The sequence below is a fragment of the Oncorhynchus mykiss genome, chromosome 16 (genome assembly GCF_013265735.2).
Source record: "Oncorhynchus mykiss isolate Arlee chromosome 16, USDA_OmykA_1.1, whole genome shotgun sequence".
Classification (NCBI taxonomy): domain Eukaryota; kingdom Metazoa; phylum Chordata; class Actinopteri; order Salmoniformes; family Salmonidae; genus Oncorhynchus; species Oncorhynchus mykiss.
The window spans coordinates 54727465-54799553 of NC_048580.1; the positions used below are offsets into that span (position 1 = coordinate 54727465).

Consider the following 72089-nt stretch of genomic DNA (forward strand, 5'->3'; position numbering starts at 1 on the left):
TGGTCGTTTGACTGCTGACCCGTAGCGGATACAAGCAATGAGGCAATGATCGCTGAGATCTGATTTAAGACAGCAGAGGTGTATTTGGAGGGCAAGTTGGTCAGGATAAGGTCAATTAGGGTGCCCATGTTTACGGATTTAGGGTTGTACCTGGTGGGTTCCTTGATGATTTGGGTGAGATTGAGGGCATCTAGCTTAGATTGTAGGACTGTTAAGCATATCCCAGTTTAGGTCACCTAACAGAACGAACTCTGAAGCTAGATGGGGGGGGGGGGGGGGCGATCAATTCACAGATGGTGTCCAGGGTACAGCTGGGAGCTGAGGGGGGTCGGTAGCAGGCGGCAACAGTGAGACTTATTTCTGGAGAGATTCATTTTTAAAATTAGAAGTTCGAACAGTTTGGGCATAGACCTGGAAAGTATGACAGAACTTTGCAGGCTATCTCTGCAGTAGAATGCAACTCCTCCCCCTTTGGCAGTTCTATCTTGACGGAAAGTGTTATAGTTGGGTATGGAAATATCAGAATTTTTGGTGGCCTTCCTAAGCCAGGATTCAGACACGGCAAGGACATCAGGGTTGGCAGAGTGTGCTAAAGCAGTGAGTAAAACAAACTTAGGGAGGAGGCTTCTGATGTTGACATGCATGAAACCAAGCCTATGTCGGTCACAGAAGTCAACAAATGAGGGTGCCTGGGGACATGCAGGGCCTGGGTGTACCTCCAGATATTTGAATCAGCAGCGAATTTAGCATTTAGCAATTTAGAATTTAGCAACATAAAGCTGTCCCAACAGCAGGGCTTTCTTTTCAGCACCACAGAGTGAATCCTTACCACTGCTACACCTGGCTATCAGTGGAACCTTGTCTGGCAGTAAAACAGTTCATTTAGCCTCATTTACTGTCTTTAAAAAACGTAGCTGACATGGCTGACTTGCCTAAACAAATGTGGTTTCTACTGACAATTTAGATGTCAAACTATGGCATCAGGGAATGATGAGCGCATAAGAGGCAATCTGTAATTTTGATTACGACATTAATGAGCGAGCTAAAACGGACGTAGTCAGCACTTTTTCAGCACTTTTGAAATGTACAGCGACAGAATTCAGAACACGGGTCATTCGTTCAGTATTCTCTATAAGCAGACAATGAAAGCTCTTACAATATTTGATGATGACATTTCTATAAAACAGGCTATAAGCTACATGTGCACCACCAAGTCAGAAAAGTAGGTGAAATTAAGAGGGTAAATAGATCAAATTATTAGGGTGAGGCACATGGGCTTCTAACAGCTTACAACATACACATAGTATTACTTTCTTAGCTACACTATACATATCTCCCTTGCATATTACATAATTTATGCAGAAGCATACAATACATTTTTGGACTCACTGTTGTGCTGTGCTCACTTGACCAGGAAGGTGGAGCGGCGGTCCTTCTTGTGGGCAAATGTTTTGTCATCAAAGTCTGGCATTCTCTGGATTTATGGTGCTTTCAAGACAACTGGGAACTTGGGGGAAAAAAACTAGGTTGAATCATGACGTCAGTGATCTTCAGGTCGAATTCCAAGTTGGATGACCATTCAAAATATATTTTCCCAGTCTGAGCAAAAAAAAATCCTGAGTGGCCAGATCTCTTGAACTCACAGAAGTCTGAGATTTCTCAGTTCCGAGTTTCCAGTTGTTTTGAGCGTGGCAGAAATCCTGCTGGATTGACAGCATGGCCAATATATTCAACATTTTCTGGCCCATGGTGTTGCGTGTGAATGTTTGTCCTTTTAAGCTTTGAAAAGACCCTTAAACCCTTACTTGGACCTCACCCTCTCCACCGAATAGCAGGGGAGTCAAAATAGTGATTGCTTGCAATGCTTGCAGTTAGCCACTGATTCCTTCCAAACCACTCATTGTTGAATTTGCGATTTCCAAATTCTTGTGTAATGTTTATGTCCAATGGCCAATGAGCACAGATACGTTCTATCTATAATTTATCTTCATATGACAAGGATTGAAAAGGATTTGCCAGTATATGTTTTGACGTGATTCATGATGATGACTGTTTGTCTATGTTGCTAGCTAAGATTTGGAAAATATGATGTTGACATGAACAGTCCAATCAAAACTATGGTAGCTATAACGTGATTTGACATTTTATCTGTGGCCAATGACCTTAAGCTTTCTTGGATGTGCACTTCAAATGTAAATACACTGCTCAAAAAAATAAAGGGAACACTTAAACAACACAATGTAACTCCAAGTTAATCACACTTCTGTGAAATCAAACTGTCCACTTAGGAAGCAACACTGATTGACAATAAATTTCACATGCTGTTGTGCAAATGGAATAGACAACAGGTGGAAATTATAGGCAATTAGCAAGACACCCCCAATAAAGGAGTGGTTCTGCAGGTGGTGACCACAGACCACTTCTCAGTTCCTATGCTTCCTGGCTGATGTTTTGGTCACTTTTGAATGCTGGCGGTGCTTTCACTCTAGTGGTAGCATGAGATGGAGTCTACAACGCACACAAGTGGCTCAGGTAGTGCAGCTCATCCAGGATGGCACATCAATGCGAGCTGTGGCAAGAAGGTTTGCTGTGTCTGTCAGCGTAGTGTCCAGAGCATGGAGGCGCTACCAGGAGACAGGCCAGTACATCAGGAGACGTGGAGGAGGCCGTAGGAGGGCAACAACCCAGCAGCAGGACCGCTACCTCCGCCTTTGTGCCAGGAGGAGCAGGAGGAGCACTGCCAGAGCCCTGCAAAATGACCTCCAGCAGGCCACAAATGTGCATGTGTCTGCTCAAACGGTCAGAAACAGACTCCATGAGGGTTGTATGAGGGCCCGACGTCCACAGGTGGGGGTTGTGCTTACAGCCCAACAACGTGCAGGACGTTTGGCATTTGCCAGAGAACACCAAGATTGGCAAATTCGCCACTGGCGCCCTGTGCTCTTCACAGATGAAAGCAGGTTCACACTGAGCACATGTGACAGACGTGACAGAGTCTGGAGACACCGTGGAGAACGTTCTGCTGCCTGCAACATCCTCCAGCATGACCGGTTTGGCGGTGGGTCAGTCATGGTGTGGGGTGGCATTTCTTTGGGGGGCTGCACAGTGGTAGCCTACCTCGCCAGAGGTAGCCTGACTGCCATTAGGTACTGAGATGAGATCCTCAGACCCCTTGTGAGACCATATGCTGGTGCGGTTGGCCCTGGGTTCCTCCTAATGCAAGACAATGCTAGACCTCATGTGGCTGGAGTGTGTCAGCAGTTCCTGCAAGAGGAAGGCTTTGATGCTATGGACTGGCCTGCCCGTTCCCTAGACCTGAATCCAATTGAGCACATCTGGGACATCATGTCTCGCTCCATCCACCAACGCCAGGTTGCACCACAGACTGTCTAGGAGTAGCCGGATGCTTTAGTCCAGGTCTGGGAGGAGATCCCTCAGGAGACCATCCGCCACCTCATCAGGAGCATGCCCAGGCCACACACACTACTGAGCCTCATTTTGACTTATTTTAAGGACATTACATCAAAGTTAGATGAGCCTGTAGTGTAGTTTTCCACTTTAATTATGAGTGTGACTCCAAATCCAGACCTCCATGGGTTGATAAATTTGATTTCTATTGATCATTTGTGTGATTTTGTTGTCAGCACATTCAACTATGTAAAGAAAAAAGTATTTAATAAGAATATTTCATTCAGTCAGATCTAGGATGTGTTAGTTTAGTGTTTCCTTTATTTTTTTGAGCAGTGTATATGGCAGCACCCAAGGGGGCTTGAATTTCCTAGCTCTCCCTGAAGATTTTGCTCCGACAAAGTGTCCCCATGAGTGACAGAACACTGAGCCAATCACGGCGCAATTAGAGAACATTACCAACCCGTAGCTTTGTATTTCCTACTGGGATAGGCTGAAAAACCTGCCTTACTCAAGAAAGCAAAAAATAGATAATGTTTGTATGCAGCTTTATTAACTTAATCATGATTAGTTTTTACATTGTTTGCAAACTGATATTTGACGTATTAATGCCAAAATAACATGCAAAACATGCAACCGAAAAACAAACATATATATTTTAATAGCTAAACAGGTGGGCCTCTGCACCACTTGCCACTGATCTGAATTAATCCAGAGACCATGACATTATTGAAAAAGTAGGAGAAGCCATATAATAAACTGTAATTCTAACATCTACGACATGTCTACCATTTAATGTTTGCAGAAAGTTCATTTGAGTTTCATACATTGTGCTGAACAGGCAACCCTGCCACACATAAAATGGACCTAAACTCGCGCTTTTGCCGTACTTCACAAGTAAACGGGATTCGGGGAAACAACATTTGCACTCTACAGTTCCGCGTTGTGATTATTATGCAGTCATTTACAGCCAATACGATATCGACAGACTAACTGGATCAACTGAATGCATGTTTTTCTATTTGAAAAACTAGCTGTCATAAAGCAGAAAGTACTACGATACCGTATAGCTCAGCTGAAGTGATGACCAGGTTGTGAGTTAGTGATGGAGAATATTGAGGAGACGCCATTTCGGATCACCCATACCGTCCAAGCTCTGGGCTCCGCACTACGGGGAGAGCCTCAAAATGTTCCTGATGCTAATGGTCTGGGTAGCGGGGGCAGAATCTCGAGTGAGCCGGAGAAGCTTTGGTTCAAAGAAAGCAGCGCTAAGAATCTCCGAAACAGGGACTTCTTGTCACCCACCACGGTGCTGAATACGCTTTATGCAGACGGACAGGTCGGTCTGTTAACGTTAGATTAACAGTTAGTTATTTAAGTCTCGTATAACCCCATTGTAATTTGCCTTAGAATTGTTTTGCAGTTGGTGCACTGGTTGTAATGTATGTGTTCACAGATATGCAGTTGACAGCACGCGCTTTTCTCTTTGACAGGTTGAACTCGAGAGATATGTGGAGGCAAATTGAACCCCAAACTGTCAACTTCCACTTGATGATTGTGAACGAAATTGAATTCATACATTTTCATATTTGAGACTGTTGGCATTGCCATCATCGACATAACATTTAAACATTGCGGCAAGTATTATAAACCCCTGACTGGCAAATACAATGTGGGTCAACCTGCAAAATGTGCCAGCGTGTTCCCACATGGCATCGGTCAATACAACACCACACAGTCCTGCAGGAGGCAAATGAAGCATATACCACTACAGGCAGAAGGCTATTACTGCAATAGTTTTTGACTGTGTGCGTGTGATAGTTTTCTAGCATGCAAAGACATATGCACTGTCTGCTATCCATGGACAGCATGTACAGTTGGAATCGGAAGTTTACATACACTTGGGTTGGAGTCATTAAAACTCGTTTCTCAACCACTCCACTGATTTTCTTTTGTTAACAAACTATAGTTTTGGCAAGTCTGTTAGGACATCTACTTTGCATGACACAAGTCATCTTTCCAACAATGGTTAGACACAGTGAATTATAAGTGAATTAATCTGTCACAATTCCAGTGGGTCAGAAGTTTACATACACTAAGTTGACTGTGCCTTTTAAACAGCTTGGAAAATTCTGGAAAATTATGTTATGGCTTTAGAAGTTTCTGATAGGCTAATTAACATCATTTGAGTCAATTGGAGATGTACCAGTGGATGTATTTCAAGGCCTACCTTCAAACTACGTGCCTCTGCTTGACATCATGGGAAAATCAAAATAAATCAGCCAAGACCTCAGAAAACAAACTGTAGACCTCCACATGTCTGGTTCATCCTTGGGAGCAATTTACAAATGCCTGACGGTGCCACATTCATCTGTACAAACAATAGTATGCAAGTAAACACCACGGGACCCTAACTGACTTAAAACAGGGATTTTTTTACTAGGATTAAATGTCAGGAATTTAGTTGAAATGTATTTGGCTAAGGTGTATGTACATTTCAGACTGTAAGTGCGATGTGTTTGTGTGTAGGTTCCCCCAGCGGTGATGGTTAGAGTGCAGTCCCTGAGAGGGACAGGGGTTCTCCCTGTGGCTGGAGGGGAACTCATAGGAGAGGGGCTGAGGGTGTGGGTCGACCGGACTGCTGCGTTTCAGAAGGTCCTGAGTGACGTGTCGGTGTACCTGAAGCCTCCCTGCCAGAGACAGGGGTGTGTGGTGCTCAACTGCCCCGCCCTGCACCCCAAACCAAATGTACCCTCCCCTGACACCCTCACGCTGGGGCAACTACGCACTGTGCTGCTGACTGACCACTTAGGGGCGCTACTGAGGAGACAGGGGTGAGTAAGGAGATTACTATTCTACCATAGTCAAATTTGGACACGCCTACACAACCGGTCAAAAGTTTAAGAAAACCTACTAATTCAAGGGTTTTTCTTTATTTTTACAAATTTCTACATTGTAGAATAATATTGAAGACATCAAAACAATGAAAATACACATGGAATCATGTAGTAACCAGAAAATTGTTAAACAAATCTAAATATATTTGATATTCTTCAAATAGTCTGACAGCTTTGCACACTCTTGGCATTCTCTCAACCAGCTTCATGAGGTAGTCACCTGGAATGCATTTCAATTAACAGGTCTGCCTTGTTAAAAGTGAATTTGTGGAATTTCTTTCCTTAATGCGTTTCAGCCAATCAGTAATGTTGTGACAAGGTAGAGGTGGTATTCAGAAGATGGCCCTATTTGGTAAAATACTAAGTCTATACTATGGCAATAACAGCTCAAATAAGTAAAGAGAAACAACAGTCCATTACTTTAAGGTCATTCAATCCAGAAAATTTCAAGTGCTGTCGCAAAAAACATCAAGCTCTGTGATAAAACTGTCTCTCATGAGGACCACCACAGGAAAGGAATACCCAGAGTTGCTTCTGCTGCAGAGGATAAGTTCATTAGAGTTACCAGCCTCGCCCAAGTAAATGCACAGAGCTGAAGTAACAGACACATCTCAACATCAACTGCTCAGAGGAGACCGTGTGAATCAGGCCTTCGTGGTCAAATTGCTGCAAAGAAACCACTACTAAAGGACACCAATTAGAAGAAGAGACTTGCTTGGGCCAAGAAAAACGAGCAATGGACATTAGACCAGTGGAAATTTGTCCTCTGGTCTGGAGTTCAAATTGGAGACTTTTGGTTAGCACCGCTGTGTCTTTGTGAGACACGGTGTGGGTGAACGGATGATCTCAACTAGAGGTCAACCGATTTAATCGGAATGGCTGATTTTAATTAGGGCCGATTTAAAGTTTAAATAACAATCTTTTAAAAAAAAATGTTTTTTTACACCTTTTATTTCATCTTTATTTAACTAGGCAAGTCAGTTAAGAACACATTCTTATTTTAAATGACTGCCTAGGAACAGTGGGTTAACTGCCTTGTTCAGGGGCAGAACGACAGATTTCACCTTGTCAGCTCGGGGGATCCAATCTTGCAAACTTAACCAGTACAACGCAATAATGACCTGCCTCTCTCTCGTTGCACTCCACAAGGGTTTACTGCATTCGCGTAACTCAAGGTAAGTTGCTAGCTAGCATTAAACTTATCTTATAAAAAACAATCAGTCATAATCACTAGTTAACGACACATGGTTGGTTGATATTGCTAGATAATATCTAGCGTGTCCTGCGTTGCATATAATCTGACTGAGCATACAAGTATCTGACTGAGCGGTGGTAGGCAGAAGCAGCCGCGTAAACATTAATTCAAACAGCACTTTCGTGCGTTTTGCCAGCAGCTCTTTGTGAGTCAAGCATTGCGCTGTTTATGACTTCAAGCCTATCAACTCCCGAGATGAGGCTCGTGTAACCGAAGTGAAATGGCTAGCTAGTTAGCGCGCGCTAATTGTCGTGGTGTTGCTGGTTCGAGCCCAGGGAGGAGCGAGGAGAAGGACGGAATCTATACTGTTACACTGGCAATACTAAAGTGCCTATAAGAACATCCAATAGTCAAAGGTTAATGAAATACAAATGGTATAGAGGGAAATAGTCCTATAATTCCTATAATAACTACAACCTAAAACTTCTTACCTGGGAATATTGAAGACTCATGTTAAAAGGAACCACCAGCTTTCTTATGTTCTGAGCAAGGAACTGAAACATTAGCTTTCTTACATGGCACATATTTTACATGGAACATATTGCACTTTTACTTTCTTCTCCCACACTTTGTTTTTGCATTATTTAAACCAAATTGAACATGTTTCATTATTTACTTGAGGCTAAATTAATTCGATTGATGTATTATATTAAGTTAAAATAAGTGTTCATTCAGTATTGTTGTAATTGTCATTAGAATAAATAAATAAATAGGCGGATTCATCGGTATCGGCTTTCATGGTCCTCCAATAATCGGTATCGGCGTTGAAAAATCATAATCGGTCGACCTCTAATCTCAACATCTGTATTTCTCACCTTAAAGCATGGAGGAGGTGTGATGGTGTGTGTGTGCTTTGCTGGTGACACTGTCAGTTATTTTTATTTAGAATTCAAGGCACACTTAACCAGCATGGCTACCACCGCATTCTGCAGCGATACTCCTTCCCATCAGATTTGCCCTTAGACCCACTATCATTAGTTTTTCAACAGGACAATGACCCAACACACCTCCAGGCTGTGTAAGGGCTATTTGACCAAGAAGGAGAGTGATAAAGTGCTGCATCAGATGACTTGGCCTCCACATTCTGCCGACCTCAACCAAATTGAGATGGTTTGGGATGAGTCAGAGCGCAGAGTGAAGGAAAAGCAGCCAACAAGCGCTCAGCGTATGTGGGAACTCCTTCAAGACTTGGAAAAGCATTCCAGGTGAAGCTGGTTGAGAGAATGCCAAGTGTGCTAAGCTGTTATCAAGGCAAAGGGTGGCTACTTTGAAGAATCTCAAATATAAAATATATTTTGATTTAACACTTTTTTTGGTTACTACATGATTGGGTGTTGCTTTACCACTATATCATATGTCAGTGGCATCACTGTTTTTCTCAGGTTTATTGTGTCCTGCTGCCCTGTGCTGCCAGAGGAAAGTGACATCATTGTCTTCCTCCGATTGCTTGGCATCGATTGGCCCACAGTGCCCATCACCTGGACCAATGACGAGAGGGAGGAGAACATTTTGGAGGCTTTACAGAATTCCCCGTACAGAGAAAGAGAGGAGACAGATGGAGGAAGAAGAGAGAGTGAAGGAAAGAATACAGATGAAGATAAAGAGGAGATGCTCAGGGTGAACTTGAAGAGGGTGTTTCAGGAGGAGCAGCTGCCAGGTTATGACCCCAGCCTGGGCAGCTGTACAGGTGAGACAAACAACATTGACCTTTTGACCTGGGGATTGGTTGTAAATGTCTTAACATATGAATAACCCATACGGTGTATTGGGAAAGTATTCAGACCCCTTAACTTTTTCTACATTTTGTTACATTAGATTTATTCTTAGGATGATTAAATAGTTTTTCCCCTCATCAATCTAGACACAATACCTTATAAAGCAATACCTTATAAAGCAAAAACAGTTTCATTTATTATTTTTGCAAATGTGTTAAAAAAAAAAAAACGGAAATATCACATTTACATAAGTATTCAGACCCTTTACTCAGTACTTTGTTGAAGCAGCTATTGTAGCCTCACGTCTTCATGCTTGGCACACCTGTATTTGGGGAGTTTCTCTCATTCTTCTCTGCAGATCCTCTCAAGCTCTGTCAAGTTGGATGGGGAGAGTCGCTGCAGAGCTATTTTCAGGTCTCCAGAGATGTTTGATCGGGTTCAAGTCCGGGCTCTGGCTGGCCCACTCAAGGACATTCAGAGACTTGTCCCGAAGCCACTTCTGCATTGTGTTGGCTGTGTGCTGGCTGTGTGCTTAGTCGTTGTCCTGTTGAAAGGTGAACCTTCACCCCAGACTGAGGTCCTGAGTGCTCTGGAGCAGGTTTTTATCAAGTTTCTCTGTACATTTTTCCTTTGATCCTGACTAGTCTCCCAGTCCCTGCTGCTGAAAAACATGCCCACAAAATGATGCTGTCACCACCATGCTTCACCATAGGGATGGTGCTAGGTTTCCTCCAGATGTGATGCTTAATAGGCCAAAGAGTTCAATCTTGGTTTCATCTTGGAAAAAAAATTCAATCAATTTTAGAATAGGGCTGTAACTTAACAAAATGTGGAAAAGGGGAAGGGGTTTGAATACTTTCCCGAATGCATTGGCAAATGGTAGGGTCAAATTGCTCAATGAAATTGATTTCTTTCACAGGGAGCAAGGCCTATAGGTCACCGTTAGTAATGAAACTTACTTTAACGTAGTTTAGATAAGTAAAACCTACAGAGATTAACAGTCTATAGGAGCAGTCTGTAACCCAAAATCCTGTTGATTGGTCCTCAGTGCAAAGGGACAGTGTGTCTCATCTGGCCCAACTGGACAGGGCTACTGCAGGCTGGACTGTAACATTTTCTCCCCCCAACTTTAAACATCAAGCTACAGCCGTGTACTACTATAGCTGCTATGTTGTGTATGTTCATACAATACTAAAGAGTATAGGGTCTCATGTTTTTCACATCTCTTATTGACCAAGGTATCCACGGCAACCGCAGTCCTGTCAGGATGAGTTCCGTCAGCAGCAGATAGCAATGCTGTGGAGAGCCAGCGGTGCAACAGTGACACAGGTTTATTTGACACAACAACGCATTAACTACCACATGATGACAAACTATACCTCCCCAGATTAACCAGTAGAGGTGCACCAATTGTTGTAAATGAAAAATAAATTGTTTTTTTTGCTCCAACTTTACTTTATCCAAAATCAGTTTATAAACCTATCCTTGCTGCAACCACATATGATCGATCAGTGTTGGGATTCGTTACTTGTAAAATATGACGTATTGCTCGTAACTTTCAATCAAAATAATGTGTTATATTACAATACTACTTTCTGTGCAAAGTAATGTTATGTTACTCCTTATATTACAAAAACCATCAAGTCCCACTTGCCAACAAGGTATGTTGGTCACCGATTTAATAATGCAGAGGATACAATACTAATGATAGGACAGACATCAAAGCATTTGAATTATTTAACACTAGAATAGTCGTGATGAATACCAATCAGTGTAGATGAAGGGGAGGAGCCGGGTAAAGAAGGATTTTTAAGCCTTGAGATAATTGAGACATGGATTGTCTGTGTGCCATTCAGAGGGTGAATGGGCAAGTCAAAAGACTTTATTGAACGGGGTAGCAGGTGCCAGGCGCACCAGTTTGTACCAAGAATTTCAACGCTGCTGGGTTTCACGCTCAGCATCCCTGTGGAATGCTTTCGACACCTTGTTGAGTCCATGCCCCAGAAAATTGATCCTCTTCTGAGGATAAAAGCGGGGGTGCAACTGAAATATTAGGAAGGTGTTCTTACTGTTTTGTACACTCAGTATATGGTGTGTATAGTAAGAATATAACGGAATACAATCGAAATAGAATATATTTTTCCAAACATACTTTTGTCTTGCGAATGCTCACTTGAGAAATGGATGGACTTGCGGTTATCCCAAGAATAAGGGATATTTTGAAAGAGCATTTAGTTTTTTGTTGTTTAGCAAATGTAAGGGTTTTGAAAAGCTCAGTATCTGGTCTTTGTAATCATATATAGAAATCAAAATGTCTTACTTGCATGTGACTGTGGAAGGATTCTCAGTCGCTTTTTGGTAAAAATACAAAATAAGAGTTTTTTTTCCATTTTCCCTGCCTCTGTCAATTCCATGCTGGGCTGTTCATCAGTCTCTTCATTCACAATTTGACAATGTATAAAAATATTGTCAGACAGAATAAAATGTATTATTACCTAATCAAAATCTAATGAAAAGGTCTGTCTGGTAGCCTCAAATGATTTCAGACAACTTGTTACGACTGGACTTGACTTGCTTAGAATGCACAACGTGGGGCCTCCCACGGGTGGCACAGTGGTCCAGGGCACTGCATTGCAGCGCCAGCTGTGCCATCAGAGACTCTGGGTTCGTGCCCAGGCTCTGTCGCAGCCGGCGTCGTCCGGGTTATGGAGGGTTTGGCCGGTAGGGATGTCCTTGTCTCATTGCACACCAGCAACTCCTGTGGCGGGCCGGGCGCAGTGCACGCTAACATATCTGTGATATGTTACCACACTTTTCCACCAAGCCACCCTCCGATCCAACAGGTCCCAGATGTGCTCAATAGGATTGAGATCCAGGCTCTTCGCTGGCCATGGCAGAACACCGGCATTCCTGTCTTGCAGGAAATCATGCACAAAACGAGCAGTATGGCTGGTGGCATTGTCATGCTGGAGGGTTATGTCAGGATTAGTCTGCAGGAATGGTACCACATGAGGGAGGAGGATGTCTTCCCTGTAACACACAGCGTTGAGATTGCCTGCAATGACAACAAGCTCAGTCCGATGATGTGAAACACTGCCCGAGACCGTGACGGACCCTCCACCTCCAAATCGATCCCGCTCCAGAGTAGGCCTCGGTGGAACGCTCATTCCTCCGACGATAAACCAGAGTCTGACCATCACCCCTGGTGAGACAAAACTGCGACTCGTCAGTGAAGAGTACTTTTTTCCCAGTCCTGTCTGGTCCAGCGACGGTGGGTTTGTGACCATAGGTGACTTTGTTGCCGGTGATCTCTGGTGAGGACCTGCCTTACAGCAGGCCTACAAGCCCTCAGTCCAGCGTCTCTCAGACTATTGCGGACAGTCTGAGCACTGATGGAGGGATTGTGCGTTCCTGGTGTAATTCAGGCAGTTGTTGTTGCCATCCTGTACTTGTCCTGCAGGTGTGACGTTCGGCTGTACCGATCCTGTGCAGGTGTTACACATGGTCTGCCACTGCGAGGACGATCAACTGTCCGTCCTGTCTCCCTGTACTGCGGTCTTAGGTATCTCACAGTACGGACATTACAATTTGGCCACATCTGCAGTCCTCATGCCTCCTTGCAGCATGCCTAAGGCACATTCACGCAGATGAGCAGTGACCCTGCGCATCTTTCTTTTGGTGTTTTTCAGAGTCAGTAGAAAGGCCTCTTTAGTGTCCTAAGTTTTCATAACTGTGACCTTAATTGCCTACCGTCTGTAAGCTGTTAGTGTCTAAACAACTGCTCCACAGGTGCATGTTCATTAATTGTTTATGGTTCATTGAACAAGCATGGGAAACAGTGTTTAAACCCTTTACAATGAAGATCTGTGAAGTTATTTGGATATTTACGAATTCTCTTTGAAAGACAGGGTCCTGAAAAGGGGACGTTTCTTTTTTTGTTTATGTTAAAAGGCCTCGTTTCTACCAAATTCATGCTGTAACTCGACTTCTCATGTTGTCTTATAAATTGATTGCTCAAAGTAACGTTTTTTTTCGTCCCCTCTTTTACTTGATCTGTTTCTTAGAGGCATCTTGTTTGTGGACCAATGAAGACACTTGGAACTCACCTCAGTGCTGCCCAGTACCTTCAGTAAGAACATCTTCTTTTATCATTTTGATTCAGCTTTAGTCCCCGTAATTATCAGTTTGCTCTGCTGTTTGCTCTAATGTAGCCTTTTCAGATCTCTAATGTAGCCTATTGAGATCTCATCGAGCCACTGTGTGTGTGTCTGTCTCATTGGCTCCTTGTTCACCCTGTCCTACAGACTGAGAAGAGTGCAGATGAAGGAGGCCTCAGAGATTAAGTATGGAGAACAAGTCCAAGGTGAGTCTTCTAAATTTGTCTGAACTCTGTAGTATGTGTATGATCAGGGACTGTTGTGGTATGTGATCTCCCTTCTTGGACTTAACACTTCTATTACAACTCCAAATACTGTTTCAGATCAAGGTCATGACCTCAGCCACAGTGAGGTTTGAGCTGCTCTCAACAGTCCATACGAGCCCGGTGAGTCTTAGGAGCTGTTTGAGAGAGAGACTCACTTCTTGGAGCTAGTCTGCATGTGTGTGTATTTTGATTTATTAGGATTCCAATTAGTCGTCGCCAATGGAGACAGCAAGTCTTACTGGGGTCCGATATATCATAAATACATTACAGACAAAGGATTTAACAATTTACATACACACTACATGTTCAAGTTTTTAAATGTATCTATCAGTTACACATACAAGTCTAATGGTTTTAAATGACTGTTTTGTATTGTCTGGAAACTCACTTGTAGAATTCGCTTGCAGTAGGTCTCTTAAAAAAGAGAAGCCGTGCAAGGTTATTAAATAGAGGTGCCTAGTTATTCTTCTTTTGTTGATATCAGGTAATGTGCAACCTAACCCTGGCCCTGATATGCAATGTCTCCAAACCCCCTCTGATTTTAAATCAAGATCTGGTTTTGGTATTTTCCATTTAAATGGTTAAAGCCGGTGTCTGTTGTCAAAAATGGATGGGGTTAGGATTTGGGCTAAATCAACCGATGCTGATGTAATTGTGTTTTCTGAAACCTGGCTCAGCAAGTCTGCTTTTGATAAGGATATTTGTATAAATGGTTATCACACTGATCGAGTTAAGGTGGGGTAGCTATATATGTAAAAACTAAATTCCCTGTAACTGTGGCAAAGTCTGAAACTATTTGTAAACAGTTGGAATTTCTTGCTTTGAATATTGAGGTTTCAAAGGGTCTCTCTATAACTGTGATTTGCTGTTACAGACCCCCCTCTGCTCTCTATAACTGTGATTGGCTGTTACAGACCCCCCTCCTGCTCTCTATAACTGTGATTGGCTGTTACAGACCCCCCTCCTGCTCTCTATAACTGTGATTGGCTGTTACAGACCCCCTCTGCTCTCTATAACTGTGATTGGCTGTTATAGACCCCCCTCTGTGCTCTATAACTGTGATTGGCTGTTACAGACCCCCCTCCTGCTCTCTATAAATGTGATTGGCTGTTACAGACCCCCCTCCTGCTCTCTATAACTGTGATTGGCTGTTATAGACCCCCCTCTGCTCTATATAACTGTGATTGGCTGTTATAGACCCCCCCCTCTGCTCTCTGTGATGCATTTTCTTCTCTGACGCACATTATGTCTAAACTTCTTTTACAGTGAAATGATCTTGATTGGTGATCTCAACTGGTGTTGGTTAAAGCCGGTGTCTGATGATTTAAAAATGTTTTGTAATTCTATGAATCTTACCCAGTTGATTAACTCACCCACTTGCCCAGATAAATCTACCCTGATTGATTTGATATTGACAAATGTTCCACATAAATATTCTGCGATTGGTGTTTTTTGTAATGATTTAAGTGACCATTGTGCTGTTGTTGCTGTTAGAAATACTAAGGTTCCTAAGACAAACCCACGTTTTAAGATAAATTTGAAGTGTTTTAATAAGCAGGCTTTCTTTCATGATTTGTTTTATTTTGACTGGAGTAAGATTGAGCTTATTCCTGTGGAAACTGCCTGGAAATTCTTTCATGATGTTTTTTTCCAAATGGTAAACAAACATGCCCCATTCCGCAGGTTCAGGGTTAAAGGGCGGGATAATCCATTGTTTTCTTCTAAGCTGTCTTGTAGTATTCACGACCGTAATCTAGCCTGGGCTAAAGCAAGGAAATGATGTTCTGATGATGATTGGCTTATTTTTAGGCAGTTACGAAACAAGTGTCTTTTCTTCTCAGGAAGGCCAAGTCTGAATATTTTATGTCTGTTACCACTGATAACCTGAATGACCCTAAAGTTTTAGAAGGCCATTAAGTCTATGTCTGGTATCGGTAATGTTAATGAATTACCGTCATGTGTATTGAAGGACTCTGTTGCTGTATATGACACAACTGAGATGCTGAATTGTTTCAATGAGCACTTTGTATCATCTGGTAGGCTGTTTGACTCCGTGTCCTCTGTCTCTGTACAACCCTGTGTGGATGAACCAGTGAGAGCTGGTCAAACTTTTAGCTTGTTGCCATTCTCAGTGCAGGTGGTACATAAAGCCCTGAAATCCTTAGATCAGAGAGAGCCTGCAGGTCCTGATCTTTTGGATCCCTGCTTTTTAAATCTGGCAGCTGATTTCATCGCTGAACCACTTACATATCTGTTCAATCTAAACCTGGAATGTAATGAAATTCGGAAAATCAGCATTTGTCCTACCACTTTTAAAAGGGGGAGATCCAACCCTTTTAAATAATTATAGGTCAATCTCAAAGCGGTCACCCCTGGTGAAAATACATTAAACCCTTGTGAGTGAACAGCTAAAAGAGTTTTTATTTACTAACTATATTTTATCAATGTACCAATCGGGCTTCAGGAAGAAACATAGCACAATTACAGCAGCCATGACTGTTTTAAATGATATCACTGAAGCCTTTGACAAAAAACAGCACTGTGTCTCACTTTTATTGATCTCTCTAAGGCAGTTGATCATGCTATACTAAGTCAGAGATTGTCGAGTGTAGGTCTTTCAGAGTATGCAGTTGCATGGTTTGCTAACTATCTGTCTGATAGAACTCAGTGCAATCAATTTGATGGGCTTATGTCTGTTAAATTGTCTGTCTTTAATGGTGTGCCCCAAGGCTCTGTACTTGGTCCTCTCTTATTCACTATTTATATAAATGATTTAGACAAAAATGTAAAATGCGCAACTTCATTTTTATGCTGATGATACTGTTATTTAGTGTTGTGCCTCATCTCTTACAAAAGCTTTCCAGAACTTGCAAACTGCTTTTTATACTGTTCAACATACCTTGTGTCAATTGAAGCTTATCCTCAACAATGACTAAACTAATGGTGTTTTCTAAAGCAAGAAATAGACCTATGAACCTTTCACCTACTACTACCTGTCAGGGCAAGGAGGTATATCTTGGAATTTTAATTGATGACGGCCTCTGTTTTAAATTGCATATTCAACAACTTACACAAAATTGAAGCTGAAATTGGGATTTTATTTTAGGAATAAGGCCTGTTTTTCTTTTGAAGCCAGAAGGAGGCTATTATCAGCTACATTTATGCCTTTACTAGATATTTTCTTTATGAATGTGGGATATTTTCTATATGAATGTTTCTGCTCAGTGTTTGAGATCAATTGACGCCCTTTACCATGTCACTTTGAGACACCACTGCACTTTGTATACCAGGGTTGGCTGGCCTTCTAGTCACTCGTAGGCTCACTCTGGTATACTTTTATTTACAAAGCCATTTTGGGTTTACTACCTATTTTTATTTGGGCATTTTTATTGTTCAGAAATGTGGTGAGTACTCTCTTCATTTGCAGGACTTTATCCTGATAACTGTTCCAAATGTCCCAACTGAATTTGGTAAAAGGGCTCTCTGCACCATCGTCTTGGAACGCCTTACAAAATACTTTTAAATTGGAAGAACTTGTCCCGATTTGGTATTTTTAAATCACTGATGCATGATCTTGAGACTGATTCCCTGACCTGTCAATGTTTTTAATTTGCTGTTTTTGCTTTTGTTATACTGTTGTGAATTCTATTGTTTTTACTAGATTACTTGTAGTTTTCATGTTGTTTGTCTGTCATTTTTGTAATGACTTGGTGCTGCCTATCTTGGCCAGGACGCTCTTGAAAAAGAGATTTTAAATCTCAATGAGCCCTTCCTGGTTAAATAAAGGTTAAATAAAAAAATACATGTCAGTACATACACACACCCATTTTAGCGTGTAAATCTTGGTGGGGCAAAAAATAACATGTGGGATGCATGCCAGCAAAGCCACTACACAACACTAACCAATACATTAATAGCACTATAACGGTGACCAACGGTGCCCACAAACTGTTAGGGCCTACATAAAGCTGTCACAACAGCAGTCCCAACACCTTACCACTGCTACAGTTCATTCAGCCTCATATACTGCCTTTTAAAGAAACATAGCTGATATGGCTGACTTGCTTTAACAAATGTGATTTCTACTGACAATTGAGATGTATAAACTATGTCACAAGGGCACGGCAAGTGAATAAGAGGCCATCCGTAATTTCAATGAAGACCTTAATGAGCGAGCTAAAACGGACGTAGTCAATATAACTATTTGTTCATCACTTTTGAAATGTACAGCGACAGAATTTAGATCATGGGCCGTTCATACATATAATCAGAAATGAAAGGTCTTACAATATTCGATGATTACATTTCTCTAAAACAGGTTATAGGCAAACAAGCCCACACCGACCACGAGCGATAGGTTTACACTACCACGTTGGTGAAAATTGACCAAATTATTAGTGTGAGGCACATGAGCTACTAACGGCTTACTACACATCACTCACTTAGTATTACTTTAGCTACAGTATACATATCCCTCTGGTGTCCTATATCATTTATGAAGCTGCGTAAGACATTTTTGGACTCGCGTTGTGATGTGCTTGAACAGGAAAGGGGCGTGGCGGTCCTTCGTGGGCAAATTGTCATCAAAGAGAAAGATGACTGTTCAAAACATATTTTCCCAGTCGTAGCTCATTTTTCACGAGTTCCAAGTTGTCTTGAACTCAGTTAGCCTCATTGTTGAATTTGCTATTTCCAACTTGTTGTGTAATGTGAATGGCCGATGAGCACCGATACGTTTTGTCTCTAATTTCTCTTCATATGACAAGGATCGAAAAGGATTTGTTTGTCGACTTGATTCATGGTGACGACTGCTAGTTTGCTAGCTAATATTTTGAAAGTATGATGTTGACATGATCAGTCCAATCAAGGCTACTGTAGATATAACGTGATTTGATGTCATTCTACCTGTGGCCAGTGACCTTGAGCCTTCTTGGATGGGTACTTCTAATGTAAACATATGGCAGAACCCAAGGAGCTAAAATGTTCGGTCTCTAACCTTAAAATTCGGGATGATGTACTGTGCCATGAGTGATAGAAAACTGAGCCAATCAGGTACAATGCTCCATTTTCTGCTGGCTAGCCCCACCACCGAAAGCCCTGAGCTAGGCTGGAACACCTGAATTTTAGAGCTGCCTTACTCAAGAAAGCAAAAAAGAGACCAGGTTTGTATGCGGCTTTATTAACTCAATGTAATTGTGCCGTGAGGTGTTGCTTTCTTTGTTTTTTGAAACCAGGTTTGCTGTTCACTTGCTCAATATAAGATGGAAGGGAGTTCCATTCAATCATGGCTCTGTATAATACTGTATGTTTCCTTGAATTTGTTCTGAACCTGGGTACTGTGAAAAGACCCCTGATGGCATGTCTGGTGGGGTAAGTGTGTGTGTGTGTCAGTGCTGTGTGTAAGTTGACAATGCAAACCATTTAGGATTTCCTACACATTGAATGTTTTTATAAAAACAAAAAGTGGGGGGGATCACGTGACCCTTGAATGAGTTGGCCGCATGAACTAAGAGCTCCGCACAAGTAGTTACCTCCACTTCAAGTTAAAACTCCTTTAACTTTAGTCAAAAAGTCGTGGCGGCTACAAATAGCCATATTACAGGTGACATTTTTACCCGGACTCAGAAAAAGCCTCCAAGAAGCAGCTAGTTTCAGAAAAATCTAGCGCCATTAGCCAGGAGCAAGAGGACCCGTTCCCCCCCGAGGCCCAACCTCGCACTTTGTCGAAGACATCCTTTCTGAGTTGAGATCCCAACGTACAGAACTAAACACTAAATTAGATGCCATTAATTCTCAGCTCAGTGCAATAGGGGGCAAGGTGACAACCCTGGAAAATGCTTTGCATGACCTCAAGAACAAAATAACCATCAACTCGGGCGCCTGGATGAGGCAGGCAAATCCTATCCATGGAAAACTCACTGACAGACGCCATGGAAACAATACCGTATGCTAAAAAGAAAATAGAGCATCTGGGAAAGAAAACAGAGGACCTGGAAAACGGGGCAAATTAATAATTGTGTTATATTAAATCTGGGCGAAAAAGAAGAGGGAAACATGCCACTGATCCGCCACCTGCATGACAAACTTCCCGAGTGGCTCCACCTGTCCACCAACAGGCCCATGGAACTCGAGAGCTCACCGAGCACTGAGGCCCCCACCAGCTGCCAGACAACCACCTCGCCCAATCACCATACGTTTCCTGAGATTTACCGACAAGGAACGAGTTCTACAGGTGGCGAAAATCAACACCATTACAGTGGTAAACGCCAAACTCACTTTACACCAGGACCTGTGAGATGGAATGCACCGAGAGTTTGACGAGGTAAAGAAATACTCCATTGACCGAGGCATCTTTAGGGGATTCAAATGGCCTCCTGGGTGGCGCAGTGGTTAAGGGCGCTGTACTGCAGCGCCAGCTGTGCTACCAGAGACTCTGGGTTTGCGCCCAGGCTCTGTCGTAACCGGCCACGACCGGGAGGTCCGTGGGGCAACGCACAATTTGGCCTAGTGTCGTCCGGGTTAGGGAGGGTTTGGCCGGTAGGGATATCCTTGGCTCATCGCGCACCAGCGACTTCTGTGGCGGGCCGGGCACAGTGCGCGCTAACAAAGTTTGCCAGGTGCACAGTGTTTCCTCCGACACATTGGTGCGGCTGGCTTCCGGGTTGGTGGCGCGCTGTGTTAAGAAGCAGTGCGGCTTGGTTGGGTTGTGTATCGGAGGACGCATGACTTTCTCTCCCGAGCCCGTACGGGAGTTGTAGCGATGAGACAAGATAGTAGCTACTAAAACAATTGGATACCACGAAATTGGGGAGAAAAAGGGGTAAAAAATAATAATAAATGTTTTTATTATTATTTGTAGTTCTCATTTTCACATAGGCCCCCACCATTTATAGGCTGTCGATTACGACACACTTAGACCTAATGAAAAGCTGAATTTTATGCCTATGGCCTTTATCCTGTTGATTTTACGTTTTAATAAAAACAAACAACTTATCCTATAGATCCCTCTTAAGGATTTGCCCCAACATTTCTGTTTTATTTAGTCCAAACGATTAGCCTTATGTCCCTTCGGAGGTATATGTAGACTGGGCTATTGATTTTATTTTCTCCTTTTAATGTGGTCTAGACGAGGGCTACGTCGTCATTTACTCAATGCGGGGTGGAGAGGATGAGGCATTTCTTTGGTGGGGAGGGGGAGACGTTGTCATTTACTCAATGAGGAGAGGATGAGGCATTTCTTTGGTGGGGAGGGGGAGACGTTTTGCGTTGCCAACTTTCTTTTTTTTTCGGAACATAGAATTGAGACTGAGCGGGGGGGTAATAGATTGGATGGGATATGTCGAGTTGTTTTGGGAACTCGGCTGGGGTGTTCAGAGATGGTTCTTTTATGTACACCATTTATTTTTATTTTATGTGAACACAGCTGTAACTATTATCCACTTTTACCCAGAGATGACTTGCACTAGAGTTCCATTACTGTTCGATGATGTTGACTAGTACCTTAAATCTATTGACATGGATCTGCCATGGTCTAGGGCATGCAATAAAACGGAAAAAGATACTATGTGCTCTAAAAAAGGAAAAACCAGACATTGCACTATTACAAGAGACACACATTTGTGATGCCAAACTTTGGACTGGTGTATTTCTCATCTTTCAAATCAAGCAGTAGAGGTACAGCCGGTAGAGGTAGAGGTACAGCCGGTAGAGGTAGAGGTACAGCCAGTAGAGGTACAGCCAGTAGAGGTACAGCCAGTAGAGGTACAGCCAGTAGAGGTACAGCCAGTAGAGGTACAGCCAGTAGAGGTACAGCCAGTAGAGGTACAGCCGGTAGAGGTAGAGGTACAGCCGGTAGAGGTACAGCCGGTAGAGGTACAGCCGGTAGAGGTACAGCCGGTAGAGGTACAGCCGGTAGAGGTACAGCCGGTAGAGGTACAGCCGGTAGAGGTACAGGTACAGCCAGTAGAGGTAGAGGTACAGCCAGTAGAGGTAGAGGTACAGCCAGTAGAGGTAGAGGTACAGCCAGTAGAGGTACAGCCAGTAGAGGTACAGCCAGTAGAGGTACAGCCGGTAGAGGTACAGGTACAGCCAGTAGAGGTACAGCCGGTAGAGGTACAGCCGGTAGAGGTACAGCCGGTAGAGGTACAGCCGGTAGAGGTACAGGTACAGCCAGTAGAGGTAGAGGTACAGCCAGTAGAGGTAGAGGTACAGCCAGTAGAGGTAGAGGTACAGCCGGTAGAGGTACAGCCAGTAGAGGTACAGCCAGTAGAGGTAGAGGTACAGCCAGTAGAGGTACAGCCATACTTATCCATAAGAATGTTTCCATTTATAATTTACAAAAACATATCTGATCTGGAGGGGAGATTTATTTTGATAACTGGATCAATGTATGGGCAACCAATTACGATCTTATATATATTCCCCTAACACAGATACTCCTGCTTTCATGTCAAAAAATTATAACCCTGTTCAATGAGCATTGTGTTTCCTTTGGAGTGCTGGCTGGAGATTTTAATTGTACCCTCAACCCAACCCTGGACAAATCATCTCAAGTCCCCACTACAAATCCTAGATCTGCAAAGATGTTTAACTCTCTTACTAAAGAGATGGGACTGATAGATATCTGGACAGAGACTAATAGCTCATCTATGGACTGTACATACTACTCTAATGTCCATAACACCTACTCCCGTATAGATTACACAAGGTTTATCAATTCAGCCACGTGTACAATCAGACCCATAGCACTTTCAGATCACGCCTCTGTCCACCTCCGCTTTGACCTCTGCAAAAACATTCCGAGGTCAAAGAGCTGGAAATTCAACACCTCCATGTTATCAAACGAAGCGTTCCGTACATTGGTAACTACATGGATAGACAACTACACACAAGACAACAAAGACTCTCCTGTTTCTCCGGCCACAATGTGGGACGCTGCCAAAGCCACACCAAGAGGTCATCTAATTGCATATGCTTCCTCTAAGAAAAAAGCAATGGAAGCACACAGGCTAGATCTTGAGGGAGCTGGAACACTGAAAAAGTACATAAACAATCCACAGACAGCACCTCCTGGAGTCAACTTAAAGCAGCCAAAGCCAAACTGAACTTGGACTATACTCAGGAGATAATTATTATGTTTTGACCACAAACCCAAGGTCTCTTTTAAATGTAACCATTGCAACCATTGCAGTAATATGGCTCAGAAGAAGTAATTTGTTGACACAGCTTCCTAAATGGAGTATTACGTCAAGCACTTCATTAACTGTAAAACCACTCATGTCATCTATAGATTGGAATGTCCACAGTGCAAGGTGTTCTACATTGGACGGACAAAGAGACGCCTTCAAGAACGCTCAGCGGAACACAAGTACGCCATACGGGTAGGCAAGAAGAATAGAATGAAAACAGACATTTCTCCTAACTGTAAAATATGTACCTCTGAAAGTGGAACCTATATGCATGTATTTTGGAGCTGTAGAGAGATTGCCAGATTTTGGCAATCTATACATACTGCTGCACAGAAAATACTAGATGTACAGTTTGATATGACCCCATGTCTTAATGCCCAGCAGGGCTTTGTTCTTGATCCTGACTGAAAATGTGTTTGACTATCACATACTTTGCTAAGAAATGTATTCTTCTATTGTGGGCCTCTAATACCCCTCCTACATTTAAAATGTGGATTGACCAGATTGTTGACTTTCTCCCTCTTGAAAAGCTCACTTTTGACCTCCGCAAGAGACAGCCCAAGTTTGATAGACTCTGGTCTCCACTACTCAACAATATTTCAAATTGGACAGAGTGAATGGGGTGATTAGGGAAATGTTGTGTAAGGTGCTGTAAAAACAAACTAATTATTTGTTTGTCATCTCAGCTAAGGCTGGAAATAGATAAAGAACCTTGATAGTGCTGCTGCAAGTTTATTTATTTTTAAAGATTTTTAGAATTTGTTATTTTTTTAAGTCGGTCACATCTGTGAATGTGGAATGTGTTTTGTTGGTTGATTTGAAAAACAAGACAACTTAATAAAACTTTAAATTGAAAAAACCCCACAAAAAAACAAGAAGTGATGCAGTCAGTGTTTCCTCAACTCTTAGCCAAGAGAGACTGGCATGCATAGTATTAATATTAGCCCTGAAGAGCAAGACGTGCCACTCTGTTCTGGGCCAGCTGCAGCCTAACAGGGTCTTTATTTGCAGCACTTGACCACATGACTAGATAATAATCAAGATAAGACAAAACTAGAGCCTGCAGGACTTGCTTTGTGGAGTGTGGTGTCAAAAAAGCAGAGCGTCTCTTTATTACGGACAGACCTCTTCATCTTCATCCCCATCTTAACAACCATTGAATCTATACTGGACAAAAATATACATGCAACAATTTCAAAGATTTTACTGAGTTACAGTTCATATAATGTCGATTGACCTAAATTCATTAGGCCCTAAACTATGTATTTCACATGACTGGGCAGGGGCGCAGCCATGGGTGGGCCTGGGAGGGCATAGACTCACCCACTTGGGAGCCAGGTCCAGCCAATCAGAATTTAGTTTTTCCCAACAAAAGGGCTTTATTACAGACCGAAATAGTCCTTCATCGGCTGTTTGGGTGGCTGGTCCCAGACGATCCCGCTGGTTTAGAAGCGGGATGTAGAGGGCCTTTGCTGGGGTGGTTACACATGGTCTGCGGTTGTGAGGCCGGTTGGGCATACTGCTAAATTCTCTAAAAACTGTGTTGGGGGCGGCTACGGTAAAAATTAACATTCAATTCTCTGGCAACTGCTCTGGTGGACATTCCTGCAGTCAGCATGCCAATTGCACGCTCCCTCAACTTGAGACATCATCTGTAGCAATGTGTTGCTCTGAGGAAGGCTGCAAGGCTGATACGTAAAGCTTATTAAAGAGCATTGATACTATCGAGCAGTGTGCAGGTTTCTTATTTTTTTCCCGTGTGACAAAACGGCACATTTTACAAATGCCTTTTATAGTTCCCAGCACAAGTAATGCTCATGCTGTTTAATCAGCTTGTTGATATGCCATGCCTGTCAGGTGGATGGATTACTTTGGCAAAGGAGAAATGTTCACTAACGGGTGTAAACAAATTTGTGCACATTTTTTTGAGAAATAAGCTTTTCGTGCATATGGAAAATTCTGTTATCTTTTATTTCAGCTCATGAAACTTTACATGCTGCGTTTATATTTTTGTTCAGTATACATGTTTTGACCATGACAGTTTACAATCAAAGGTAACACCAAGTCATTTAGTCTCCTCAACTTGTTCAACAGCCACACCATTCATTACCAGATTCAGCTGAGGTCTAGAACTTAAGGAAGGATTTCTACCAAATGTATCAAATGTTACAGACCCGCTCGATTCGGTCTTATGTACACTACCATTCAAAAGTTTGGGGTCACTTAGGAATGTCCTTGTTTTTGAAAGAAAAGCAAAAAAAAAATCAATTTAAAATAACATCAAATTGATCATAAATACAGTGTTGTAAATGACTACTGTAGCTGGAAATTGCTTTTTTAAATTTATGGAATGTACACCTATGTAAATAGAGGCCCATTATCAGCAATATCAGGAGCATCAGCATTTGTGGGTTCGATTACAGGATCAAAATGGCCAGAAATAAAAGTACTTTCTTCTGAAACTCGTCAGTCTATTCTTGTTCTGATAAATGAAGGCTATTCCATGCGAGAAATTGCCAAGAAACTGAAGATCTCGTACAACGCTGTGTACTACTACTTTGCAGAATGGCGCAAACTGGCTCTAACCAGAATAGAAAGAGTGGGAGGCCCCAGTGCACAACTGAGCAGGAGGACAAGTACATTAGTGTTTGGTTTGAGAAACAGACGCCTCACAGTCCTCAACTGGCAGCTTCATTAAATCGTACCCGCAAAACACCAGTCTCAACATCAACAGTGAAGAGGCGACTCCAGAATACTGGCCTTCTAGGCAGAGTTCCTCTGTCCAGTGTCTGTGTTCTTTTGCCCATTTTAATCTTTTCTTTTTATTGGCCAGTCTGAGATATGGCTTTTTCTTTGCATCTCTGCCTAGAAGGCCAGCATCCTGGAGTCGCCTCTTCACTGTTGATGTTGAGACTGGTGTTTTGCGGGTACTATTTAATGAAGCTGCCAGTTGAGGACTGTGAGGCGTCTGTTTCTCAAACTAGACACTCTCTAATGTACTTATTCTCGACACATTGGCAGTAGAATGGCCTTACTGAAGGGCTCCGTTACTTTCAACATGGCACGGTCATAGGATGCCACCTTTCCAACAAGTCAGTTCTTCAAATTTCTGCCCTGCTGGAGCTGCCCCGGTCAAATGTAAGTGCTGTTATTGTGAAGTGGAAATGTCTCGGAGCAACAACGGCTCTGCTGCGAAGTGGTAGGCCACACAAGCTCACAGACCGGGACCGCTGAAGCCCGTGGCACGTAAAAACCTCCTGTCCTCGGTTGCAACACTCACTACCGAGTTTCAAACTGCCTCTGGAAGCAACGTCAGCACAATAACTGTTCGTCGGGAGATTAATTAAAGTGGGTTTCCATGGCCGAGCAGCTGCACACAATCCTAAGATCACCATGCACAATGCCAAGAGTCTGTTGGAGTGGTGTAAAGCTTGCCGCCATTGTACTCTGGAGCAGTGGAAACGTGTTCTCTGGAGTGACGAATCACGCTTCACCATCTGGCAGTCCGACGGACAAATTTGGGTTTGGCGGATGCCAGGAGACTGCTACCTGCCCTAATGCATATTGCCAACTGTAAAGTTTGGTGGAGGAGGAATAATGGTCTGGGGCTGTTTTTCATGGTTCGGGCTAGACCCCTTAGTTACACTGAAGCAAAATCTTAAAGCTACAGCATACAGTGACTGTTAAGTTCCCCAGTTTCTGTGTTGTTCTGGGTTTGTATGCATGTATTTCAGGAAATAGCTTCCTGGATTCCAGCAAGCAGCTGATTGGTTGCAGACAGCTTGATAAACCAGTCAATATTCAGGTCCCCAAGAAAGTAGATCTGTTTACATCACATACACTATCAAGCATTTCACACATTTTTTAGATACTGACTGTTAGCACTTGGTGGCCTATAGAAACACCCCAAAAGTAAAGGCTTTATATGTGCCAGGTGAACCTGCAACCACAACACTTCAATAACACTTGACATAAGATCTTCTCTAAGCATTACAGGGATATGGCTCTGAGTGAGTATATATCGATACCTCCCCCATAAGTATTCCTGTCTCATCTATAGATGTTATATCCTTGTATTGCTACTACTGTATCATCAAACAAATTATCTAAGTGAGTCTCAGAAATGGCTAATATATGAATATTATCTGATCTTAGTACGTTTTTGATTTCATGAACCTTATTTCTAAGGTTTCATACTGTATATGAACTGGTATAGCTCTGTAGCGTGCTGGCCTACCTTGCTCTCCAGGGGGTTTGTGTCTGGCTGGTGTTGTGTTGAGTCAGAGCTGACTGATAGCTGTTTCCACACACAGGTCACCCTGGACGTGCAGAGGGAAGGCAGCCTGTCCACCAAGGGCCCCAGAGGCGGAGTCTTCGTCATGTACAACTGTGCTCGGCTGCACACCCTATTTGACAGCTACCAGCGAGGTGTGGAGAAAGGTGAGACGGGGGGGGGGGGACACGCAAGGCAACTGGATGATGATGGATATGATGATGTCCTTTAGCAGACGTGACTGACTTGATAATGCCGCATTCAAAACAACTGGGAAATCTCAGACTTCCGACCTCAGTGCAATCAAAACAACTGGGAACTGTGAAATAAATTCGCTCCAACTGAGAAAAATGTATTTGAACGGTCATCCAACTAGGGAACACAGGCCTCTTTCTAGAGCTCCAACTTTCAGACCTGAAGATCACTGACGTCATGGTTTGAGCTCAGTTGTTTTGAACATGCCATTATCCAAAGTGACCCAGAAAACACTTAGGCCACGTACTGTAGTGCGTATGTGTTATTTTGTAGTCAAACCACAAACTGAGCCATCTGACCCACACATTGCACTGCTAGGCTACCTGCCTCCTTTACACTGCCATGTTGTATATGCGTACTAGTGCAGACCATACCAAGCAAACATGTACATCCTACATTGTACTCTGTCTTTCTCATGCTGCATGTTCAGTTCCTCCTTATTTGCATCCTACAGGACTTTACCCTGAAATCCCAGAGGGCTCCCAGTTGGACTTCTCAGCTCTAAAAGAAGAGGTAGGCCTATCATTGGTTAAATGACTGCTCCACAGCACACATTACAGAGCCTGTGCTGATCAAGGATCAGTTTAGCCTTTTAGGTCATTACATGGATGGGGCACAGGAGGCTGCTGAGGGGAGGACAGCTCACAAAAATGGCTGGAACAGAGTGAATGGAATGGCATCAAACACCTGGAAACCATGTGTTTGATGTATTTTATACCATTTCTACCACTGATTCCGCTCCAGTTATTACCACAAGCTGGTTCTATCCAATTAAGGTGCCACCAACCTCCTGTGGGATGGGAGAGGACCTGATCCTGGATTCTTCCAAGCACTTCTACTCTGAGGCGCTTTGTGAATATGGGTCTAGATATGTTTCATTTGTACTCTGGTCCTCCAGAGATTGCTATTCTCCACAGTCATGGTGTCTTTTCCTGTTTCATAGGGGGAGTGGCTGCTTCTGTTCGATTACCTCATTCCATTCTCTGAGCTTCTCGAACAAACAGGACAGACGTTGGGGTGTGATGGAGGGGCCAGAGTCAACCTGAAGACTGAACGGGTGAGATTTAAAATAATAAGTGCATTTAAAATATCAGTTTCAGTTTGGACACACCTACTCATTCCAGGGTTTTTCTTTATGTTTACTGTTTTATACATTTTAGAATAATAGTGACGACATCAAAACTATGAAATAACACATGTATTTATGTTATAACCAAAAAAGTGTACAAAAAATCTATATATTTGAGATTCTTCAAAGTAGCCACCGTTTGCCTTGATGACAGCTTTGCACACTCTTGGCATTCTCAACTAGCTTCACGAGGTAGTCACCTGGAATGCATTGCAATTAACAGGTGTGCCTTGTTCATTTGTGGAATTTCTTTCCTTAATGCGTTTGAGCCAATCAGTTGTGTTGTGACAAGATAGGGGTGGTATACAGATGATAGCCCTATTTGGTAAAAGACCAAGTCCATATTATTGCAAGAACAGCTGAAATAAGCAAAGAGAAATGACAGCCCATCATTACTGTAAGACATGAAGGTCAGTCAATCTGGATAATGTCAAGAACTTTGCAAGTTTCTTCAAGTACAGTCGCAAAAACCATCAAGTGCTATGATGAAACTGGCTCGCACGAGCACCACCACAGGAAAGGAAGAAACACGAGCAATGGACATTAGACCAGTGGGAATCTGTCCTTTTTGTTTGAGTCCAAATTTGAGATTTTTGGTTCCAACCTTCGTGTCTTTGTGAGACATTACAGACATTACATTATCTCCGCATCTGTGATTCCCACTGAAGCATGGAGGTGGTTTGCTGGTGACACTGTCAGTGATTTATTTAGAATTCAAGGCAGTAACCAGCATGGCTACCACAGCATTTTGCAACGATACGCCAACCCATCTGGTTTGGGCTTAATGGGACTATCATTTGTTTTTCAACAGGACAGTGACCCAACATACCTTCAGGCTGTGTTAGGGCTATTTGACTGAGAAGGAGAGTGATGGAGTGCTGCATCAGATGACCTGGCCTCCACAATCACCTGACCTCAACCCAATTGAGATGGTTTGGGATGAGTTGATGGATGAGATGAGATGAGGACCGCAGAGTGAAGGAAAAGCAGCCAACAAGTGCTCAGCACATGTGGGAACTCCTTCAAGGCTGTTGGAAAAGCATTCCAGGTGAAGCTGATTGATAGATCGCCTAGTGTGCAAAGCTGTCATCAAGGCAAAGGGTTGCAACTTTGAAGAATTATAAAATATATTTTGATTTAACACTATTTTTGGTTACTACATGATTTAATGTGTTATTTCAATTCTACAATGTAGAAAACATGAAATAAAACCCCTTGAATAAGTAGGTGTCCAAACTTTTGACTTGAACAGTAGGTAAATGAATGCTCATATAATGTATGTTTAATGTGTGTGCAATGTGTCTCCCAGATCTGCAAGTTCCTGGTGTCCCTCAGTAAGGATTTTAGCTCTTATTACAACAGAGTCCACGTCCTTGGGGTGAGCACTCCCTAATATTTCCGCTATGATTGTCTGTCTGTGTTGAGGGTGGGGGTAGTTAATTTAGGTTAGGTTTAATTACAGCATGTGGTCTCGCAGTATGCAGAATTACATATCTGTTTGCATGTGTGATGCTCCTCGATGTTTGGCACATTGTGTTAATGGCCTATGACCGACCATACCAGGCCTGAAAACATGGTGTACTGATAGAGTACAGGTTATTTTAGATTTAAACTGATTACAGTTCACACCAAGTTCACTCCATACTCCCCCCTCTTTTTCAATCTCTCTCTATATCCCCTCTTTCCCCCTCTACAGGAGCCGTTGCCTCACCTCTTCAATCAGATGTTTTGTCGGCTGCAGTTGTTGAGAGCACTAAGAGAGCTCTACCATAGCGCACTAGACACTCTTCACCTTCCTCCCATTCCACAGCTATAGCCCCAAATACCCCAACAAAAGCCAGAATTATAGCCCCATGAACTGACCCAAATTCCCCAACTATAGCCCCAGTGATGTACTGGGCCGTTCACACTACCCTCTGTAGCGGTCAGATGCTGAGCAGTTGCCATACTATGCGGTGACGCAACCGGTCAGGATGTTCTCGATGGTGCAGCTGTAGAACCTTTTTAGGATCTGGCGGCCCATGCCAAATCTTTTCAGTCTTCTGAGGGGGAGGGGGGTCTGTCGTGCCCTCTTCACGATTGTCTTGGGATGTTTGGACCATGATAGTTTGTTGGTGATGTGGACACCAAGGAACTTAACTCTCTACCCGCTCCACTACAGCTCAGTCGATGTTAATGGGGGCCTGTTCGGCCCGACTTTTCCTGTAGTCCACGATCAGCTCCTTTGTCTTGCTCACATTGAGAGGTTGTTGTCCTGGCACCACCAGTTCTGACAGTTCTGACCACCTCCCTATAGGCCGTCTCATCGTTTTCGGTGATCAGGCCTACCACTGTTGTCGTCAGCAAACTTAATGTTGGAGTTGTTTGGCCACACGGTCTTGGGTGAACAGGAAATACAGGAGGGGACTAAGTACACACCCCTGAGGGGACCCAGTGTTAAGGATCAGCGTGGCAGAAGTATTGTTGCCTACTCTTACCACCTGGAGGCGGCCCATCAGGAAGTCCAGGATCCAGTTACAGAGGGAGGTGTTTAGTCCCAGAGGCCTTAGCTTAGTGATGAGCTTCGTGGGCACTATGGTGTTGAGCTCTGAGCTGTAGTCAATAAACAGCATTCTCACATACAGTGGGGCAAAAAAAGTATTTAGTCAGCCACCAATTGTGCAAGTTCTCCCACTTAAAAAGATGAGAGGCCTGTAATTTTCATCATAGGTACACTTCAACTGGCAGACAAAATGAGGAAAAAAAATCCAGAAAATCACATTGTAGGATTTTTTATGAATTTATTTGCAAATTATGTTGGAAAATAAGTATTTGGTCACCTACAAACAAGCAAGATTTCTGGCTCTCACAGACCTGTAACTTATTCTTTTAAGAGGCTCCTCTGTCCTCCACTTGTTACCTGTATTAATGGCACCTGTTTGAACTTGTTATCAGTATAAAAGACACCTCACTTTGAGTCCGGGCTCTGGCTGGACCACTCAAGGACATTCGGAGTCTTGTCCCGAAGCCACTCCTGTATTGTCTTGCCGATGTGCTTAGGGTCGTTGTCCTGTTGGAAGGTGAACCTTCACCCCAGTCTGAGGTCCTGAGCAATCTGGAGTAGGTTTTCATCAAGGATCTCTCTGTACTTTGCTCTGTTAATCTTTCCTTCGATCCTGACCAGTCTCGGACACAGAGTTCTTGGGGACCTTCAATGCAGCATTTTCTGGTATTTCTTCTTTTTTTTTTCTTTTTTTTTTTCAAACATTTCTACAAACCTGTTTTTGATTTGTCATTATGGAGTATTGTGTGTCTGAATACTTCCCGACTGCATTGTGTATGTGCCATGGACTAACCCTCCACCACCACCACTGCAGTACTTCTCCTGTGACTGCGCCAGACGCCACTTATCCATTGTCGCTCTGTGCCATATCTTGGACATTTATTATCATGTACGTTTTGTGTGTTGGTGTGCGTGAATCTTGGGTCAGACTCTTTTTTTTGTTGCTCTCTCTAACTCTCTTCCACAAAGTTTTTGTCAACAGTGCATCAGATCAATATATTTTTCACCTTCACTGATTTGATCAATAAATGAGTGTTGAACTCGGTGACCCCGCTGCTGTGTGTGAAGGTTTGTATTGGTCACTTTAACTCTAGAATCCTTAATTGAACCAATAACAAAGCGGTCACCCTGACTTTGATTTGGTGAAAGCTGAAGGATGTGCCTGAAGAAGATTAACCACCCTCAAATTCATAGGCAGAGCTGGAGATGCATGGACTGGCCATCCATTATATCAAAATGATAGTTTAACCATGTTTTGAGGCTATACAGTGTTTGTTTCCACTGAACGGAAATATAAACGCAACATGTAAAATGTTCATCCCATGTTTCATGAACTGAAATTTTAAAAATCCAGAAATGTTCCATATGCACAAAATGCTTATTTCTCTCAAACTTGCACACATGTGTTTACATCCCTGTTAGTGAGCATTTCTCCTTTGCCAAGATAATCCATCCACCTGCCAGGTGTGGCATCTCAAGAAGCTGATTAAACATTATGATCATTACACAAGTGCACCTTGTGCTGGGGACAATAAAAGGCCACTTTTAAAATTAGAAGTTTTGTCACACAACACAATGCCACAGATGTCTCAAGTTGAGGGAGTGTGCAATTGGCATGCTGACTGCAGGAATTTCCACCAGAGCTGTTGCCAGAGAACCGGCCTCACAACTGCAGATCACGTGTAACCACGCCAGCTCAGGACCACCACATCCAGCTTCTTCAGCTGCGGAATCATCTGAGGGGAAGAGGTGTTGAGTATTTCTGTCTTTTAATAAAGCCCTTTAGTGGAGGAAAACTCATTCTGATTGGGTGGGCCTGTGCCCTCCAATGCCCACCTATGGCTGCACCCCTGCCCAGTCATGTAAAAGCCATAGATTTGGGCCAAATTCATACTTATTTCAATTGGCTGATTTCCTTATATGAACTGTAACTAAGTAAAATTTTGCATTTGTATTTTTGTTCAGTATATATTGTTTACAAACATTGGAGTAAAACAAGCTTTTATTTGGGGTTTTGATGAGGTACGACAGTTGAACTAAACTCATGAGGCATAAGTTATATTATTCAAGAATCAATTGGTGTATATATAATTCATTAATAAGTCCAAAAATGTTTTTAGCAGCTAAGTATTCCAGCTTTTAAGTGTGACAAATTACAGGGAAAAATCTAGATGGTTGGATAATGCCTGGGGATTATGGAAATAATTGGTTATGAGAATAATTCATTTGTAGGTAATATCAGATAATTTACCCAATCATAGCACTAATAAAAGAAAGGTACATGGATGCTCAAGTTCACCCTAGGCAATTAAAATGGGTGACGGGGCCACGCAATTAGAATCTTCCCCACGTTGGCGACTATTGAGAATAATTGGGGAAAGTAAGAGCTCTCTCCTCATCATTAGCTGGTCCTGCCACACCAAGCTCTATGCTCTGTATGAAAGATGGAGTGATTATTTTCCCCTCCCCCTGGTGTCCTTTTGACCCCCCCCCCCCCCCCCCCCCCCCCTCCAAAATGAGATGGAACAGCTGGCATTGGAGCTCTCCACAGGCTTCAGCTGTCTGGCCTCCCAATCACCACCACCATGGGTAAACATATTCCAGAGGAGGCTGCTGGGAGGAGCTATAGGAGGATAGGCTCATTGTAATTGCTGGAATGGAATGGAGTCAAACATGGTTTTATTCCTCCTATAGGTCCTCCTACCAGCCTCCACTGAACTATTCATTATGACACACTGTAGTAAAATGCTTTGCAATGTAAAAAGAAATTGAGCCTTTCTGATTGGACATATTTCGGTAGTCACTCCCTGTTTAATTCTGCTTCTTTCTGTTTAGTGCCTAATAAATACACCCCATATCTCCATACACACACCTCTGCTCTTTTACCCCCACAGTCTTCCCGACGCAAGGTGGAGACGGTTTGCTGGCGCCAGACCAAACCTCTTGAGAGAGACAGGGTTTTACAGAGCAGATGTATGGGGTGACACTAAGTTCAGTGTTACACTGAACTGTGTGGAATCAGCTGTTTCTGACTCCAGCAGTTTTATTTATCCATTTAGCAGGGGAATAGAAGGCAGTATGTTTACAGCACTAAAGCCTAGTTGATTTCCCATAGTTTATTAACCATTCTCTTTCATATTTGTGAGTAAATTCATATTCAGATTGCCATATACTGGCTAGATTTCTGGTGCAACATGATGCAATGCTATGACTTTAGCTTTTTTAAATCCTGGGAATACGGGCCTGGTTATTGCAGTTTGGAAATGTATGTGTGTGTGTGTGTGTGTGTTCCCGTGTTCCCATTCCCCACAGCCAATGAGTTAAGCAAGTCTGGCTTTAGAAGTCTGACAAGAATAGGCAGGGGTCATGCAGTACATGAACATAGCCACAGGATGGAGGTCTACTGACATATTTCAACCACCTGACAGACAGTCCACCAGCAGGCAGCCTTGCTTTTCATCTCCTGCTATCACGTCTCCCCTTCGCCTGCCTGTCAATCACTCCCCTCAGGCCTTGGTTGCCCAGAGACAATGGAGGGAGGAGAGAGAGAAAAGGGGATGCAAACATGAAAGGAGTTCAAAAATGGAGGGATGAATACAAAGGGAAAGGAGGAGAGCATGCAGAGTAAATGCTATGAGCAAATCTACTGTCTTAAAGGAGGGGGGAAACAGGGAGATGAATGAGGTCAGGGATGCCCATGAGAATAGAGTTCTTTGTGGTTGCCAGAGAGAGAGAATGCAGGAGAGCACAGAAGGGAGGGGGGAGAAATGGGTGGTGTGGAGGAGAAAAATAGGGAGGGAGGGAGTAGGCTAGGCTAGGCTACTGATATTGATGTGTATTTAAGTGCTTTGGCTGACTGGCTCGGTATACCAGGAAACGACAGGATGAGAGATTGGGGGTGGAGTGAGGCTAACAGCGAGACTGAGGAGCAGAGAGATAACATAAATGATGTGTAACACAAAAACACATTGACTGATATCAGTTAGAACATCCAGGATATTTTCTACTTAATGAACACTTTGAACACAGAGGCAGTGGTGACTGTGACGAAGAGACCGATAGGGATTCTATCCAAAAGATAAATTGTGTCTTTATAACACATGGGCAATTTTGCACATCAGGCTTGGTTATTTCCAAGTGAATGTGGCTCCTGTTGAACGTGTCCCATAGTGTCTTTGAATGTGCAGAGTGTGGTGAGAGGAGAACTTGAATTTGTGGGGGTTGGGTTGTAGTTGTTGGTTGATGGCAGGGGCAGGGGCCCGGAGATGGACAGATTTAATCAGATAAACTCCTCATGCAACAGCTGTCATCCAGCCCTCGCTGCCTCTCTCTCCCTCTCTCGTTCTGTGGCTCCCTTTCCTTTCTCTCCGCACTCTACCCTGGTTGAATACAAATTAGGGAACTGGTTGAATTAGAATTTCTGTATACTGGATACCTAATTGTGAGCAAATGAGACCAACCATCCATTGTTTTAATGATTCTCTGAATTAGTGCATTATGATTATTTAAAGGGACAATCAGCAGTTGCTGCATCCATTTTTAGATGTATACATGAATGGTGTGTAACCATAGATTCTTGTAGAATATAATGTAATTGCCTCATGAGCTGAGTTTAACTGTTGTACCCAATTAGAAGCCAAAATATAAGTTTATTTTATTCCAATATTTGTAAACAAAGTAGATGTACATTAACACTATATAGCCTTAAAACATGGTTAAAACTATAATTGATATGGATGGCTCAGGAGATGAGGCTGGTGAGGGGAGGACAGCTCATAATGGCTGGGATGGAGTAAATGGAATGGTATCAAACTCATGGAAACCAGATGTTTGATACCATTCCATTTATTCTATTCTAGCTATTACAATGAGCCATCCTCCCCAATGTTGGTACCCACAGGCTGCCTGTAATGGATGGTCAGTCCTTGCATCCAAAGCTCTGTCTGAATTTGAGAGTGGTTACATTTCTTCAGCCCCATCCCTCAGCTTTTTAAGGGAACAGGGGCGGGGAGAAGCCTTGCTATTGTTTCTCCTGCTGACTGCCGCTTTAACTGCTTTTAATCATTCATTTCCTGATTCTGTTTCCTCAGACGTTTATGTAGGCATGCTATGTGTGTGCAATCTTAAGTCTACATTCAAACATTCACATGTTTACTAGCTGATCAGATCACATAACTGTTCAACTGTTGTGAAAGGGGAAGAGGTACCAGCATGGATATTGACCCTCTCCCAGCACTTCCATTTAATCCAATATCCTCTTAACCAGCCAAATGGTTGAGAAGATCCTATATCAAAGTAACTGCACATCCAGCAATAATGATCTGGAGTCAGAATGAGGCTGGGGCTGGGAGGCCCCCTGCTGGGTTCAAGCCCTCCAGGACCCTAGTTTAGTAGCTCTGCTTATACAGATAATACACTTCTTTAGCTAATGCTGATGAGTCTCATAAAGTCCTACAGATCTCTGCTGATAGTGATACCTACAATACCCAGTGATAGAGATCCAGACATTCAGCTGCTGCTGCTGCTGATGCAATTTGTATTGGTAGGGTTCCCATCTGAAATGGATCCAGATTCCAGTTCGACCTGGGCCTGCGGCCACCAGGAGCCAGTCTCATGCAACCCAGACCACAGTAGTGTGATAGGGATCCTCCATCCAGCCTAATCTCATCTGATATGAATCCAGCTTGGATAGATCCAGCCTGATAGTGCTGTGGCTCTGCTAGCTCTTAGACCTGGCAAATATTGCTCTAGAATCTCATGACCTCATCATGTAGCCTACTGATCTAGATCTCAATCTATATTTATTGCAGTGACTATGTGATTCTGTGTTTAGACATTGTATTTCGAGGGATCAGTTTTGCCTGTCATTAGTAATATGGCAATAGGGATTTATGTTCTGAATATTTCCTCATGGTCAAAGATTTCATTCTTGCCATTTTTACATCTGTGTTCTATCTGAATGTTCACATTCTTCAGAACAAAACATTTCCATAATCAGTGCCATGGCAGTTTGATACATTCTATGGGAATAGACTTGGGGAGATTGTGTGAGCAATGGTAAAAGCATTGTTCAGGGAATGCTATGGAATACCAAGGTCTGATATTTATATCTGTGCTGCATAATTTTTCATTGTTCTCCTTTTTAAATGCCAACTTACTCTCTCTCCCGCTCTTCACCCCCACCTCTCTCTCTCTCTCTCTCTCTCTCTCTCTCTCTCTCTCTCTCTCTCTCTCTCTCTCTTTCTTTCTCTCTCTCTCTCTCTCTCTCTCCCTTTCTCTTTATTCAGTGATTTGGGTCACTGGCTGATAAGAGACAACACACAGCTGGCCTAAAAAACTATGAACACACACACACAAATACACATGCACAATTTTTCTGACACGCATACAATATACTTAAGGCACACACTCATCCAGAGCATCCTTTAAAACATGTGTTTGTTGTTGTTTGCCCACACTGAAAATGTACTTCTGTCTCTTTCTCTGTGACACTTTCCCTTCGTCCATCCACAAGGTCTCTCTCATCACTTGTTTTATAAACAAAACTCTGTGCCCTGAATAAAACTGTGGGTGGGGGGGTGTCAGTAAACCTCTCCTTCATATCAAGAGATTTTCATTATATTTGCTTTAAATGTTTATAGGACAGAGAACCCTTTCCAATTTGTTCAAATGTTTTACCTTGCCACATGGTTGTTTCAAAAAGTGTTGATTTATAATGGAACTCAGAATGGTGGGTTGATGTGTTTGTGTATAGGATGGTAGAGCCAGTAATTTCATGATCAAATTGGCCAAGCTCTAGGCCCCTGTCTGAATCTAATAAACTAGCAGCCAGATAATGAACATATGGACCATGTGGCCTTATCACATAGGGCTAATCTCCCCAAATAATTAATGATATCATCATCCTTTTGGTTGACTGTTGAAGGTAAGAAGGAAAACACACTTCAAACATGAGAGGAAAACAGGTTGCAATAGGAATCAAGGCCCGAACAATGAATAAATGAATGGTCTCTAATCAACTGTGAGATCAAGGAGAGCTAAGGGCCCGTTACCTTTCTTGGCTGTTTGGTATTCACGTCAACGTAGCGTGCAGAGGCTTATTGCTGTATTATTCACGCGCAACCCATAGGCCCTATATAAGCTGTTGCAAGAGTCACACAATCACCCCACACGCGCCACGCAGCTGCTGCCATATGCCATCAGAGAGAGGAGGGATGGAGTGGGTCTTCCCGGATAGCGACCCTCTGTGTCGACCTGTCTAAGTGGCAGGACGGTCAGGGCCCTGTCCTTCTTCCTTTCCCATAAATGATCGATGTCGAAGACAACAGGCGATTGGTTGGCATTGGCAAATGACACGACTGGCCTATCCGTCAATCTATGTGCGTTCCCTCACACCTCTTGTGAATATATACTGCCGCATAATTTCCAGTCGAGGCCAGATGTAAACCGTGCCGCCACTACCACCTGCCGCTCGGGATTTCAGGGAAAGGGTCTGGGGACTCTGTGGCACCCGGCCTGGTCAGACAAGGAGAGCGGGGCCGGGGGCATGCAATTAGGCTAAGGAGTATGTGACTGGCAGGCAAAATGAGTAAAGAAAGCCTCCACAGTGCCCCTCCCTCCCTGCACACTCGACCCCTCGGCGGGGTATAATCCCCCACAGGCTAAAAGTACTCCCACTTTCGCTGTTCCCATGGTAACTCACACCGTTGAAAAGCAGGGTCTTGCGTTGCGGCTCGCGGTAGATAGATAGGGGACTCCCAGTGAGGATGCGTTTATGGATCCACGGTTGCGTGGAGGGGAGCCACCCAGTTAAATTTGGACACAACAGTTTTTTGAAAATGGTGTCTATAAATTAGTGATGTACAGTTTGCAAACGATTCGTTCTTTTTTAATCTTTTCTGAGTGACTCGCTCGTTTGACCTGCAGGCTAGCCGCAATGAATTCCACTGCAGGATTCATAAGCTGCTCCGCGACTCTGGACACGTTCTCCGACCAACAGCTGTCCTTCATAGGCCTATATGCGCGCATAAAAAAAGATCATGCTACAGGCAGCATAGAGAAGCAATATGCATGTTTAGAACTGATAGATTAATTGATCGCCTGGTGCAAAAATGAATGCAACGAACTACATATGTATTATTTGGATGGTTCTCCCATTGATCATGTTCCCGCCTACAATATTTTAAAAAAACAAAATATTCTGGGTCCATCAGACCCACAAAAGTAATAAAATAAGACAAAAATGTGATGGGAGAGATGGGCGCACGAACAGGCTATGGAGATTTCAGCACTAAAACACCGTGGACTGCGCCCATGTCGACTATGCTGAAAGTAGCCAACATAACATACATTTTTTACATATTTTTTTATTTAACCTTTATTTAACTAGGCAAGTCAGTTAAGAACACATTCTTATTTACAATGGCGGCCTATCGGGGAACAGTGGGTTAACTGCCTTGTTCAGGGGCAGAACTCTCAAAAGCAGTAAGCAGCTGTAAGCTGTAAGCAGTCCACAACATGGATATCTTTCCGACGAGAAATTACTAGAAATGTTGGGTCATATTTAGTCGCGCTGTGATCGAACTCATTACAGCGGATAGCGGCACTCCAAATAGGCCTGCTGCATCGGACCATTTGAGTCCACACAAGACCTGTTAAGTTAAAGCATAGCTCCTACTCAAAATACTTACCCCCTACTCAGAATATGGGTTGCGCGTGAATAAATGTATGAAATTTCAAGAAAATAACACATGCTTTTATCCAGAGGCCAACCAACTACGTTAATGCAAAATTGTACAACATTGGTCATGCAACATTTATTTATATGTATATTTTTAATGCACGTATAGGTCTACGGGCGCGCGTGCATTTTAGAATGTATAGTAGTGATGGGAAGTTCGGGTCCTTTCGACTCGTTCAATCAAAATAACGAATATTTCTACTAGTTTCGTTCATTTGAGTCAGTAATTCCCAGAGCACGCAGGACCAACTACCGGCCAACGATGAACTGAAAACTCGAAAGAGTCATGATTCTACAAGCCTCTCGTTCACACATGTCGTTCATCATTTATTTACTTTTTATTTTTATATTTCACCTTTATTTAAACAGGGAGTCACCATTGAGACTATGGACGGCTAGAGTTAAACAGCACCCCGCTTTGGCGGCGCTTCACATTTCAAGAACTTTCCATTAATACAAAAGTGTGTTTATCCAGATACATTATTTTTATTAAATCTAGGAATATCATGGAATGATATCCAGTTTTAATGTAACCTGTTAAACGGCATTTTCTTCCTCACACTAGTTCACTATGATATCACAAGTGCCACTTTGGCTAGCCTGCTTTGCGCGTAATGACATGTAGGCCTATCCGTCCTAATCACGGAGAGGGCGGCTCGCCAGCATAACCTACTTTTCACAGCAAATATTGTTGGTGTGCGAGCAAGACGATCGAGCAATGACACCCAGCAGGGCTGCCTGCCTAATCTGCCAGACCCTCGCCTCCTCGTGGCTACTGACTGACTGTTCTCAGCTCAGCTCGGATATCAGGAGAGAGCAAATGCATAGAGCGCGGGGGTTGGCGTTTTTTTGTCCACAATATTATTGTGGTTGGAGCATGAATATTTCAAAATGTGTGGATCCGCTCCAACCGTGACAGCGGCGACAGGCAGCCAGCCAGACTGAGAGAAACACAGATTGGTTTTCCTAACATATCAATTTTGTGCCACAGCACATCCGACGATACAAGCCAAGGCTGCCAGACACACCTTCCCTCCCTCAGCCATTTCCGAAATGTGGGGATGTCATTTTATAGGTTGTATAATTCACCAGCAGAATGAATTGTGTGATTAAATTGGGAATAAAAGTGATATTTTCATTTAAACTACTTTTTTATCCACTTTGCAAATACAATTACATATATTTGGTCATATCCATGTAAATTCATGTTTAACTAAAATAATAAGTGAAGGGTGATGATTATATCGAAAGAAAAGCAATGAATAGGGGTAGCTAGGCTACTGTAAATTACTCATTGACGTTTAGGCAGAGCATGACGTAATGGAGAGGCTCAATTCAGCCAGCTCATTTGGTACATAACATAGGCCTGGCTGTCTTTATAATGTATTAGGTTACGTGTGACAGAACATGTGCAATAATAAACATAATTTGCAGTACTCTCTGTGTTACACTTTCATATTTAATAAAGTCCAAATATTTCTAATTATCACCAAAATGGCATTTGGTTTCATATGCTACATGGCTATTAGGTTCTGATATAGGCTATAAGGCTATAAGGTAATTTATTGAGATGGGTTTATTAAAAGATGAGTCGCCTTCCAGTTGTGTATATGGCGGCTACGGGTGGCGTAACAGCCCTGCGCGCTGGAATAAACCATTCTCTCCTATTTCTGTGAGTCGAGAGGGAGAGGGAGGCGGAGGAAGAGAGCAGCGAAGGGGAGGGGTGTTGAGAGGAGGAGAGTGTAACGCGAGGATGGTAGTACCACGGGGTCTGCTGAGAGCCATGTTGGATATGAATGAAAGGGAGAGATGCTGCACCCCTGACGCCGACAGCCCGAGTTCTACCGAACACAGCGAGTAAATGACAACTTCCCGGGCCCAAGGAGAGACGGGGGAGCGCGGGGGAAGGTGTCGAGCGGTGCCGCTGGAGCTGGCGACCTAGCCGGCAACGGAAGAGAGGAAGAGACGCACTCGAAGATAGAGAGCGAGGGAGAGAGAAAGAGAGAGGGGTGAGAGGGAGAAAGGGGGAGAGGAGAAAGGATCTTACCAGACTAATGGCTGCACTGCTACTGGGTTCCTGCCTGCTCTCGCCACTTCTTCTCCACCTGTTCCTCAGCCCTTTGTTAGCAGTTATCCCGGGGAAGGCAGCAGGGCCCTGCCGCTGGATCCCGGGACCCTGCCCTGAGACACCTAGCCATCCCGGGGAAGCTGGGGTCTTGGCGAGCAACAGCGGCTCGGTGATTCGCCCCAGGTGGACGTTACAGCAGTTCCCATCGGGACCAGAATGCCCAGTGTGGAGTCTTTTTATATGGCACGGAGACCCTTTTGGACCCTTGTGCACGGAAGAAGGGGGGGCGACAGGGGCGTGGAATGGAGACATGCTTCCCGACCCTGCAGGTATGAGCAGGAGCAGCAGTGAGGAGAGGGGCGTTGTTTCACCTGTTTTCTCTTCCCCTGTTCAAAATGGCAAAATGCGGTTTGTACAAAGGACTAGAGTGTGCGCGCGGTTACCATCCTGTCTGCTGCTCTCCAAACCCGACACCAGGAGAGTCTTTGTGCGCGGCCACCACCGGGGACCTGAGAGCGAGGCGTTCGAGACAGCTAGGGACGTGAGAGCGGCTTCTGAAAGGTGTAGAAGGCCTCTCCACCAGCCACTTTCTCCAACACAGCACATATATATAGCTAAGCAACCAACTGGACAGCTGACATGGTGCCCTCACTCTCATTTGGGCGATAATGTTTTGAACTCCGGCGAGGTGGCCACCAGGGATTGTTCTCAATTGGGCAGTCACAATGCTATCGATCTCACAAGCAATGGTTGCAATCGTTCGTTGACTATGACAATTGGGAGAACAGGGAGAAGTGGGGCGCAAGTGCCCTACACATGCTATCTCACCTCAGCCGCCGTAGGCAGCGCGGCCAGATGTTACCAGTCGCCCGGGATTATTGAAGGGCGGATGGCCCTCACTTGTTACCTGAGTACCCGAGACACGCCTGGCATGCACAGTCCTGGGCATCTCATGGGTGTGGGCCAGAGGATGGACGGAGAGAAGGCACAAGTCAAAAATCACGTAAACGCAAATGATCCGGATGATGATTTTGCCTCTGTTTATCTAGCAGCCAAGCCTAAAGTGCGGGCTGCTCCTCCACAGAAATTATCAGTGGTGGCAGGCCGAGAACAGACCTCTCAATCCCGTGTAGAGAGCAAGGGGTTACCCTGGGGGTCTCTCCCCGTAACGGGGTGTTGTGGTTTGCAGCAGATGGATGTGGGGGGAGGACCTTCAGCCAACGTTATTGGACCTAGGGGGAGCATAGCAGGGAGTAATGTCGACATCCAATTTTCCCCCACCACAAATATTACGCATAGTCTCTGTTTTCTATCTAACGGTAGGCATACCGCTAATGAAAACATAAATTCACTTAGCTCTACAAACTCGTTTTCCTTATTCCATGATGACATACAGGCAGCAGAATTGTCTGTTCGAGCCACTAATCCTCACCCTCAGTCTGAGCCAGCTCACAGTGAGTCAGCTCTCGTCACGCCTGTAATGTCTTCCATCACCGCTTTCACTATATCATTCTCGGCACACGCCCGTGCAATTAAGTCTGGTGTTACTCACAGGGATATCGTTCCCACAACCCCTTTATCATTCTCCATCGAGCTCAACCGGACTAAACGGGATGATGACTCAGATTCACATTCCCGGCCACGAGCTAGCCCCCACCACACTACCCGTTCTCAGCACATGAGTTCAGCACCACAGTTACTGTGGACAGCTCCCATGAAAACCTTTACACAGGATTCCCAAAGTAAACACGCAGATTTGGCTCACCACTTTCAGCCAATCTTTTTCGGGAGTGTTCACAACGTCAATAACAATAACAACTTAAGAAATGAGAACCAGAACCACGACAACCAGAACCAGAACCACAACAACAATAGCAACGAGGAAAACAAAGAGGAGAATGTTCTAACGAATGACGAAAGTAACGATGCCGATAGTAGACAGGTGTCGGGGGATCTGAGTGGACCGTGCTCACAGACACAGCAGGGGTCGTTCCCGGAAGAGTGCCTTCACGCTGCGTGTGCTGTCGACAGCTTAACCACTGTACAGGGGGGCTCCCGCATGCAATTAAAATCCAGTAAACTGGTGCCATTACAACAAGAAGGTGTCAGTCTGCGAGAGAGGCATATGGTTGTCGAGGTTGAAGAGGGGTCTGGGGAAGGAGAATTACAGGTGGGGGAGGGACAGGCCAGAGAGCCGTGGAGGGAGGAAGTGGAGGAGTGGGAGTCAGAAGGAATAACAAAGAGAGCCACAGCCCAAACAGATGAAACTGGAGAGGGAGAGGGAGAGGGAGGAAAGGGTCAGGAGAGGGCCAGGCACACACAGGCACAGAGTGGGTCAAGAGGACAGGGGAACAAAGAGTGGCAGGGGGATGAAAGCACACAGGGAGAGTGGGAAGAAGAGGAGGAAAGGCACAGTTCCAGGGGAGAGAGAAGCCTGGAAAGGCACATAGTGAAAGATAGAGGTGAGGGGGACAGAGAGAAAGAGGTTTTGGTGGTGGGACGCGCTCGCCGTGCTGCCAACAGACACCCTCACTTCTCCCTGTATAACTTCCAGGTGCAGGTACCAGAGAACCAGCCCCCAGGCACCTCAGTCATAGCCATTTCAGCCACAGACCCAGACTCAGGTGACGCAGGCATGCTCAGCTACACCATGGCCCCTCTAATGAACAGCAGATCAATTGACTACTTCCACATTGACCCCGACACAGGCCTCATCACCACCTCCCAGGTGCTGGACAGGGAGCACATGGATCTGCATTACTTCCGGGTCACAGCGTCAGACCACGGCTCTCCACGCCTCTCTGGCACCACCATGGTGGCCATCACCGTGGCCGACCGCAATGACCACTCGCCCATTTTTGAGCATGTAGAGTACCGGGAGACCATCCGGGAGAACGTGGAAGAGGGTTACCCCATCCTGCAGCTCCGAGCCACTGACCTGGATGCCCCGTCCAATGCCAACATCCGCTACCGCTTCATAGGAGACACCGCAGCCACCGCCCGCGCCGCTTTCGAGATCGATCCCCGCTCAGGGCTGATCACTACGCGGGGGGCAGTCGACAGGGAGACCAACGAGCGTTACACCCTCCACGTGGAGGCCAGTGACCAGGGAAAGGAGCCCGGGCCTCGCTCAGCCACCGTTAAGGTCTTCATCACGGTGCTGGATGAGAATGACAACGTGCCCCAGTTCAGCGAGAAGCGCTATGTGGTGGCGGTTAGGGAGGACATCCGGCCCCACTCAGAGATCTTGAGGGTGAGCGCTACGGACCATGATAAGGATAGCAACGCGGCCGTCCACTACAACATCATCAGTGGGAACAGCCGGGGCCAGTTCTCCATCGACAGTGTGACGGGGGAGATCCAGGTAGTTGCCCCTCTGGACTTCGAGGCAGAGAGGGAGTACACTCTGAGGGTACGAGCCCAGGACAACGGCCGGCCGCCCCTCTCCAATAACACAGGTATCATCAGCGTGCAGGTGACCGACGTCAACGACAACCCTCCCATCTTCGTATCCACACCGTTCCAGGCGTCAGTGCTGGAGAGCGCCCCCGTGGGCAGCTCCATCCTCCACATCCAGGCCATCGACACTGACTCTGGGGACAATGCCCGTCTGGAGTACAGGCTGACTGGCACTAGCCCTGACATGCCCTTCGCCATCAACTCTGCCACCGGCTGGGTGACGGTCAGCTCGGCTCTGGACCGGGAGTCTGTGGAACACTTCTTCTTTGGGGTGGATGCCAGAGACTATGGCGTCCCACCTCTCTCTGCCACAGCCAGCGTGACCATAACAGTGATGGACGTCAATGACAACAGGCCAGAGTTCCTGCAGAAAGAGTACTTTGTGAGGCTTAATGAGGACGCGGCCGTGGGCACCAGTGTGGTCGTTGTGACCGCGGTCGATCGTGATGTCAACAGTGCGGTCACCTATCAGATCACGGGGGGCAACACGCGTAACCGCTTTGCCATAAGCACAGCCGGAGGGTCGGGGCTGGTCTCTCTAGCACTGCCACTCGACTACAAACAGGAACGGCGCTACGTTCTGACGGTGACTGCCTCAGATCGCACACTACACGACACGTGCCAGGTCCACGTCAACATCACGGACGCCAACACGCACCGGCCTGTATTCCAGAGTGCTCACTACTCAGTGTCTGTGAATGAGGACCGGCCGCCGGGCAGCACGGTCGTGGTCATCAGTGCCACGGATGATGACGTCGGTGAGAACGCTCGCATCACCTACTTCTTGGAGGACAACATCCCCCAGTTCCGCATCGACCCGTCCAGCGGAGCCATCACCCTGCAGGCCGAGCTGGACTACGAAGACCAGATGACCTACACTCTAGCCATCACCGCCCGGGACAACGGCATCCCACAGAAGTCTGACACCACCTACGTAGAGGTGAATGTGAACGATGTGAATGACAACGCACCACAGTTCCTCAGCCCCAGGTACCAGGGCACCGTCAGTGAAGACGCGCCACCCTTCACTAGTGTCCTACAGATATCCGCAACGGACCGAGATGCCCACGCCAACGGCCGCGTCCAGTACACCTTCCAGAATGGGGAGGACGGCGACGGGGACTTCACCATCGAGCCCACATCGGGCATTGTACGCACGGTCCGTCGTCTGGACCGCGAGAGCGTTCCCTTCTATGAGCTGACGGCGTACGCAGTGGACCGTGGTGTGCCTCCACAGCGGACGCCCGTCCACATCCAGGTGACAGTTCTCGACGTCAACGACAACGCACCCGTGTTTCCAGCGGATGACTTTGAGGTTCTAGTGAAGGAGAACAGCGCTGTGGGGTCAGTGGTGGCCCAGATTACAGCCACAGACCCAGACGAGGGGGCCAACGCCCAGATCATGTACCAGATCGTAGAAGGCAACATCCCTGAGATCTTCCAGATGGACATCTTCTCTGGGGAGCTCACCTCCCTCATCGACCTGGACTACGAGGCCCGCTCTGAGTATGTGATCGTGGTCCAGGCCACCTCAGCCCCCCTGGTGAGCCGGGCCACGGTGCGCATCCGTCTGGTGGACCAGAACGACAACCGGCCCCAGCTCCAGGACTTTCAGATTATCTTCAACAACTTTGTGTCCAACCGTTCCAACAGTTTCCCCAGTGGGGGGATCGGACGGGTGCCGGCCCACGACCCGGACGTGAGCGACCACCTCTACTACACTATCGAACGGGGCAACGAGCTGCACCTGCTGCTTCTCAACCACAGCAGCGGGGAGATCCGGCTGAGCCGCAAGCTGGACAACAACAGAGCCTTGGTGGCCCCCATGCTCATCACTGTCACAGGTGAGACAGAGAGAGAGAGAGAGAGTGTGGCTGGATGTGTAGAGAGAGACGGGGTCAGAGAGATTTGTGTGTGAAAGAGTGTGTGGTTTGTGTGTGTGTGTGGGACAGAAAGAGTGTGGGGGAAGGGCTGGTCAGAAAACTTGAATGACTGAGCGGTAAAGGGGCATTTCAAATACTTAGGCTCTTGTTCCATGATTTATGTATTTGTATTGACATAAATGAAAGAGGCGATATGTGGCATGATAAGATAAACTGCCTGGTAACGATGGTTTATGATTTATTTTACTGTACAACAGTCATGCATTTCTAGTTTTTTAATAAATAGGTTTTATATAGGCAGTGTTTTTTGTGTGAGCTGGCCTATTTACAGAGCTTTTATTCCAATATATATACGAGTGTGTGTTTGTTTGTCTATCTGTGTTTGTTTGTTTGTCTGTGTATGTGTGCGTGATTGTATGTGCGTGTGTGTTTGTGCGTCTCTCTTTCTCCCTCTCTCCCTGTCCCTTTCAATTTTCCCTCTGCAGTAGGAGTCTCTGTTCATCGTTTCCCTCCCTCCATTTCACCCTCCCTCCGTCTCTCCCACACTCAGCCTTTCTCAGCCTTTCTCAGCCTCTCTCTGCCTCTCTCAGCCTCTCTCTGCCTCTCTCAGCCTCTCTCAGCCTCTCTCAGCCTCTCTCAGCCTCTCTCTGCCTCTCTCAGCCTCTCTCAGCCTCTCTCAGCCTCTCTCAGCCTTTCTCAGCCTTTCTCTGCCTACTCCTCTCCTCCAGGGCTGGAATGTTATGAGATTATAATGAAATACAGTCAGTCTGAGAGCAAGTCTGTCAGATTCATTGTATATGCTGCTGTCTGTGTCTGTCTGGCTCCCCTCCCCTCTCCTCCCCTCCCTTCACATTCTCTCTCTCTCTCTGTCTCTCGCTCTCTATCTATCTCTCATGGGCTCTCTGTATCACTCTCTTTTCGCTCTCTCTCTCTGTCTCTCATGGTCTCTCTCTCTCTCTCTCTCTCTCTCTCTCTCTCTCTCTCTCTCTGGGGCTGTGGCTGTCTCTGGTTCTCTCTCGCTTGCTTGGCTTTGACTCGTGCTCTTGTCCAACACTGGAGAGTGGGGATTAAGATGTAATATAGCCAGTCGGTCTAAGATCCCAACAGGACAGCAGGACTCATCTGATATCTGTTTCTGTCTATCTGTCTGTCTCCTTCCCTTGGGACACCAACACACACCACCACCACTTCCCCTCTTTTGTGTGTGTGTGTGTGAATCTGTGTGCTTAGGTGTGTATCTGTGTTTGTGTGTGTCTATACAGTACATATGGGTGTAGACAGAGATATTTAAACATGAAAGGCAAATAATAGAGATTTGATTGGCACTTTCTATAAAACGTGTTGTAAACGTTTACCGTCCAACATAACTGTGTTCTTGACTGGTCATGCAAGGGATGGCCAGATAGTTTAGCACAGTTTACAGTGTTCGTAAAGAGATCATTTTCTTCCTGCTCCAGCTGTTAAATAATCCCTCTGTTGGCAGCCCAAGTGGCGCAGAGGTCTAAGGCGTCACTACAAACATGGGTTCGATCCCAGGCTGTGTCACAGCCGGCCGTGACCAGGAGACCCATGGGGCGGCGCACAATTGGTCCAGCGTCATCCGGGTTAGGGTAGGGTTTGGCCCACTGGGATGTCCTTGTCCCATTGCACTCTGGCGACTCCTTGTGGTGGGCCGGGTGCTTGCAAGCTGACTTGGTCGCCAGTTGCACAGTGTTTCCTCCAACACATAGGTGCGGCTGGCTTCCGGGTTAAGCAAGCAGTGTGTCAAGAACAGTGTGGCTTGGCAGGGTCGTGTTTCGGAGGACGCATGGCTCTCGACCATCCCCTCTCCTGAGTTCATACGGGAGTGGCAGCGATGGGACAAGACTGTAGCTACCAATTGGATTCCACGAAATTGGGGAGAAAAAGGGGTAAAAGTACAAAAAATAAATAATAATAATATAATCCCTCTGTAATTTAACCACAACAGACAGCAGGGTCCAATACCCCCTCCCTCTTTCTTTCCTCTCCTCTCTTAGGATCATCCTTTCCTTATTCAACACACACTGATGCATCCTGTAGTGAGTGTGCCCAGGTGTATTTGTGTGTACAAGCGTAAGGACAGTATAGTCAATGTGAGGGAGTGTGTATGCTACAAATGAGTAATTTCCCATTATATACATACAGTAGTTGTAAACGTGGCGTGGTAGATATGTCTGTACGCCTGGGAAGATAAAACAGATAGATCAGATCACTGAGACTGTTAGCATATGTCTGTAAAATGCACTTTTATGCTGATGCCCAATGTGTGTGTAAAGTGATCGTGTGTGTGTGTATCCATGTATGTGGTTTAATGGGAGATTAGACACTGTGTTGTAAAGATGCAGTATAAGCCTGCAAAGAGCTCTTTGACTGTGTGGCTTATTCCGTTCTACTTTGCACTGAGAATAATGAGTGTTCAGACCTCAGGGGGAGAAGGGATTTTAAAACAAACAGAGCACGGAAATCATCTGTCAGACCACTGCCTGTAGTGTGTACGTGTGTGTCTGTGTTCAAACGAGCAAGATTGTGAATGAATGCAGGCTATGGATGTGTTTCTTTCTATGGTTGTGTGTGTGTGTGTGTTCCCGTGTGTGTGAGTCTGTGCCACATTGTGTGTTCATAATTTAACCCTCCTGGGGACCTACACTTGTTATTTCTAGGTGACTCTGCATGCCCAAAACAATTTCCATCCATTTGAAAAGGCCAACACTTGTTCAGTCTCCCCTGATATGACTAGAGGGAAAGGGAGCTGTGTGTACATGAAATGAAAGTTGTTCCCATCTCGCAGCAGGTTCAGGCTTGGCTGAAGTGACAGAGGAGCAAGGCAAGGCTCCATCTCTTTTAAAGGGTTTGGGCATATACTGCATAGCTACTGACGTGGGTAGCAGGCAGCTTGCTATTTCCAGCCCTATGTTTAGGAAAGGAAGCATTGCTTATATCTAGGAGGCGGTAAAACTATATTAGCCAAGTGTACCTGGAATAGCCCCTCTCAACCCAGCAGACCTAAAACGCCACTCCTCCGTTTGAAGTGTGGAGTCATGACGTGAAAACATGGATAGGAGCAAAATGAAGCCCACAGTGTTATTTACAAACACTTGTTTTCCCCTCAGTGCTAAAGATGCTAAAATAACCTCCATTTATGCTTTGGGGAGGGTTATAAAAGTTTAAAGATGTGCGCTAGAAAGGTAGCTTAGCCTCAGAGGGCCAGTAGCTATATGCATTAGGTCTGGGTTTTGTTGTGTAGCTACAATACCTGCTTCAGAGTGAGTTAGCTACTAGCTGCTAGCTGGGTTATATTATTGTGCTGTATGTACAGTATCTGTTCCAAAGTTATTGCTGATTGCTCAGTTATATTGTACTGTATGTAGCCTACCTGCTACCGATGTAGCTAGCTGCTGGGTGGATTAGCCTATATTGTAGCTCATTGTGTGTACCTGTTTCTGAGTTAGCTATCTAGCTGCTAGCCAGAAATAAGCCAGGCAAGGGGTGCAAATCACAAAAGATTACCTCCTTGACTACGATCCATGTCTCATTTCAATAACAAAAGTAATTAGATATTCATTTTTGCAAGTTATTTTGTCTGAGCAGTATTCCCTATTTTGTATTTTGTGTTGACATTTCCTTTTTCTTTTTACAATGAGAGAAATTCTCCACTGTTTTTCCCCATATTATTTCTTGAAAATGAAGAATCATATTTTGGTTTGAGCCTTCCTCTCATAATCCTAGTCGACCCCCTGGTTGTTCATCTATTAGCGCCTGGTGTGTGTGTGCGTGTGTGGTGTGAGTGTGTGTGAGGTCAGTAGGGAGTCAGCCTCCTCATAATCCTGTAATCAAACCAGCTGCCACCACTCCACTCCCCCCACAATGTCAACATCCTCATTCTGTCTCCTGTCTCTCAGTAGCTCCACCGACCCTCACTCTCTCCTGTCTCTCCTGTCTCTCAGTAGCTCCACCGACCCTCACTCTCTCCTGTCTCTCAGTAGCTCCACCGACCATCACTCTCTCCTGTCTCTCAGTAGCTCCACCGACCCTCACTTTCTCCTGTCTCTCCTGTCTCTCAGTAGCTCCACCGACCCTCACTCTCTCCTGTCTCTCAGTAGCTCCACCGACCCTCACTCTCTCCTGTCTCTCCTGTCTCTCAGTAGCTCCACCGACCCTCACTTTCTCCTGTCTCTCCTGTCTCTCAGTAGCTCCACCGACCATCACTCTCTCCTGTCTCTCAGTAGCTCCACCGACCCTCACTCTCTCCTGTCTCTCCTGTCTCTCAGTAGCTCCACCAACCATCACTCTCTCCTGTCTCTCCTGTCTCTCAGTAGCTCCACTGATACTCACTTTCTCCTGTCTCTCCTGTCTCTCAGTAGCTCCACCAACCATCACTCTCTCCTGTCTCTCTTGTCTCTCAGTAGCTCCACTGACCCTCACTCTCTCCTGTCTCTCAGTAGCTCCACCGACCATCACTTTCTCCTGTCTCTCCTGTCTCTCAGTAGCTCCACCAACCATCACTCTCTCCTGTCTCTCCTGTCTCTCAGTAGCTCCACCGACCTTCAATCTCTCCTGTCTCTCAGTAGCTCCACCGACCATCACTCTCTCCTGTCTCTCAGTAGCTCCACCGACCATCACTCTCTCCTGTCTCTCCTGTCTCTCAGTAGCTCCACCGACCTTCACTCTCTCCTGTCCTCTCAGTAGCTCCACCGACCATCACTCTCTCCTGTCTCTCAGTAGCTCCACCGACCCTCACTTTCTCCTGCCTCTCCTGTCTCTCAGTAGCTCCACAGACCATCACTCTCTCCTGTCTCTCAGTAGCTCCACCGACCCTCACTCTCTCCTGTCTCTCAGTAGCTCCACCGACCCTCACTCTCTCCTGTCTCTCAGTAGCTCCACCGACCTTCACTTTCTCCTGCCTCTCCTGTCTCTCAGTAGCTCCACCGACCCTCACTTTCTCCTGTCTCTCAGTAGCTCCACCGACCCTCACTTTCTCCTGCCTCTCCTGTCTCTCAGTAGCTCCACAGACCATCACTCTCTCCTGTCTCTCAGTAGCTCCACCAACCCTCACTCTCTCCTGTCTCTCAGTAGCTCCACAGACCATCGCTCTCTCCTGTCTCTCAGTAGCTCCACCGACCCTCACTCTCTCCTGTCTCTCAGTAGCTCCACCAACCCTCACTCTCTCCTGTCTCTCAGTAGCTCCACAGACCATCACTCTCTCCTGTCTCTCAGTAGCTCCACCGACCCTCACTCTCTCCTGTCTCTCAGTAGCTCCACCGACCGTCACTCTCTCGTGTCTCTCAGTAGCTCCACCGACCTTCACTTTCTCCTGTCTCTCCTGTCTCTCAGTAGCTCCACCGACCCTCACTCTCTCCTGTCTCTCAGTAGCTCCACCGACCCTCACTCTCTCCTGTCGCTCCTGTCTCTCAGTAGCTCCACCGACCCTCACTTTCTCCTGCCTCTCCTGTCTCTCAGTAGCTCCACAGACCATCACTCTCTCTTGTCTCTCAGTAGCTCCACCAACCCTCACTCTCTCCTGTCTCTCAGTAGCTCCACAGACCATCACTCTCTCCTGTCTCTCAGTAGCTCCACCAACCCTCACTCTCTCCTGTCTCTCAGTAGCACCACCGACCCTCACTTTCTCCTGTCCTCTCAGTAGCTCCACAGACCATCACTCTCTCCTGTCTCTCAGTAGCTCCACCAACCCTCACTCTCTCCTGTCTCTCAGTGGTTCCACCGACCCTCACTTTCTCCTGTCTCTCAGTAGCTCCACCAACCCTCACTCTCTCCTGTCTCTCAGTAGCACCACCGACCCTCACTTTCTCCTGTCCTCTCAGTAGCTCCACCGACCCTCACTCTCTCCTGTCTCTCAGTGGTTCCACCGACCCTCACTTTCTCCTGTCTCTCCTGTTTCTCAGTATCTCCACCGACCCTCACTCTCTCCTGTCTCTCCTGTTTCTCAGTATCTCCACCAACCCTCACTCTCTCCTGCCTCTCAGTAGCTCCACCGACCATCACTCTCTCCTGCCTCTCCTGTCTCTCAGTAGCTCCACCGACCATCACTCTCTCCTGCCTCTCCTGTCTCTCAGTAGCTCCACCAACCCTCACTCTCTCCTGTCTCTCAGTAGCTCCACCAACCCTCACTCTCTCCTGTCTCTCAGTAGCTCCACCAACCCTCACTCTCTCCTGTCTCTCAGTAGCTCCACGAACCCTCACTCTCTCCTGTCTCTCAGTAGCTCCACCAACCCTCACTTTCTCCTGTCTCTCAGTAGCTCCACCAACCCTCACTCTCTCCTGTCTCTCAGTAGCTCCACCAACCCTCACTCTCTCCTGTCTCTCAGTAGCTCCAACAACCCTCACTCTCTCCTGTCTCTCAGTAGCTCCACCAACCCTCACTCTCTCCTGTCTCTCAGTAGCTCCACCAACCCTCACTCTCTCCTGTCTCTCAGTAGCTCCACCAACCCTCACTCTCTCCTGTCTCTCAGTAGCTCCACCAACCCTCACTTTCTCCTGTCTCTCAGTAGCTCCACCAACCATCACTCTCTCCTGCCTCTCCTGTCTCTCAGTAGCTCCACCGACCATCACTCTCTCCTGTCTCTCCTGTCTCTCAGCAGCTCCACCGACACTCACTCTCTCCTTCTTTCCTATTTGTGTGTGAAGATTCTGCACTTGTAAGACGGCTGCTCATGCTACCTAAATATGTATATCTCTACAGATTGACATAGCAACCTCACCCCCTTCTCTCTCCTCCCATCCCCCTCTCCCTCTCTCCCCCTCTCTCTCAGACGGAGTCCACAGTATCTCGGCCCAGTGCGTTCTACGAGTGCTGATCATCACAGAGGACATGTTGAGCAGCAGCGTGACGGTGCGCCTCCAAAACATGTCCCAGGAGCACTTCCTGTCCCCACTGCTGGGTCACTTCCTGGAAGGGGTGTCGGCGGTGCTGTCCATCCCTCCGGAGGATGTTTTTGTATTCAACATCCAGCCGGACGGCGAGGCAGGGGGCATCCTGAACGTCAGTTTCACCGCTGCACTGCCCGGGGGTAACTTTTTACCCTCAGAGGCCCTGGAAGAGCAACTCTACCTCAACCGTCCGCACCTCACCTCCTTGGCAAAGATGGAGGTACGGGAGGCGGAAGAACAGACAGATCAACTCAGAAACACAGATAGCATTAGACATATGTGGTTACGCATCAAGATACATAGATGTACGCACTGAACACACATACTTACAAGAGGACGGACACGCACACGCACACACACACACACTCGCTCTCTTTCACTCTCACTCTATTCCCAACCCGTCCACTGAATTGAAACTATCTGTGTGTGTTGTAAAACAGGTGCTCCCGTTCGATGACAACGTGTGTCTGCGGGAGCCATGTCAGAACTACATGAAGTGCATCTCGGTGCTTCGCTTCAACAGCTCTGCTCCCTTCATCTCCTCTCCCTCCATCCTGTTCCGGCCCATCCACCCCATCGCCGGGCTGCGCTGCCGTTGCCCCGCAGGCTTCACTGGGGACTACTGCGAGACGGAGATCAATCTGTGTTACTCCAACCCCTGCCTCAACGGAGGTGTGTGTGCTCGCAGGGAGGGAGGCTACACCTGTATCTGCAGAGAAGACTACACAGGTAATAGGTGTTTAGTCACTGCGTGTGTGTGTGTGTGTGTGTGTGTGTGTGTGTGTGTGTGTGTGTGTGTGTGTGTGTGTGCGTGCGTGCGTGCGTGCGTGCGTGCGTGCGTGTATGTATGCTTATGTCTGATTCACTGTGTCTGACATTTTGTGTGACGTTTTCTGACTGTTTATGAAAAATGTGTGTGTTTGTTCCTGTGAGTGAGTCTCTGGAAACAAAGTAGTGTTATGTCCTCACAAGGACGTGTTTCCCATCCCTCCTCATTTCCCCTGGGAATAGCTGCAATACTGTCTTATGGTGGGAGTGATGGAGGATAGATGCTATGAATATATTAGAGGTGTTTCATATTCTCTTTCATTTCAGATCAAAAAAGCTTGGGGTGAACCAGCACTTATCTTTCAGAAGTGAGAAGGAGCCTTAAGCGCTGTTCAAACTCTTGCAGAGAGAGAAGTTAGAGACTAAAGGAGAGAGGGAAAACTAGAAAGAGGGCGAGAGAGATACGGGGAATGAAGAAAGTGATCGCAACGATGAATAGAACATGTTCTGTATTGCCTGTGTTTGTATGAAATGTCACTGTGTTGTTTCAATGGACTGCAGAGAACTAACACAGGCATTTAATAATGATTCTGCAATAGATGGAATGATTCCCATGGAGATAATAAAAGATATGGAGAAAAGAGAACTACGTAGAGTATTTATAGATAAAGGAAAGAGGGGGGGTATAGAGAGGGAGAGATGGAGCATTTTACATTTAGCAGATGTTCTTATCCAGATCGACATAACAGTGAGTGTATACATTTTCTTACTGGTCCCCCATGGAACCCACAACCCTGATGTTGCAAGCGCCATGCTCTACCAACTGAGCTCCATGCTCTACCAACTGAGCACCATGCTCTACCAACTGAGCTCCATGCTCTACCAACTGAGCGGCATGCTCTACCAACTGAGCGCCATGCTCTACCAACTGAGCACCATGCTCTACCAACTGAGCTCCATGCTCTACCAACTGAGCGCCATGCTCTACCAACTGAGCTCCATGCTCTACCAACTGAGCGCCATGCTCTACCAACTGAGCGCCATGCTCTACCAACTGAGCTCCATGCTCTACCAACCAACTGAGCTCCATGCTCTACCAACTGAGCGCCATGCTCTACCAACTGAGCGCCATGCTCTACCAACTGAGCTCCATGCTCTACCAACTGAGCGCCATGCTCTACCAACTGAGCACCATGCTCTACCAACTGAGCACCATGCTCTACCAACTGAGCACCATGCTCTACCAACTGAGCTCCATGCTCTACCAACTGAGCACCATGCTCTACCAACTGAGCACCATGCTCTAACAACTGAGCACCATGCTCTACCAACTGAGCTCCATGCTCTACCAACTGAGCGCCATGCTCTACCAACTGAGCACCATGCTCTACCAACTGAGCACCATGCTCTACCAACTGAGCACCATGCTCTACCAACTGAGCACCATGCTCTACCAACTGAGCTCCATGCTCTACCAACTGAGCGCCATGCTCTACCAACTGAGCGCCATGCTCTACCAACTGAGCACCATGCTCTACCAACTGAGCTCCATGCTCTACCAACTGAGCGCCATGCTCTACCAACTGAGCTCCATGCTCTACCAACTGAGCGCCATGCTCTACCAACTGAGCTCCATGCTCTACCAACTGAGCTCCATGCTCTACCAACTGAGCGCCATGCTCTACCAACTGAGCTCCATGCTCTACCAACTGAGCTCCATGCTCTACCAACTGAGCGCCATGCTCTACCAACTGAGCGCCATGCTCTACCAACTGAGCTCCATGCTCTACCAACTGAGCACCATGCTCTACCAACTGAGCTCCATGCTCTACCAACTGAGCGCCATGCTCTACCAACTGAGCGCCATGCTCTACCAACTGAGCTCCATGCTCTACCAACTGAGCACCATGCTCTACCAACTGAGCACCATGCTCTACCAACTGAGCTCCATGCTCTACCAACTGAGCTCCATGCTCTACCAACTGAGCTCCATGCTCTACCAACTGAGCTCCATGCTCTACCAACCAACTGAGCTCCATGCTCTACCAACTGAGCGCCATGCTCTACCAACTGAGCGCCATGCTCTACCAACTGAGCTCCATGCTCTACCAACTGAGCGCCATGCTCTACCAACTGAGCGCCATGCTTTACCAACTGAGCGCCATACTCTACCAACTGAGCGCCATGCTCTACCAACTGAGCTCCATGCTCTACCAACTGAGCGCCATGCTCTACCAACTGAGCGCCATGCTCTACCAACTGAGCGCCATGCTCTACGAACTGAGCTCCATGCTCTACCAACTGAGCCACATGGTAAAAGGACGACTAAAGGGAGTGGGAGGGGCTAAGCTAGGAAGAGAAAAGGGAAGCATCAGAGGCAGAGAGAGGAGAACTAGGCAGAGAAAAAGAGAGAGGGACTAATGTACAGAGAGAAAGGGAGGTAAGGAGGTAGAGAGAGAAAAAGAGAGAGAAGGATGTATTGAGAGAACAGGGAAGGAGGTAAAGATGGAGAGAGAGGGAAGGAGGTAGAAAAAGAGAGCGAAAGAGTCAGAGGAGGTAGAGAAGGAACGAGGTAGAGAGATGGCCTCTGGGGATGTACCATGTGTGGGAGGGAAGGAGGGGTAGGTTGAGGAGCCGTAGGGGAAGGGATGGCTTTGATGAATAAAACATCCCATGAATGAAGGGGTGTGAATGCATTAGCTCGAGATACAGAGAGAATGAGGAAGGGAGGAGAAAATAAGAAGCAGGGGAAATAAGAAGCAAAGATAGGGATGACGGGCAATCGGAAGATAGTTTTAAGAATGTGCAGGCATAGGGATGGAGAGATTAGGGAGGAAGAGAGGAAAAGGGGAAGTCAGGATGGACAGGGAGTGTGGAGAAGAAAAGAGAGAGAGGGGGAAGAGAGGTGAAGGGGAAGTCAGGATGGACAGGGAGTGTGGAGAAGAAAAGAGAGAGAGGGAGAAGAGAGGAAAAGGGGAAGTCAGTATGGACACAGAGTGTGGAGAAGAAAAGAGAGAGGGGGAAGAGAGGAAAAAGGGAAGTCAGGATGGACAGGGAGTATGGAGAAGAAAAGAGAGAGGGGAGAAGAGAGGAAAAGGGGAAGTCAGGATGGACAGGGAGTGTGGAGAAGAAAAGAGAGAGAGGGAGAAGAGAGGAAAAGGGGAAGTCAGGATGGACAGGAAGTGTGGAGAAGAAAAGAGAGAGGGGAAGAGGACAGAAATAGTGCTCCGTTTGTCCAGAATAAAGAGAATCGAGAAGCACCGGTAGAATGTAGAGTCGTTTTTTATAACAAGAGCATAAGTGTCTTGTTATCTTAGGGAAAGCTTTTGTCCAGTAATTGCTCCATTTCCATGTAAGTCTGTGGAGAATATGAATGTAGAAGCTAAACTGTGCTCCCTATCGGTTTGAGTGGGCCTTCAGTGTGTTGAGTGAGCGCAGAGTTGTACACCAAACAATTATAGGAGAGTCAGTGATGTGAAAAGAATAGGATCTTCTGTTCTTTGCCAGGGCAACATGGACTCAGTGGTAGACATAACATAGTAAATGTAAATCTGGGCGACTCCAATTAGTATGCTATGTTACATTTAATATGGCATACATTGATTTGTGGATGTCTATCATCCATTTCGTACAATATGTTACGAATTGGAATTTGTACAATATGTTGCCAATTAGCAAAACGTATAATATGTTATGTATTCAAATTTGTTGTCTCTAACATCAGCTAGGTGGCTAATGTTAGCTAGGCAAAGGGTTAGGGTTAGGGGTTAAGGTTAGGATTCAGGTTAAAGGGTTAAGGTTAGGGTTAGAGTTAGGAGAAGGGTTAGCTAACATGCTAAGTAGTCGTAGCTAAAAGGAAGTAAGTACTTGCAAAGTTGCTATTTAGCTACAATGACAAAGTTGTCCGTGATGAGATTCAAACACTCAACCTTCGGGTTGCTAGATGTTTGCTCTGTCTGTCTGTCTGTATCACTAGACAAATAATTAATGATTATTAATAAGTTGGTGTGTGTGTGTGTGTGTGTGTGAGCAGCGTGGGTGGAGGAAGAAGGAGGGGTGAAAGTTGTTTAAAGTCTTCTTGCTTTTAGACACAGAACCTGACCATGTTTTAACACTGCACATCATACCGGGGGGTACAGTCAGTCAGTCAGTGTGTGTGTCAGCGTGGGTGTCCATACGCACATGAGAAAAAGACCAAGGCACTCTGCAGTCTCGCCCACCAAGCTTGGTGGTTGTTTTAAACCATGCCAGTGGCTGCATTCACCATAGTAGTGCCTTGACGTTGGTTGAACAAATATTGTACCAACGAGACACCATTAGGCCCGCCATACAAAGGCCTGCAGCTCTAACATGATCTGCATGTCTCCATGGACCTCAGCAGGCCTCTAAACTGGGGGCCTGGAGGAGCAGTGTCTGCAGGGTGAAGGCAGTTCATGCCCACACTGTGTTTACACCAGCTCATTGAAAGGGAGGCTGGCTGGTGCTCTCTAGCTGGGTATTTTACTCAATCTGCTGAGTCTGATTATATGTATAATTTTGCCTGTAGTGATATAGTTTTATTTGCTGGGCATTGAGCAGAGACTACTGCCCACACAAATAGGTTTGCCTGCAGTGACAGTCATATTTTGAGAAATCCTGGCAAAGGAATTGAATGAGGAAAGGTTGGTTCATTCCATAGAGAATGATAGAAGCATCTAGTGAGACTACTGCCCACTCAAATGGGGTTGCTTGCAGTTACAGTCATATTTTGAGAAATCCTGGCAAGAGAATTGTTTGAGGAAATGTTGGTTTCTCCCATAGAGAATGATAGAAGCCTCTAGTGGCCAAAAGGCTGTCATAGCATGGGCAGCACCATTGTGTGCTTCCACCATGCTTCAGACATTTTAAAGTAGTCAACTGGGTGGGAATTCTGATGGGTTGTGGCCTCAATGGCGCTGCCCATGCTGTCACAGATGCTATAATGGCACAGATATGAAGATGAGTCCTCTATACATTCCTATGGTTCATCGAAACATTTAATACACTCATGACCAAAAGTATGTGGACACCTGCTCGTCAAATATCTAATTCCAAAATGATGGTCATTAATATTGAGTTGGTCCCCCTTGCTGCTATAACAACCTCCACTCTTCTGGGAAGGCTTTCCACTACATGTTGGAACATTACTGTGGGAACTTGCTTCCATTCAGCCACAAGAGCATTAGTGAGGTTGGACACTGATGTTGGGTGATTAGGCCTGGGTTGCAGTCGGAGTTCCAATTCATCCCAAATGGTGATGGGGTTGAGGTCAGGGCTTTGTGCAGGCCAGTCAAGTTCTTCCACACCGATCTTGACAAACCATTTTTGTATGGACCTCGCTTTGTGCACGCTGAAACAATGCCCAAACTGTTGCCACAAAGTTGAAAGCACAGACTCGTCTAGAATGTCATTATATACTGTAGAGTTAAGATTTCCATTCACTGGAACTAAGGGGCCTAGCCCGAACCATGAAAAACAGCCCCAGACCATTATTCCTCCTCCACCAAACTTTACAGTCAGCACTATGCATTCGAGCATGTAGCATTCTCTTGGCATCCACCAAACCCAGATTTGTCCGTCGGACTGCCAGATGGTGAAGCGTGATTCATCACTCCAGAGAATGTGTTTCCACTGCTCCAGGGTTCAATGGTGGCGAGCTTTACACCACTCCAGTTGACGCTTGGCTTGTGTGCGGCTGTTCAGCCATGGTAACCCATTTTATGAAGCTCCCAACGAACAGTTCTTGTCCTGACGTTGCTTCCAGAGGCAGTTTGGAACTCGGTAGTGAATGTTGCAACCGAGGACAGTAGAGTGTTACGCGCAACGTGCTTCAGCACTTGGCGGTCCCGTTTTGTGAGCTTGTGTGGCCTACCACTTCGAGGCTGAGCCGTTGTTGTTCCAAGACGTTTCCACTTCACAATAACAGCACTTACAGTTGACCGGGGCAGCTCTAGTAGGGCAGAAATTTGATTAACTGACTAGTTGGGAAGGTGGCATCCTATGACTGTGCCACGTTGAAAGTCACTGAGCTCTTCAGTAAGCCCATTCTACTGCCAATGTTTGTCTATGGAGATTGCATGGCTGTGTGCTCGATTTTATACACCTATCAGCAACGGGTGTGGCTGAAATAGCCTGCAATAGCCAGTTTCTTTGCAGCAATTCGACCATGAAGGCCTGATTCACGCAGTCCCCTCTGAACAGTTGATGTTGAGATGTGTCTGTTACTTGAACTCTGTGAAGCATTTATTTGGGCTGCAATTTCTGAGGCTGGTAACTCTATTGAACTTATCCTCTGCAGCAGAGATAACTCTGGGTCTTCCTATCCTGTGGCGGTCCTCATGAGAGCCAGTTTCATTATAGCACTTCATGGTTTTTGCGACTGCACTTGAATAAACTTTCAAAGATCTTGACATTTTCAGCATTGACTGACCTTTTTGTCTTAAAGTAATGATGGACTGTTGCTTCACTTTGCTTATTTGAGCTGTTCTTGCCATAGTATGGACTTGGTCTTTTACCAAATAGGTCTATCTTCTGTAGACCACCCCTACCTTGTCACAACACAACTGATTGGCTCAAACGCATTAAGAAGGAAAGAAATTCGACAAATTAATTTCAAGGCACACCTGTTTATTGAAATGCATTCCAGGTGACTACCTCATGAAGCTGGTTGAGCGAATGCCAAGAGTGTGCAAAGCTGTCATCAAGGCAAAGGGTGGCTACTTTGAAGAATCTCAAATATAAAATATATTTTGATTTGCATAACGTTTTTGGCTACATGATTCCATGTGTGTTATTTCATAGTTTTGATGTCTTCACTATTATTCTACAATGTAGAAAATCATAAAAATAAAAAATAAACCCTTGAATGAGTAGGTGTGTCCAAACTTTTGACTGGTACTGTATGTGTACAGTAACATGCTGCATCCCCTCTCCTTCCCAGGTGAACGATGTGAGTGGGACAGGCGTCAGGGCCGCTGTGTCCCGGGGGTGTGTAGGAATGGGGGGACGTGCAGGGAGCTGTCTGGAGGGGGGTTCCGCTGTGAGTGCCCTGCAGGAGGGTATGAGCGGCCCTACTGCTCTGTCACTGCACGCTCCTTCCCCCCCAAATCCTTTATCATGTTCCGAGGCCTCCGCCAGAGATTCCACCTCTCCATTTCTCTCACGTGAGTACTGACTTTATTTTTCTTTCTCTCTCTCTCTCGCTCTCTCTTTCAATCTTTCCTTTTAGACCCTTTCTCAATTCCCTGCTCTTTCTTTCACGTGTCATGCCATTTATTTGTTATATTTTACCCTCTATCCTGTTCTCGTTGTCCCCTCCCCCACTTCTAGAGGCCCAACTTGGGACCTGGTGTGGCCCCTTGGTGTGTTCTGATTGGTCAGACGTGATTGCTATTGTGAAGTGGTCACAAATGTGATCTCAGGTCTAACTAAATCCCATGACTCAGAGGTACATTAGCTTTAAGACACATGACGTGATCTGTCCCAGCCTCTCTCAGCAGGCATAGCTCTTTTATTTATTATTTACCATAATGTCCTATATACTCATGTACACTTGCATTAGAGATTTGCGGTGAACCCTACAGCTTATCCTGTACTATGCACAGAGCATCTCCTGTACCGTGTGTGTGATGGTGGGGTTACTCACAGCTCCCTAACATGGTTGTGGGTTGTGTTACAGTTTTGCCACTCTGGAGAACAGTGGCCTCCTCTTCTACAACGGACGCTTTAATGAGAAACACGACTTCCTGGCTCTGGAGATCCTAGAGGGTCAGGTGGTGCTCAAGTACTCCACAGGTATGTGTCTATCTGTATATGTATGTGTATGGCTTTGTGGGTGTACAATGGTAGGCGAAACCCTGGTTTTGAGTGTGACCTCTGACCTGTCTGTCCCCAGGTGAATTGTCCACTCAGGTGAGCCCCTTTCTACCTGGGGGCGTGGCCGATGGAAACTGGCACACTGTCCACATCCACTACTACAACAAGGCGAGTCCCTGTGTGTGTGTGTGTGTGTGTGTGTGTGTGTGTGTGTGTGTGTGTGTGTGTGTGTGTGTGTGTGTGTGTGTGTGTGTGTGTGTGTGTGTGTGTGTGTGTGTGTGTGTAACCCGTAATATCTGCACATACCATGCATTTGTTAGAATTTTCTCCCCTTCTACATTTTTCTCAGCCCTCGCACAGTGTGAGTACGGTATGGCTGTGTGTACAGGTTTGTCTTTCACTCTCTGTGAGTGTGGCTGTGAGTTCCTCTGCCCTCTTAGCCCATTTGCAGTGTCAGTGTTTCTTTCTATGTCACATATTCTTCCCTCTCTCTGATAGTCCACTGTGTGTGTACTGCATTTTACTCTCTGTCTTTGTAGCAGCACAAGCAGCAAGAGTACAGCAAGATGTTTTGGTGTATTCTGTGTGTTCTGTGTGTGTACTGTGTGTGTACTGTTTGTATGTGTGCGTGTGTGTGTGTGTGTGTGTTAAATTGGACTGTTCCTGTGTCTGCCCCAGCCCAAGCGCAGTGTGAGTGGGGAGGCCCAGGGTCCATCTGATGAGAAGGTGGCGGTGGTCAGCGTGGACGACTGTGACACAGCAGTGTCGCTACGCTTCGGAACGCAGCTCGCCAACTACAGCTGTGCTGCTCAGGGCATACAGACCAGCTCCAAGAAGTAAGTCTCTCCATCTCACACACACACAGACACAGACACACACACACACGTGCACGTCATGTGCAAGTCAGTGTCAGTAAACCCTCAACATTACCACTTAAGCCTGGCAATGCTGTCTGGACTTGACAAGTCCCTCACCACTGCTGCTGTGCTCTGTAAGCGCTGAGGAAAGTACAAAGGCAACATCTAATAGTGTTGTGCTCCTCTCTTCCATCCTCCTTCTCTTTCTATCCCTCTACCTTCTCTCCCTCTGCCTTCTCTCTCTATCCCTCTGCCTTCTCTCCCTCTCCCTTCTCTCTCTATCCATCTGCCTTCTCTCTCTATACCTCTGCCTTCTCTCTCTATCCCTCTGTCTTCTCTCCCTCTGCCTTCTCTCTCTATCCCTCTGCCTTCTCTCTCTATCCCTCTGCCTTCTCTCTCTATCCCTCACCCTTCTCTCTCTCTCTCTCCGCCCTTCTCAGATCTCTGGATCTCACCGGTCCCTTGTTTTTGGGCGGAGTGCCCAACATGCCTGATCATTTCCCGTTTCACACCCGGGAGTTTATTGGCTGTATGAAAGACCTCCACATCGACAACAGACCTTTGGACCTGGCGGGATACATCGCTAACAATGGAACCCTACCTGGTCTGTATAGCATACTCACAGATACAAGTGGAAACTCAGATACTTTACTGGGGGTAAAAATCCAGTTGGAACTTCCACTCACTCACCACCAAAATATGGTGATGAGAGGAAGTACAGTGGCCAGCAGATGGAGAAGATGGAGCGAGATGAAACTGGGCTGACGTTCTACAAATTTTCTCATCGATGAAAAATTCAATCTCAATACAGTTTTCTGTTCCCAAAAGTATAATATTCTGTGAACACAGTGCACAAGTCTTGTAGACTTGACACAAAGCGTTTTTAGCTGTCTGTGTTTGTGTTGTCAATATAAACCACTAACCGCTAAGTTGATTGAGTTTGATTGAGTTAACACAGATGTGATGATTTTCTCTGGTTCTGATAGGATGTAGTGCCAAGCTGCCCTTCTGTAACTCCGACCCATGTCAGAACGGAGGAACGTGTCGTGTCAGCTGGGAGACCTTCTCATGTGACTGCCCCCTAGGGTTTGGAGGGAAGGACTGCAGCCATGGTAAGCACTGACATACCTGTCCAGTAAACATAGGCTTTTCTCACTCCTTTATTAACAGACGTATACACACACCTCATACTAACCTCACTGACCATACCTTCTCCTTGCCCCCCTACAGTGATGCCCCACCCACATCGTTTCCTGGGAAACAGTGCCCTCTGGTGGGACCTGAAGAATGACGTGACCATCTCCACACCTTGGTACCTGGGGCTGGTGTTTAGGACGCGGGCCAGGGAGGGCACTCTGCTGCAGGCACAGGCCGGACAGTACACCAGCCTGGTCTTCCAGGTCTGTACACACTTACCTGTGCTACCTAACCTGCACTAGTTGATCTGTGTCTATTTGTCCGTCTGTCTTTGGAAATGTGTCCGTTTCTGTTGGAGTAATAGCAACCTACAGGGGGACTCCAAAGCATATTTGTGTGGATTACTCTGTGGATTATTCACACGTGTCTCTGTTGCAGCTGGTGAGTGGTCAGCTGGTGTTCTCAGTGACCAAGGGGTCGACGCTGCCGGTGCGTCTGCGTCTGGACCAGGTGCAGGTGAGCGACGGGCGCTGGCACGACCTGCAGCTGGAGCTCCGAGACGTCCGCAGCGGGAGGGAGACGCGCTACGTGGCTACCGTCCGCCTCGACTTTGGCCTCTTCCAGGTGAGAGTCACAAATTGTCCGTACACACTGATTTAAAGTCAGATTTGCATTTCTTCCCTTAATTGATTAGGTTATAATTGTCGAGGCTTAAACTGATCCTAGATCTGCACCTAAAGGTGACTTTTACCCGGAGAGACACATTAAGGTCGTGTCCAGAATGAACAGTGACACACTAAACCCCCATATCACTCAGCAGTGCAGACGTCTCAATGCAAATCATAACCTCTAATTGGCCCTGTAATCCTGTAGGTTGTTAATCCCAATATCCAATCCTAAAGCCAGTGTAATGTCTGCCCACTGCTGGTGTTAAAACCTGTGTTTGTAAGAATTCACTCCAGCCATGTAGCACCACACACTGTCTTGTTATGCTCTTTCATTGTCTCTCCTGAATCCTTCTTGTTCACTTACTTTCATTGAAATATGTTTGTCTCTCACTCTTTCTCTCCCTAAACCTGTCTAACCCTTTCTATCTATTCTGTTCTGTTATTTCACATATTCACTTTTCCCCCTCTCTTTCTCTAACTCCATCTATTTGAATGCACTGAAGTCATTCTGAATAACAGCGTCTGTTAACTGGCTAAATTTTTAAGTGTAATCTATTTAGTCTCTCTCTATTTCTTCCCACTCTCTCTCAGGGCACAGTGATAGTGGGGAATGAGATCCATGGGCTGAAAGTGAAACACCTCCATGTGGGCGGAGTCCTGGGCTTGGGGGAGGTGCAGAACGGGATACGGGGCTGCATCCAGGTAAGGGTTCTATCACAATGGCAACTGTATCTTAACCGATGCCCATAATTCTTTCTGGGACTCTTATAGACTTTGTGTGTTAGCATGTACAGTCGTGGCCAAAAGTTTTGAGAATGACACAAATATTAATTTTCACTAAGTCTGCTGCCTCAGTTTGTCTGATGGCAATTTGCATATACTCCAGAATGTTATGAAGAGTGATCAGATGAATTGCAATTAATTGCAAAGTCCCCTTTTTGCCATGCAAATGAACTGAATCCCCAAAAAACATTTCCACTGCATTTCAGCCCTGCCACAAAAGGACCAGCTGATTCTCTCGTTAACACAGGTGTGAATGTTGACGAGGACAAGGCTGGAGATCTCTCTGTCATGCTGATTGAGTTTGAATAACAGACTGGAAGCTTCAAAAGGAGGGTGGTGCTTGGAATCATTGTTCTTCCTCTGTCAATCATGGTTACCTGCAAGGAAACACATGCAGTCATCATTGTTTTGCACAAAAAGGGCTTCACAGGTAAGGATATTGCTGCCAGTAAGATCGCACCAAAATCAACCATTTATCGGATCATCAAGAACTTCAAGGAGAGCGGTTTAATTGTTGTGAAGAAGTTTTCAGGTCGCCCAAGAAAGTCCAGCAAGGGTCACAACCGTCTCCTGAAGTTGATTCAGCTGCGGGATCGGGGCACCACCAGTACAGAGCTTGCTCATGAATGGCAGCAGGCAGGTGTGAGTGCATCTGCACACACAGTGAGGCGAAGACTTTTGGAGGATGGTCTGGTGTCAAGAAGGGCAGCAAAGAAGCCACTTCTCTCCAGGAAAAACATCAGGGACAGACGGATATTCTGCAAAAGGTACAGGGATTGGACTGCTGAGGACGGGGGTAAAGTCATTTTCTCTGATGAATCCCCTTTCCGATTGTTTGGGGCATCCGGAAAAAAGCTTGTCCGGAGAAGACAAGGTGACCGCTACCATCAGTCCTGTGTCATGCCAACAGTAAAGCATCCTGAGACCATTCATGTGTGGGGTTGCTTCTCAGCTAAGGGAGTGGACTCACTCACAATTTTTCCTAAGAACACAGCCATGAATAAAGAATGGTACCAACACATCCTCCGAGAGCAACTTCTCCAAACCATCCAGGAACAGTTTGGTGACGAACAATGCCTTTTCCAGCATGATGGAGCACCTTGCCATAAGGCAAAAGTGATAACTAAGTAGCTCGGGGAACAAAACATCGATATTTTGGGTCCATGGCCAGGAAACTCCCCAGACCTTAATCCCATTGAGAACTTGTGGTCAATCCTCAAGAGGCGGATGGACAAACAAAAACCCACAAATTCTGACAAACTCCAAGCATTGATTATGCAAGAATGGGCTGCCATCAGTCAGGATGTGGCCCAGAAGTTAATTGACAGCATGCCAGGGCGGATTGCAGAGGTCTTGAAAAAGAAGGGTCAACACTGCAAATATTGACTCTGCATCAACTTCATATAATTGTCAAAAAAATCCTTTGACACTTATGAAATGCTTGTAATCATACTTCAGTATTCCATAGTAACATCTGACAAAAATATCTAAAGACACTGAAGCAGCAAACTTTGTGGAAATTAATATTTGTGTCATTCTCAAAACTTTTGGCCACGGCTTTATGCTATGTATGGTATATTGGTCTATGTTCTTATGAGACTGTATTTGACACCTATTTTGTCTATGTTTTAGGGGGTTCGTTTGGGGGTGCGACCAGATGCCATGCCCCTGCCCCGCCCCTCCAGGGCTGTCAAAGTGGAGACGGGCTGTAACGTTGGCAACCCCTGTGTCTCTTCCCCCTGCCCGCCCCACAGCCGCTGTTGTGACAATTGGGAACGCCACACCTGTCTGTGCGAACCAGGTAAGATACTACAAGAGAGAGAATATGTATTTGTGTGTTTGTGAGTCAGCAAATGCGTGTGTGTGTATATGTGCAGGCATTTAGCATTTGCAAAAAGACCTATGTTTACTTCTCTGTTGGCAAATGATACAAAACTATCAGGTGAGGTGACTATAAAGAGAAAGAAAGTTTGAGAGGTGTGATGAAGAAAGAGTGAAAAAAGAAGGAGGAAGCGGTGAGCACCGCGGGGGGAGAGGAAATACAGAGGCTGACATGCTTTCAGCACCATCTACAACAAACACCTCTCCCTATTAGCATAGTGTAGCTGTGCTTCATTACCACGGTGTTGGCTTTCATCAGCACAATGAGCATTACAGTACATACGGAGCTGTCCAATGAGCGTCAGGAGGAGACCAATCAAAGTTTCATAACGCCACTCGGAAGTGCTCTGAATAATTCCCTCTCATCTTTGGCTGTGAGTACTTCAGTGCTGAATTAGCTTAAGGGCTTTCTCACGCACGAGAGAGTTACAGCTCTGTTCACACACTATACACTATACAGGCACACATACTGTACATACACATAGGGCACCGCACGACAGGGCACTGACATGAGGACATCTGCTGTCAGTGTGGTGCTGTGTTTGTTTGTGTTCGCCTGCTTGCTTTTTAGCATGCACAGGATAATTAGCTGCAAGGAAAATGAAATAGGGTTAGTTCTGATAGATTGCAGTTGAATCGACCCAGAGCTCGCAGTCGGCGTTCCAATTCATCCCAAAAGTGATCGATGGGGTTAAGGTCAGGGCTCTGTGCAGGCCAGTCAAGTTCTTCCACACCGATATCAACAAACCATTTCTGTATGGACCTCGCTTTATGCAAGGGGGCATTGTCATGCTGAAACAGGAAAGGGCCTTCACCAAACTGTTGCCAAATATTTGGAAGCATAGAATTGTCTAGAATGTAATTGTATGCTGTAGCATTAAGATTTCCCTCCACTGGAATTAAGGGGCCTAGCCCGAACCATGAAAAACAGCCCCAGACCATTATTCCTCCTCCACCAAACTTTACAGTTGGCATTCGGGCAGGTAGCATTCTCCTGGCATGTGCCAAACCCAGATTCATCCGTCACTGCCAGATGGTGAAGTGTGATTCATCACTCCAGAGAACGCGTTTCCACTGCTCCAGAGTCCAATAGCGGTGAGCTTTACACCACTCCAACCGACGCTTGGCATTGCGCATGGTGATCTTACGCTTGTGTGCGGCTGCTCTGACATGGAAACCCATTTCGTGACGAACAGTTATTGTGCTGACATTGCTTCCAGAAACAGATTGGAACTCAGTAGTGAGTGTTGGACAGACAGTTTTTAAAGGCTACACGCTTCAGCACTCGGCGGTCCCGTTCTGTGAGCTTGTGTGGCCTACCACTTTGCGGCTGAGCCGTTGTTGCTCCAAGACGTTTCCACTTCACAATAACAGCGCTTACAGTTGACATGGGTAGCTCTAGCAGGGCAGAAATTTGACGAACTGACTTGTTGGAAAGGTGGCATCCTATGACGGTGCCACGTTGAAAGTCACTGAGCTCTTCAGTAAGGCCATTCTACTGCTAATGTTTGCCTATTGATATTTTATGATTGTGTGCTCGATTCTACACACCTTGTGGCTGAAATAGCCGAATCCACTAATTTGAAGGGGTGTCCACATACTTTTGTATATATAGTGTATGTTAATTTCCCAACATGCAGCTTGCCACGGCAAGGATGGTGTCATTGTGTGCATTTGTATGCAGTCAAGGCCAACATCTCTGTCTTTGTCAGTTTCCATGGTGAGGGCTATTATGTGTAGGAATCTATAGTGACAGATATCTTTATATTGTAAATGCAAGGACACATTTAATAGGTGCAGGATCCTTTGTGAGGGACTTTTGTAAGAGCTGTTCACAGAAAGAGGTTCACAGCACTCACCTGGTTCTATAGGGAGTTTATTTTCAACTCTGTTCACTAAAGAAAACTATGTGAGAAGAATGCAACAGGAAGCTTTGTTTTTTCTGATGAAAACGGTGTTTGTGAGAAGAGCTCTAGGAGGCTGTAGTTTTATATGGATTTCTTTGATACACAAATATCGTATGTGTGTGGACAGTAGGGCTCTATGGTGTAATGCATAGGTTTTTATAGTGACTAAGGGTTATGTTAAAGTACTTTGTTTTTAATAAAAGGCCATTTCCAATCGAGCCAACATTTGCAGCATTTACCATGAATTGGATCTCCACATACACATTGCCTTTAAAAGCCGCAATTCCAAGAACCTACGATAGGATTGAATAGCGGCATATGTATCTTGTGTGAACAGCTCTATGCTAAAAGCGTTTTTTTGTGTGTAGTATGTATTAATTGCGATACAGTTGAAGTTGGAAGTTTACATACACCTTTGCCAAATACATTTAAACTCAGTTTTTCACAATTCCTGACATTTAATCCTAGTAAAAATTCTCTCTCTTCGGTCAGTTAGGATCACCACTTCATTTTAAGAATGTGAAATGCCAGAATAATAGTAGAGAGAGTGATATAGTTCAGCTTTAATTTCTTTCATCACATTCCCAGTGGGTCAGAGGTTTACATACACTCAATTAGTATTTGGTAGCATTGCCTTTAGATTTTGTAACTTCGGTCAAACGTTTTGGGAAGCCTTCCACAAGCTTCCCACAATAAGTTGGGTGAATTTTGGCCCATTCCTCCTGACAGAGCTGGTGTAAACGAGTCAGGTTTGTAGGCCTCCTTGCTCGCACACGCTTTTTCAATTCTGCCCACAGATTTTCTATAGGATTGAGGTCAGGGATTTGTGATGGCCACTCCAATACCTTGACTTTGTTGTCCTTAAGCCACTTTGCCACAACTGGAAGTATGCCTCGGGTCATTGTCCATTTGGAAAACCCATTTGCAACCCAGCTGACTGATGTCTTGAGATGTTGCTTCAATATATCCACATAGTTTTCCTTTCCTCATGATGCCATCTATTTTGTGAAGTGCACCAGTTCCACCTGCTTCAAAGAACCTCCACAACATGATGCTGCCACCCCAGTGCTTCACTGTTGGGATAGTGTTCTTTGGCTTGCAAGCCTCCCCTTTTTCCTCCAAACATAACGATGGTCATTATGGCCAAACAGTTCTGTTTTTGTTCCATCAGACCAGAGGACATTTCTCCAAAAAGTATGATCTTTATCCCCATGTGCAGTTGCAAACCGTAGTCTGACATTTTTATGGTGGTTTTGGAGCAGTGGCTTCTTCCTTGCTGAGTGGCCTTTCAGGTTATGTCGTTATAGGACTCTTTTTATTGTGGATATAGATACTTTTGTACCGGTTTGCTCCAACATCTTCACAAGGCCTTTCCTGTTGTTCTGGGATTGATTTGCACTTTTCGCACTGAATTACGTTCATCTCTAGGAGACAGAATGTGTCTCCTTCCTCAGCGGTATTACGGCTGCGTGGTCCCATGGTGTTTATACTTGCATACTATTGTTTGTACAGATGAACGTGGTACCTTCAGGCATTTGGAAATTGCTCCCAAGGATGAACTAGACTTGTGGAGGTCTACAGTTTGTCTTGGCTGATTTATTTTGATTTTCCCATGACGTCAAGCAAAGAAGCAAGGTAGGCCTTGAAATACATCCACAGGTACACCTCCAATTGACTCAAATTATGTCAATTAGCCTATCAGAAGCTTCTAAAGCCATGACATCATTTTCTGGAATTTTCCAAGCTGTTTAAAGGCACAGTCAACTTAGTGTTTGTAAACTTCTGACCCACTGGAATTGTAATTATAAGTGAAATAATCTGTCTGTAAACAATTGTTGGAAAAATTACTTGTGTCATGCACAAAGTAGATGTCCTAACCAACTTGCCAAAAGTATAGTTTGTTAACAAGACATTTGTGAGGTGGTTGAAAAACGAGTTTTAATAACTCCAACCTAAGTGTATGTAAACTTACGACTTGCATTTGTTTTAGGTTTCAGTGGACAGTTTTTTTTATTGGTAGTGGCTCCTAATCCGTGACCAGAACTTTTATTTCTGAAGCTCTGTATCTTGAGTTTGCAAATTCTCTGGGAAATTGGAACTTCACTCATTTTCTC

The 72089-nt window shown here is 45.6% G+C and overlaps 1 protein-coding gene and 1 pseudogene across 1 annotated transcript in view; both read left to right on the top strand.

The window, feature by feature from the left end:
• Positions 1-4283: 4283 nt before the first annotated feature.
• On the top strand, positions 4284-30473 carry LOC110492319 (annotated as a pseudogene).
• An 11078-nt stretch (positions 30474-41551) lies between these two features.
• The window catches only part of LOC110492320 (cadherin EGF LAG seven-pass G-type receptor 3), a 51509-nt gene continuing 20971 nt past the window's right edge, over positions 41552-72089 (top strand). Inside the window, exons 1-13 of the mRNA XM_036947316.1 lie at positions 41552-47196; positions 54024-54361; positions 54582-54870; positions 61868-62090; positions 62606-62721; positions 62822-62910; positions 63421-63578; positions 64040-64203; positions 64586-64711; positions 64830-64999; positions 65175-65360; positions 65996-66106; positions 67820-67988. Coding sequence (XP_036803211.1) covers positions 41880-47196; positions 54024-54361; positions 54582-54870; positions 61868-62090; positions 62606-62721; positions 62822-62910; positions 63421-63578; positions 64040-64203; positions 64586-64711; positions 64830-64999; positions 65175-65360; positions 65996-66106; positions 67820-67988 — 7456 coding nt within the window. The 5' untranslated portion in view covers positions 41552-41879. The remainder of the gene's footprint in view (positions 47197-54023; positions 54362-54581; positions 54871-61867; positions 62091-62605; positions 62722-62821; positions 62911-63420; positions 63579-64039; positions 64204-64585; positions 64712-64829; positions 65000-65174; positions 65361-65995; positions 66107-67819; positions 67989-72089) is intronic.